Here is a 72089-nt window from a genome sequence, read left to right on the forward strand (position 1 = left end):
CCTTACAGGACCTGCAACATGAAGTGTAGACCAACGGGTCATAGCACATGTGAAATGTAACGTCCACTGTTCAAAATGCCATCATTGCGAACAAGAGATGACCGAGACGTGTAACCAATGGCACCCCATACCATCACGCAGGGTCATACTCCAGTATGGCGATGAAGAATACACGCCTCCAATGGGCGTTCACCGCGATGTCGCGAAACACGGATGCGACCATCAAGATGATGTCAACAGAACCTGGATTCATCCGAAAAAATGACCTTTTGCCATTCGTGCACCCAGGTTCGTCGTTGAGTACACCATCAAAAAATGGTTCAAATGGCCCTGAGCACTATGGGACTCAACTGCTGAGGTCATTAGTCCCCTAGAACTTAGAACTAGTTAAACCTAACTAACCTAAGGACATCACAAACATCGATGCCCGAGGCAGAATTCGAACCTGCGACCGTAGCGGTCTTGCGGTTCCAGACTGCAGCGCCTTTAACCACACGGCCACTTCGGCCGGCGAGTACACCATCGCAGGCGCTCCTGTCTGTGATGCAGCGTCAAGGGTAACCACAGCCATGGTCTCGGAGCTGATAGTCCATGCTGCTGCAAACGTCGAACTCTTCGTGCAGATGGTTGTTGTCTTGCAAACGTCCCCATCTATTGACTCAGGGATCGAGACGTGGCTGAACGATACGTTACAGCCATGCGGACAAGATGCCTGTCATCTCGACTGCTAGTGATACGAGGCCGTTGGGATCCAGCACGGCCTTCCGTATGACCCTCCTGAACCCACCGGTTTCATATTCTGCTAACAGTCATTGGATCTCGACCAACGTGATCAGCAATGTCGCGAGACGATAAACCGCAATCGCGATAGGCTACAAACCGACCTTTATCAAAGTCGGAAACGTGATGGTACACATTTCTCCTCCTTACCCGAGGCATCACAACAACGTTTCACCAGGCAACGCCCGTCAACTGCTGTTTGTGTATGAGAAATCGGTTGGAAACTTTTTTCATGTCAGCTCGTTTTATGTGTCACCACCGGCGCCTACCTTGTGTGAATGCTCTGAAAAGCTAATCATTTGCATATCACAGCGTCTTCTTCCTGTCTGTTAAATTTCGCGTCTGCAGCACGTCATCTTCGTGGTGTAGCAATTTTAATGGCCAGTAGTGTACCTCTTTGATATATGGCAACTCCTCACTTGTACATCTGTGTGTAAGATTAAGATCCTCGAAATCCATCAAAATACAATAAAGAAATGGAGACCAATTAATTGTAGCCAGAGGCAAATTCAGTCTTACTCTCACCATATGACTGCGTCTCCACGATTCCATCACCGATTGAAAGTGTAAACCTTCTACTGTAGTGTAAGTCTCAGACGACATTTTGTTCTAAAGTTTTTCTAGCAGATCGTCTGGTATGTTGTTCAGAGTTACCTCTAGATTTAGAGTTCACATCCACGTGAACTGCAGCAATTGTCTGGTCTTTGCGATGCCGTTTGACACTTTCCTCGTTGATTTTTCTTGGTTCCAGAAGATGTTACGGTAATTACCGCTTCTGCGGCACTGTACCGTAACTCGTTTCTTCACAAGTCGATGTCGAGGTAAGAGAGAGCTGTTCAAAATGTCGTAGGGTATATGTTTTGGAGGTATCAATTACATTTCAGCTGTGCAGATATCGGTAATGCAATATATGTGACCAGCAGCCGCAACGATAAAAAGCAATTAAAACAGAATTTCATTATCCTGTGGCTTCCGAATTACTGCATCTGTTTTAGCAATTTATGATATATGTACCAATAACAGTTGCACAAACTTTGCAACTTTCAATTAACTAGGACGTTAATTTCGTCACCATGCATGGCAACATGTTCGATAGGCTGACGAGGAACTTATACGCGGGTAATGCTTTATGTTTTATTCATTTATGACTTTCAAGCTACAAAAATTGCTTTCATCCATCTTTACTGAAAAGAGTTATATGTTCCAAGGAGGCAATGTTAGTAGTCACCGTCATATTCTGAACACAATCCGTCGTGCATCCTTTGTGGCTCTTACAGTTTCCATTGATTCCGCAGTTCCTATTCCCAACGATTGCCTTTTTTCTTTTCAAGCGGCGTTTGATATTCTGGTATATGATCTCAATTCACATTGAGTGTGCAGCCTCAATCATGCTGCAATATGTACAGATTCTGTTGACTGTAATGTGTAACGATTTTATTGACGGCAGTGAATATTGCTTTTATTTTCTGAACAAATTACTATGGGATCAGAGATCCTGAGAATCATTACGCGAAATACTACTTCTAAATTTTCCTGATGGAATCACTATCTTAATTTGTATATTACAACGATCTAACAATTTCCATTTGGAAAATGAAATCCTTGAGCCTAGATTCAACACTGATTCATTAGCGTGAATTCGATAAGTACTAGCAAATAATGAGTGGTGGAGGAATATTTCAGTATGAAGTTGTACGTAAGCTAAGAAGCATGCACTTTAGTTTGAGCTATTCTGTATTTTCGGTTTACTTTACGTGTATTTTCACACTTACTGGTGCTTTTAATCTGTTTGGTGCAGAATTTCTACTCCGGGGTATAGGGAATACTTGTTGCCTAGACTATAAATAGCGATGAACCGGGGTAGCAGAAAATTTTAAAGCAGAATCGCCGCAACGTTACCTTAACATTTGCTCACTAATCTGAAAGTTAAGTGTAATTATTCTTGTACAGAACATGGAGTAGAATGAGAAATAAATATGAAATACTGACTTCTTTATGTAAGTACGATGAAAAACATGTGTGATTTCATGACTAATACCGAGATCCGCTAAGCCAATTTGAAACTTAAACTGTGTAATGTAAAAGCAAAGCTCTGAATTGGAAACTCCTAAGTTATACTGAAATTATTACGTGTTGAAAAAGCTTGTGTAACTGAGGCGGGGAACCTTTGAAAGACATAAAGTTTAAGTGAGATCCTGTGTTTGGCAAGGAACATTCTGCCGACACGGACGCATAATAAGATAGTGAACACTTTTATTTACCTGGACTTGATCCCCTGAGCTTCTGGCTGGCTGTGATATAATGTGTGGAAGATCGATGTCCTTGGAAGATCCTGCAAGGCACTCCATACGAACGCAATCATGCGAGCACGTTATCCACTTTGCGCCGGTACTGACGAACTCTTCGTCACGGCTGCACGTGCTGAAACTTTCGATAATGCCACTTATGCAATGCCGACTTGATTGTCGAGACAGGTTGTTGTCTGCGTGGCGACGTTAGGAAAGCACAAATGATGTAAATAAAATTAATTTCAAGTGCAAAATTAATATAGACATTAACTGTGCCAGATGTAAATTTTCGTACCATGCTACATTGATAGGCACCTCTTGTGTGATTAAAGGAAACTCGACTCCCCGAATAAAACTACGCGGATTTTCTAGTCTTTTAAAATAACTTAGGAATCATCAAGAATATATATAAATATGTGTGCATATCTATTTTCATATTGTTTACGAAATGGAGAACCTGTACCCTTTGTATTTCAAAATGTTTATTTCAGCACAACCGTCTTGAATTGTGTAAAAGCATCACTGATTCTGTCGTACAATTATTTCATGATACCGGCCTAAATGGAACATTCGATGACGTCCTCATCGAGTCATAACATCCAGGAACAGTACAGGCAAGAAATGCATACCTGAATCCCACTCCCGTAACTGGAATAGTCTGCCAAACTCTACTGCCTCCTCTCATCTGACTTCCCTGGACATGTGGGCTGTCTTTTCACCGATTAGTGATAAAACAGAATGTATCAATTAAGGGGAGGTTTACTATTTTAGGCCCGAAAAAAGCACGTCCTTTGAGAATTGTTTTCTCAGGATGTGTTATAGATATCAATGTCAAATTTGGTCAAAATGTTTACTAATATATCCTCTACACACTGAACCTTTTTTCGAGCGGAAATGTCGAAGAGCAAAGGCGGAAGTGCCAACGGAACGAAACAAAATTTCGATGTAGATCTCCACGCGCGGTATGTCACAGGTCAGCCGGCTCGTCTGAAATCAAAATTGAGTTGACGTTAGCGAAGTATATAAGGTTATTCAGGAGTTGTACCTCGCTTAAATTATTTGGACCATAGGAAACAAAATAGCGGCCATTTGATGAAAATAGGGTTTTTTCATCGATTTTTCGACTTCGTCGGCCAAGTAAAAATATTTATAGTTGGATCGGAATAAAAGTGGTAAAACTCCCAGACAATTTTGTTAGATTCGTCGGAAACAAAGAATCATGCCGATCGGTTCAGTAGATTTCAAGTTACCATACCGCGCGATAAACAAAAAGTCTTTACGAGAAATACGCGTTTGAAGTTTTGACTACATATAAATGCAATGTTATGCAACTTAGGTTAAATTTGCTAATCTGTGTCCATAAACTGGTCCTTCCTCTTCCTCATAGAGGGCGTTCTGCTCGATCTGGGCCATCCTCCGCTGCTCCAGAGCCGCTCGTACGGCCAGTGACAAGCGGTTTCCTGTCGCTTGAATCTGGTGGTCGTTCGAATGGCTGGCGAACTGCGTCGAATTGAGTCCCAGGGTGACGTCCATCATTGCCATGGTCTTCAGAATTGCTGAATACCCGTCGTCGAAGCTGCTCACTACCAGGAAAGTCGCAATCTCCACAGTCTTCACACCAGAATGCAAAAGCTTGGGGGCTAGCTTCCAAACACACGCTTTCAAACTTTCATTTGAATTTTATGTGTTTCCTCCCAGGCACCGGTACAATAACTGGTCCTCTGAAAGAAAAAAACTGTTGTGTGAAAAAGGCCGATTTCAGGCAGGTGCATTTTTTTTGTTCAACCACGAATAACAAAAATTTCCGTTCCGTATTCGTAAAAACCGTTTTGGGGGGGATTCTAAACACTTTTACGGATCCAAAAATGAAATTTTAAAAAATCTATTTTTTGAACCAAAAATAGTAATCCTCCCCTTAATCTAGTATACTTAATTACTGAAACGTAATAAGACATGAAAATAACCCATTCAAAACACAGAAAACATTTTTTTTTATTTATACGAACAATTTATACCTATATAAATATTGTTGGTGTATTTGTTGGTTTGTGTATGTGATAAAGTGTACCGTGTCTCATATGAGTTCAAGAACAAGAGGAATGAATAGACATTACGTAGTGACTTATTGAATGGCATTGTCAAATTCATTGTGAAGAATTGTGCCAACTCCATTCCAGGGGGCTGAGTAATCCCACGGTTAGCATTATCACAGCTTCCCGATTTCAACGAAGTTCTGTGACTTATTTACGATATCATCTGGGTTTATGAAAAATGCTAATGTCTCAGTATTGTCTAGTACTCTCCTTTCTGTCGAGGCCATCTTATCGGACAGATGTTACGAAAAGGTTCTCTCTTACTGTGTTAATTTTGATTAGTTGAATTACATTAATTTGAAGATTTACTTGATTCATTTCTATTATTTAATTTAGTCCTTGTTCAAATCGTTCAAATGGCTCTGAGCACTATGGGACTCAACATCTGAGGTCATCAGTCCCCTAGAACTTAGAACTACTTAAACCTAACTAACCTAAGGACATCACACACATCCATGCCCGAGGCAGGATTCGAACCTGCGACCGTAGCAGTCACGCGGTTCCGGACTGAAGTGCCTAGAACCGCACGGCCACCGTGGCCGGCTAGTTCTTGTCCTCATCTAATAATTTTTTATGTTTTTGTAAATATTTGATGTTGGCCTTTTTAATACGATGATACAATGGATCGGCTGCCATTGTCACAGCCGTAAGTGCTTATATTACGTTCCAGAAAACGAACCTATCTTCATTCAGCTGCCGGCCGGTGTGGCCGTGCGGTTCTAGGCGCTTCATTCTGGAACCGCGTGACCGCTACGGTCGCAGGTTCGAATCCTGCCTCGGGCATGGATGTGTGTGATGTCCTTAGGTTAGTTCGGTTTAAGTATTTCTAAGTTCTAGGGGACTGATGACCACAGATGTTAAGTCCCATAGTGCTCAGAGTCATTTGAACCATTTTTCATTCAACTAAATGATAACGAAGGCCGATGACGATATATAAGCATCTTTTTGTTGCAATGTTAATCATGACGCACAAAACTGTTTGTTCATCTTCCCACAGCAACGCACCATCGTGTTAGAGATGGGCATACAGCACAGGCATCGCCGATTTTCGCCATTTGTCTCACCATTATAACTGCACCCCCTTGATTCTGATTTTTATATTCACTAGAAATAAAATTAATAAATTACTAAACGGAAAGAGCGATTATACTAACCTACCCCCGTAACCCTATCGGGGAAATAAAACCTATGGTTTAAAGTGGTATCCGAACCTCTTTCTAACCGACCATATTGTCAAATGGTTCTGACCACTATGGGAGTTAACATCTGTGGTCTTCAGCCCCCTAGAACTCAGAACTACTTAAACCTAACTAACCTAAGGACATCATACACATCCATGCCCGAGGCAGGATTCGAACCTGCGACCGTAACGGTCGCGCGGTTCCAGACTGAAGCGCCTAGAAGCGCTCCGGCACAGTGCGCCGGCAGACCATAATGTCACTTAGAAGCAGGTGTAATTAAATGAGTGACGAACACTAACTTAACTTAATGAGGGTTCATTCAGCACTTGCAAATACAAGAGCGCGGAGCAAACAGCCTCCGGCCAGAACACGTACAGTATATATGCAGCTACAGAACATACCAGTACAATGATTCTTGACATTTGTGGATACTTCTAGAATGTACACGAACCGAATATAGAGATTAAAATTGCACGGTCCAGGTGAGTTTTGAACTCATGTCCCTCCATACAACAGTTTAGTATTATAACAACTACACCACGGTGCTACTCAGCTTCTTTTGCGACAATATGATTAAGTAGAAATTGTTATTAAGGCGATTACTGTCACTGTTTTCGCACATCAAGACTGCATCGCGGGTGCTGGTTTGGCCTGACCGTACGGCAGTAACGTTCTTAGGGCCGCTGCTTGGGATCTGGCCATCGGAAGGTCGAAACAGGACGGCGGGTGCGGAACGAAAACGTTAGCTTATATGGAGCTGGAGCGAGCATCAATGACGTTACAGAAGGCAGCGCTGGATGGGCAGGACGGCAACCGAGAAACAGTCACCACTTGACAATGGACGAGGAGTACACGGTCGAAAGCATTTCTTTTTCTTTAAAAAAAAAAAAGGCTCTGAGCACTATAGGACTTAACTACTGAGGTCATCAGTCCCCTAGGACTACTTAAACCTAACGACATCACACACATCCATGCCTGAGGCAGGATACGAACCTGCGACCGTAGCGGTCGCGCGGTTTCATACTGTAGCGCCTAGAACCGCTCGGTCACCCCGTTGGGCTCGGTCGAAAGCTGATGGATTTTAAAGCACTTGACGCAGCTGGAAGTTCGAGCGAATTTTATTGATCTGTAATGCATTTTGCAAGCTTCACTTCCTACACGTCTCCCAGTCATCTTCTTATGTGGGTGCGTCTAGTATCTGACGTGTTCACAGTGATTAGTAAACTAATGGCTAAAATCTGAAGATACCACAAGATGAATTACAAGCTGCTGGGACGTAATTTCATGTGTAAACAAGAGTCCACTTCTAGTGTCTGTAATGTAACAAAATAAATTTTTTTTATTATTTTGTGACTATTAGTGTAATGTAATAAAATAAAATATGAGCCGTGACGTATACAAAAAAGAAACATACATTAATGCAATGACTCAGCATAAAAGAGAAATAACTAATGTAGGAATATTATTAATTAACAGTGTAATATGTTGTTCCATCATCTTTCGGGCGTGCACTCGCTGTCCCGAGTGCACGCCCGAAAGATGATGGAACATTACGTGCGCCGGGAAAACTTCAAGAATCACAGTGTAATACGTTGTTTAATTAAACCCGACGTGTATAAGCACTCAGTAAACTAGCTCAGTTCTCAGGGTAGTTACGTAATCGTCTATAATTAATTATTGTTTTATTATCTATCCAACACTAGGCTCGTGAGAAGTCGTGTGCTTATTGCACCAGCGAATATTTGCGAATTCTGTTCGATGTACACTACTGTAGTACGTAACTTAATGTCGTGGTTTCGCTTCGATTCCCCGATATACGATAACAAGAGTAGCATCTACGAATGAAATCCTACAATGGAACTGGAATCCTGTGACCAGACCTTTTCTGCCTGGAATGTTATTTCGTTATGTAAAGAAAATCTGTAAGTAAAATTGTTAAATTATTAAGTAGCTGCCTCCGGTCTCGTGGGATCTGAAATAAAGTTAATTGTCCTAACCGACGGCACGTCTCGTAGATGAGCTAAAAGAAAATTGTTAAAGATTTTTCTAAGATGGCGCCAACCAATGAAAATTCTTTGTTAAGGCCCATATCTACTTAAGGCAGTCTAGTTATCAGACAAACAATAGGCTGACCACATACACAAAATTCTTTTGACAGAATAGCCATTATATTTTTCGGGTTTTAAGTACAACTTACATTATCAGCTGGTACATCAAGATGAGCTTTACACAAGAACATCCTCTTAGGTCCGAATCCAAGCAAATGAGATAGGCGAATGATAAAGGAAAGATAGTTCATGCACAGAAGCGCAAGAGTCCATGGAATAACATGTCCATTGTAGTTCTATCTCTTCTTCTTTGGTGTACTTGTCGATTATTTATACAATTTATCGTAATATTTAGTTTACATTTTTTTTGAACCCAAGTCCACCCAGGAGAGACAGTACATGTCGTCTACGGCGGGTATCGATAGCGACTTAGAGCTGCTGCTTCATGCTGTGATGACAGCCGCCACCTCCGGCCTCAAGAGGTGGAACCGGCGGGTCATGTGCAGAACCATTTGCACGGATCTAGGAGGGATAGGCGCTGAATGCAGTGTTCATAATAGCGACATACCGTTACTCATACTTCTCCATTTACACTGAACTACCCGGTTTTATTTACTGGGATTTGATCAGTGCGCAGCTTACGAAAACTTCTGGCCTGTTCAACGTTTACGCTTTCCTGCCAGAAGTGGACAGAAAAACCATATACATCTCGAAAGCGGGAGACTGAAACGATCTTCCGAGAGGGTCGTTACTCCCTTGAGATATGACGACTAACGCAAATAAATGCAGACATGACGTTAAGCTGTGTTTTCCCTGCTTAACGGCTTGGTCGCGCCGCTGTTACGCTAGCAATTTTAATAATTTACGGAGTGTACGCCATAAAATGTCCGCTTGATGCCTGAAATTCCTTTTGCGAGTTAATAGTCTTGTTAGTCATAAAGGGTTTTGTTGTCCGCTGCAACAGCGTTCATTGTTTCTGGGATTAATGAGAGATGCTTTTTGAGCACGAAACAGAACGATACCTCACGAATTCATACTATATCCGGAACAGTTTGCGTTTTTATTTGATTCGTTTGTGTGACACACCGAGAAATAAGTTTTTTGAAGGCAAAAAATTCCGCACCGTGATTATAATTCTACACTGGATGCTATCAAATTGTCTGTAGGAGTTATCTCGCAGAGAAAGCCAACTTAAATACTCCTAAGGCTTATGAATAGTTGTCCATCCTAAGGTGGCCTCTTGAATTTTACACGCCTGTGCTAACAAGTGAAGGTATTTTTATCTTCTGCCAGTTTAACTCGAGACAAAATGGTTCACGAGAAAACAGCCGAACGTCGCTGTCCACTGGCAACAATATCTTGACAAGCGACCACATTGCGCTGTTGAACCGAATCATTAGCGCACCCGATCGCAACGTGACCACTTTCCGAAACATTTTCACCGTTTAACACTGACACCCGGCCGTTCACTCGTGAACTATTCCATTACGAAAAGATACGTCTGAAGTTATTTATCATCCCTTTGTCTCAACCTCAAATGTAAACAGCATGCACGCTAGAAAGCTCACCAGCCCCCGTCGTTGATTCGCGACGCGGATTTGATTTGAAGTAGGCTCGACTCTCCGAATCGAGAGATCGGAGCGCTAACGCGCTCGGATATCCGTGAAGTGTTTCAAATTGTCTAGATGTGTACGTTATTCTCTGAGACGTGAAAGTGATATCATTAAACAAATGTGTGTGTTGACATCGGCATATATACTCTGAAGAAACGCCGTCGGCTAGGGGCAGCGTGTACGATTACAAATCGAAATGCCGTCGGTTCCGGGTTCGAGCCCCATCAGAGCTTAAAATCTGAATAAAAATCATCAGCTACGCACCTTCCAGCATAAGAATGTTCCCACCTTCAGCCAAAGACTTTGTCAAAGAGGGAGGAGGGGTGGACTGAGATCAGGGTACTCTCTTGACACTTGGAGTGGGAAAATGCTACTAAAGCCGGAAGAATTAGCAATGATCAATGTCTTGAGGATGCAGAAGGCAACGGAAACCCTACTGCATTAAAAACAAATAATGTGCATTCACAGTACATGTGACATATTGTTATGATGATGTCTTCATTGGCCCCATTTGGATCTCTAGGAGGGGACTGCCAAGGGGAATTTGACCACGAGAGAAAGATTGAGTAACCACCAAAATGATAAAATTCAACGAGTCGGGGAGTCGAATATCAGAAGTTTGAAGTGGTAGGGAATCTATAAAATCTGAAAATGGAAATGCTAAGGCTCAATCTAGATGTAGTAGGAATCAGTGAAGTGAAATGGAAAGAATACAAGGATTCTTGGTCATACGAGTATAGAGTAAGATCGGTAATAGCAGAAAATGATATAATGGAAGTAGTATTCGGTATTATATGAAGGTAAGGCAGAGACTGAGTTATTGTGAACAGCTCAGTGAAGGTGTTGTTCTAATCAGAATCGACTGCAAAGCAACAACGACAACGATAGTTCAGGTACAAATGCCGACGTCACAAGCCGAAGATGAAGAGATACAAAAAGTATATGAGGATGTTGGACAGGTAATTCAGTACCTAAAGGGGGATGATATGCTAATAATCGTGAGTTTGTAGGAGTAGGGGTAGGAGTTGAAGAATAGGTTGTTGGAGAATATGAGTTTGGTATTAGAAATGAGAGAAGAAAAAGAATAATTGAGTTCAGCAATAAATTTCAACTGCTAATAGCGAATAATTTGTTCAAGAATCACAAGAGGAGGATGTATACTTCGAGAAGACCGCGATATACGACAAGATGTCGGATGGATTACATCATGGTCAGGCAGAGATTCCCAATCAGATACTGAATTGTAAGGCATGCCCAGGAGCAAATACAGACTCAGATCACAATTTAGTAGTGATGGTGAGTAAGCTGAAATTTAAGAAGCGAGATACAGAAGCGCTAAGGAATGAAGAGAAGCGCTTGAAGTTGTCTGAGGCTATAGATACTGCGATAACGAGCAGCTCAGCAGGCAATTCAATTGAGGGGGAGTGGACATCTCTAAAAAGGGTAATCACAGAAGTTGGAAACAGAAACTTATATATAAAGAAGGTAACTGCGAAGAAACCATGGGTAACAGATGAAATACCTCAGTTGATCGATGAAACAAGGTAGTATAAACATGTTCAGGGAAATTCATGACTACAGAAATAGAAGTTTCTTACGAATGAAATAAACGGGAAGAGCAGGGAAGCTAAGGAGAAATGGCTGCATAAGAAATGTGCAGAAATCGAAAAATAAATGATTGCTGGAAAAACTGACTCATTCTACAGAAAAGGCAAAAGAACCTTTCGTGAAATGAAAATCAAGAGTGGTGACATTGATAGTGCAATGGTAATATCACTGTTAAATGCAGAGGAGAGAGCTGATAGGGGTGAAGAGTACATTGAAGGTCACTACGAGGCATAAGACTTGTCTGATGGCCTGATATAAGAAGAAACAGGAGTCGATAAGGCATCGAGTATTAGCATCATGATTTAAAAGAGTTTCGGAAGACCTAACATCGAATAGGGCAGAAGGGTCAGATAACATTCCATAAGAATTTCTAAAATCACTGACGGAAATGCCAACAAAAAGACAATTCACGTTTGTGGGTAGATATACCATCAGATATTCGGAAAAATATCATTCGCAAAATTCCGAAAAATGGAAGAAGCAGTAAGTGACAGAATTATCGCAAAATCAGCATAACAGTTCATGACTACAAGTTGCTATTAAGAATAACATACAGGAGAAGAATGGAGAAGAAAATTGAGGATGTATAAAATCCTTTAGGCAAGGTAATGACACCAGAGACGCAGTTCTGACATTATGCTGGATAATGGCAGAAAGAGTAAAGAAAAATTGAAACACGTTCGTAGGTTATCTGTATTCGTGAAAAGCAATCGAGAATGTCAAATGGTGCAATATGCTAGAAGTTCAGTGATAGATAGGGGGTAAGCTATAGGGAAAGGCGGGTAATATATAATATGTAAAAGAGCAAAGAGGGAACGGTGAGAGTGGAAGACCAAGAACGAATAAAGTGCTCGACTTAAAAAATAATGTTATCAGGGATGTAATCTTTCTCCCCTACTGTTCAGTCTATACATTGGAGAAGCAATGATGTAAATATAAGGAAGGTTAAAAAGAGGAATTAAAATTCTAAGTGAAATGATGTCAGTGACAAGATTCGCTGAAGACGTTGCTATCCCCATGAAAGTGAAGAAGAATTACAGAACTTAAGAAATGGAACAAACATTGTAATGAGCATAGAGTAAATCTAAGAAAGACGAAAGTAATGAGAAGTAGAAGAAATGAAAACAGTGAGAAACTTGACATCAGGTTTGATGGTCAGTAAATAGACGAAGTTAAGGCATTCTTCCTAGGCAGCAACATAACGAATGAAGGATGGAGCAGGGAGGACATCAAAGCACACTGGCACAGACAAAAAAAGCATCCTTGGCCAAAAGAAAGTCTACTGGTACCAAACGTAGGCCTCAATTTGAGAATGTGTGTTTGGATCACAGCATTATACGGTAGTTAACCATAGACTGTGTGAAAACCTGAAAAGTAGTGAATGGAAGCATTTGGGATGTGGTGCTACAGAAGAATGTTGCAAATTAGATGGACTGATAAGGCAAGTTATAAGCAGGTGCTGGTCAAAACCGAGACGAAAAGAATATACTGAAAACATTGACAAGAAGAAGTGACAGGATGGTAGGTCACGTGTTAAGACATCACAGAATAACTTCCATGGTATTAGGGAGCTGTAAAGGGTGAAAGTGTAGAGGGAGACGGAGATTGGAATACATCGAGCAAATAATTGAGGACTTAAATTACAAGTGCTATTCTGAGATGAAGAGGTTTGCGCAGAGGAAGAATTAATGGCGGGCCGCATCAAACCAGTCAGAAGACGCAAAGTTTATCAGTTATTAGGGCTTTTGCCCTTCCATTCACGTACGGTGCACTTGATGAAAATGTGACACAGCATTATCGTCAAATTACTTTTTAGCACAAATAGCAACTTCCTTATTGGAGTGATGATTTTCAATGTACGATGCAAGCGATTCTCATGATTTAGGTATTTCTGTTATTAGGCTAGAAGATTGAGGCTCAGCTGTTATCGGCTGCTCCTCCTCCTCTTCCTCCTCCTCTGAAGAGTTCTGCAACTTCCTGCTGTGAAACACGCTGCAACTCCATAACCTCTTTGGTGACCTATTCTTGGCTGTGATCTTCCACAGGCTCATCGATATCATTGTTATCCACCTCAGCGCCACACTCTTCGCCAAAGACACACTCTCGTTGACTACAGACTCCACAGGTACTGACTCAACTGTCTCAGAGTCACATTCGGCAACGCACTCCGTCCAAAGCTTCTTCCAGGTAGAAGTGCAAGTTCTCTTTGTAACCTCTTCCCACTCCTTTTCGATCGCCTAGACGCCGGCAACGATGCTGAAGTGATATTTCCAAAACTCTCTGAAGGTGAGACTGGTAGCTTCAGTCAACACAAAGCAATACTCTGGGAGTGCTTTAGCGTAGAGCTTCTTAAAGTTAGAAATAATCTGCTGGTCCATAGGCTGGAGTAACAGAGAGGTGTTGGGAGGCAGAAACTGAATATTGTCGAATTTAAATTCTTCACGAAGGTGGTCTTGTAGGACTGGAGAATCCCCGGGTAGTAAGGGGAACGGCCGGTTATAAGCAAGACATGAAGTGGCAGATTCACCGAAGGACCCAACACTTCATTGATCCAATAACAAAAAGATCACGTGTCACCCGTGCCTTGTTGTGGAACCTCCACATCACAATTAACCTGCTCCTCTGCACTTTACACTTCTTGAAGCTCGTGGGGTTTCTGAATGATAAACAAGAAGCGGTTTAATTTTCGCCGCTTGCATTGGCACAGTTTGACACGGTCTTCATTGAATTCTGACCGGGCAGTACATTCGCCCCTGTTGTTATAAAGGTACGAAAAATGTTTCAAATGGCTCTGAGCACTATGGGACTTAATTGCTGAGGTCATCAGTCCCCTAGAACTTAGAACTACTTAAACATAACTAACCTAAGGACATCACACACATCCACGCCCGTGGCAGGATTCGAACCTGCGGTCGTAGCGGTCGCGCGGTTCCAGACTGTAGCGCCTAGAACCGCTCGGCTACTCCGGCCGGCTATAAAGGTACGCTTCGGTATTTTTTCCAGAACAGACACGTCTCGTCACAATTAAAAACCTCTTGCGGCAGATAACCCACAGAACCTATGAGCATCTTGAAGTTGCTGATGAGGTTCCTTGCTGCCTTTGCGTCGGAGTTAGCTGTTTCGCCTTGCCTAACAAAGCTATGGATCGCGGTTCTTCTCTTAAACTCCGCGAGCCACCCACGGCTTCCCTTAGACACTTCTTCGAACTTTTATGATCCTGGCGTCTTCGTAACGAGGTCGCTAAAGATCATTCTCGCCTTCTCATAAATGATGGTCTCATTAAAAGTGTCTCCTTGCAATCTCTTTTCATTTACCCATTTAAGGAGCAACCTTTCGACATCGTCCAGAATACGAAACCGTTTTATAGATATCCTTTTCACTTCCTTTGAAGCATCTGTCTCGCTAATCTTCTCCTTGTTCTTGAGGATAGAACCAATAGTTGTTGTAGACCGATTGTATGTGCGTGCTAAATCAGAAATGCTCACCCCGTGTTTTTCAACGATTCTAGTTTCATTTCAAAAGCCATTTTCTTATGGTCGTTTCCTTCCTGCTTTATCTTCAAGGAGGTTTCTAAGAAGTTTATTAACATTTGCACACAAAAAGCACTGTCGGAACCCAAGTTTAGAAAAATGTGTGATCACAAAATGCACTAATGCAGAAACAGCGCTAAACCCTGGCTGCAATACTTACTAAAGGCATTGTTCATAATTCGCTGCCGACGTTGAAAGGTCTTCATATTCTTGAACGCCTCCCCTGGCGCATGCAAACGGCAGGTGACGTCACAATAAATCGATTTTGCAAGAAGATAAATAAATTATGTTTCCGCGACTGGTTGCTACGTTCTTTATAATTTCACATTATAATTGTTATTTCTTAGATAACTAGGCTGCAAAAATAGTGCCTCACGTGCGAAAGCCTATTCCAGTGTAAAAGAGGGCTAGTGGCCCTAATCAGATCAGTTTAAGTAAATAAATAAATAAATAAATAAATATTTGATCGATACGTCGGCGGTTGTAGTATATCTCTAGATTTAAACTAGATAAAAGTTGATATGTAACAACGTTCTTGAAAATTTTGCAATCAACTTCTGCAATAATTTAAAATTTTTCAAAATACCCCACCATTATTAGCTAATTTTCAAACATTAAAACTTTTGTTACAACATAAATTAAAGAACCTTTCAAGCCACATACATACTCATGTAATAAAGCTGGTTTCTGAAATGCCATTTTTGGAAAGCAATGTGTATAGAACGTGTTGTCAATTTTCAACATGCCTACTTCAAATATTTAAAAATTCATTATTGTTCGAATCATTTATTTTACTTACATTTACAACATGTTTTAAATCGTTATTTTACGTTATACAGTCATGTTTTCTTTCTTTTATAGATCGTTTCACGTAAGAGTATTATGTTAGTCGAACATGTTAAGTAATGCATGTTCAACATACAACATCATTACAATAATTATAATCCGTACGTCACGCACGTAAAATGAATTAATTTCCTTCACTTAATACAGGAGGTGGAGAAATAACATAGAACAAAATTCAGCAGGATTTGAAATTGTCATGGCTGATCCTCTAATTATCCTGATTTGTACCAGGCATAGTTCATTATATTGCTAAGCCTTGAAGAAGAGAATTGATTATGTACTATTGACTACATTATGTACTACTGATATCGCTTCTCAAGTGGAGATTGCCATCATAATCGTACAACAGAACTAGATCTGAAAATCTTCTCGCTAAGTTCTCCCAACATCGAAAGCCGTATGTATCCCATGGCTGTAACAGTGCTACACCCTTTGGGATCACCTGATGAACAAGTTCCTTGTCCTCAGATACGATGCTCCAAACGGTTCTTTCACACTGACTGCTCCAAGAATATAAAAATATCACAGCTTTTCCTCCCTTATTCGGAAATAAACATCTTTCCGATATTTTATTTTACCTTGTCAGACGTTTGATTCCAGATTCCAATACCGTCAGAAGGACATTTCTGGCTCCAAAAAGATATTCTTGAATTCTCGGTCCAAATTCACGATTAGCTTGTTTTAAACTATGAAAAGATGAGGAGACAGCGTGAAAAAGGCGTTTTGAGCTTCTCACTCGAGGGCAAGAAACTAATTCATCTGGTGCTCTCGAAGGACCTAATAGCAGAGGTACAGCAGAGGGACGTATATGGATTGTGATTTTGGAAGATCTCTGGGAGAAGATTTTAGGTTGTAGTTGTAATGAACAATTATAATGTCAGTCTCCATTTGAGAACAGTATAATCGAGCTGGAGTAGTATTACATAATCAGTTCTCTTCAACAAGACTTACCAATGTACTGAAATATGCCTGATACAGGTTAGTATAATCAAAAGATCAGCTGTGACAATTTGAAATCCCGCTGCAATATGCTTTATGTCATTTCTCGGTCATGTATATTATGTTAAAAAATGTCGTTCATTTTAAGTGCTCGGTGTACAAATTATCATTACTGCATTGATTTTGTACCATATTCATGATGTAGAGGGTATGTTGGATGTTGATGGAAACTGTCGGGATGCACTGTATTAAAACTCGTCGGAGTTTCCCAAAGGATTTATTATTTCCAGCTACAGTGCCCCCATTCCTCTCAGTCCGCATCACTGGTCCCACAATGCTGAGGACACCACTTCGCAGTCTGCGAAAGGAATTGGCTTGGAATGGCTGCCTCAGCGACCCATGCAACACCCTGTGGTGTGTTGGCCTGGTACAGTGGTGAAGTTGTGATGGCGTCAGGCTGTGCTGGCAGCCGACTCAGTGGTCTGCAACTCCGTTGCCTCAGCGCTGCTCGCAGGGTGGCCCACTGCGTGCTTCCTCGCCATCGTGGTTAGGATCGCGGCGACAACAATCTGCAGCCCTCGCTTTGGGATGCCTCCAGCATATGTTGGGAGCCAACAAGACTGTCCGTGGTAGCGAGCCGTGGCGTGGCCCACTGCTGGCTGGCTGTGGACCCCACATTGGCCTGGAGGATCGAACCAGCGGCCTGCCGTGGTCTGGAGCGCTGGTGCCCCATCTGCTGCTGCGTGTAGCCGGTGGTGTGACACACCCTGTCATCCAGGAGAGCTGTCACACTTGAATTCCCCTCATTAGAAAACCGAAACCTATTTATACGTGGCTGTGCGCCTCTGTTTTGCTAACGCACCACTCTGAGTCACGTACTCATAACACCTAGGTTGCGCCAGTGGGTCCATGCTGCCTGCAACTTGCGCCATGCAAGCCGCTGCATTTACTCTTTACAGCTATTCAACGGCCACGTGGCCTCCATTCTACCTCACAACCTCTGGTCAAAGTAACTTACTGTCAACAGACCCGTGCCAGGCTGTAACTTGTGTGCTCAGAAATATTGCACTGAATCTTACTTTAATATCTTAAATGGTGGTGCCACTACAGTGAGTTACTTATTACTTTCAATTAATAAAATACATGGTAAAATAAAAAACAAAACGAAATATGAAAGCAGATCATAAGATAACAATCTAGGACATAAAACAAACATAAGTAATTGATTGGCGACTCCATGGAGTGTTCTGTGCACCACGACCAAATAGTGGACAGAATTGGAAGGAGAATCAGCATTGGTCGTATTTTGTAGTATTATTATCCGCAAAATCGATTTTCGGTCACTTAGTAACCATCCACAGTGCTGTAATATACAATTAAAATTAGTAGGTACTGGTATCAACAAGCTTTGATCGCTCTCGTTGGATTGATTTTTATACGTTCAGTGTCCCTTTTAGTACTATTTAATATGGACCTCACACACTGGAGCACTGTTCCGTTATGCATTGCGCTAATGTTGTGAAATCAATCTCGTATTTAGCCTGACTGGATTTGCTCTAACCCTACCAATGAACCGAAGAAAGTCTGACATCTGCTTTACCCACAATGGTCCACTGCTGTTGCGGCAGCAGACTGTAATGGCGGGAACGAGTGACATGGTTCAGTAGTCAGCATAATGGATTTGCATTCAGAAGGACGATGGTGTAACTGCACTTGTTATCAACCAGATTTAGGTTTTCCGTAATATCCCTACATCATTAGTGGTGGAGCGAGCGAGGTGGCGCAGGGGTTAGCACACTGGACTCGCATTCGGGACGACGACGGTTCAGTCCCAAATTGTTCAAATGGCTCTGAGCACTATGCGACTTAACATCTGAGGTCACCTGTCCCCTAGAAGTTAGAACTACTTAAAACTAACTAACCTAAGGACATCGCACACACCCATGCCCGAGGCAGGATTCGAACCTGCGACTGTAGCGGTTGCGCGGTTCCAGACTGAAGCGCCTAGAACCGCTCGGTCACATAGGCCAGCGGTTCAGTCCCGCGTCCGGCCATCCTGATTTAGTTAGGTTTTCCGTGATTTTCCAAAATCGCTCCAAGCAAGTTCAGGGATGGTTCCTTTGAAAGGGCATGGCCGACTTCCCCGTCCTTCCCTAATCCGATGAGACTGATGACCTCGCTGTTTGGTCTCTTCCCCCAAACAACCCACTCTCTCACTTGTGGTAAATACCAATGTGTGTGTAATCTTATGCGACTTCACTGCTAAGGTCATCAGTCCCTAAGCTTACACACTACCTAACCTAAATTATCCTAAGGACAAGTAACACACCCATGCCCGAGGGAGGACTCGAACCTCCGCCGGGACCAGTCATACAGTCCATGACTGTAGCGCCTAAGACCGCTCGGCTAATACCGCGCGGCGTAAATACCGAGATGGTTCCTTATAAGTGGACCACCTTTTCCCTTCCTTATTCTTCCCTAACTGGACGTTTTGGTCCATCCACAATGACCTCGTTCATGCCATCTTGAAGACTAATCTTGATTCCTTCCCCTTCTTTAAGGGAGGATGCTTTTCCTGTTTCAAAACCGTTCTACCAGCTGCAGATTATATTCGCACCAGTAATCGTATACACTATATGGCAGTGAATGGAACATGGGAACACTAATTTGAGCCTATAACCCGCTAGTGTTCCGATACACTGAAAAATAACGCAGAACTGTATATAAACCAAGCGAAAAAAAGAAAGAAAAAACAGTGTCGGAAAGCTACTACTTTAAGTTACTCTGCAGTAAAATGGTATACTTACTGACATATGGATTCACATTGCGGCTTGCCATCTTGCTGGAGGAGATATCCGCTTCTATGTATCGCATCACTATGCTAGAAAATTCGTACAACATTATATGGAAATCGGGGATGTTAATTGACCCATAAATGTTGCTGAAACCAGATCAGATGTTTGTTTTATGTGCCACTGTAACAAAAGTTTGATATGCAATATTTCTTTCTTGTTTTTCCCATACAATCTTTACGCGAGTTTGAGTATAAGTCAGTTTTTTAGCATTGATTACTCTTTTATTCTGCTGCTAGAAGACCTCCGTAATATATCACTGAGGACTGTGCAGCGCATGACGTGAATGGTGAAACGCACTTTCGCCATAAAATGGATGTCGACTGATTTATTTATTGTCCGCAGCATTGAGGGTGGCAGCAATACGGCTGGCGACTTCCAGAGCAGCCTCGCCCTAGCTGTGGCCGGTTATGAAAAACGAGCAGCGGGATTTGAGTGGAAGACGACACCCTGAGCTGTTGCCTGGTGATGGTGCCAGAAAGCGATGAAAACGTGGCCGCTGGAGCAGCGGCTTCGAATCCATAATTCATAACACGGCAGGCGGCGTCGTAGAGTGAAAGATGGGAACGATCATAGTGGCAGGCGACACCAAGCGTGTGTAAGCCTCTGGGTGATCCGAGGTGCTCACATTGCAAGATGTTGCGCACCAGCAATCGAGCCTTACCGAAACCAACAGACACATCTGTGAAATGAATGTCTGAGAGTACTATCCAGTGTACAATGTATTTGGGTTGGAACCATTTCTGTCCGCGTATGGAGAGCGGAAGGCTGAATAAACGCCCAGAGCTCTCTGTAATTAGTCTTCACGGTGCGTACAGGAGCGATAAGTAGGGGTTTGTAGTACATTCCTAGTTCCTCTCATTGTAAGTAAGCTTTCCCAGGATAATTGGCGCCCGTCTTAAAGCGTCATCTGGCAGTTCAGTCTCTTCAGCATCTCTTTGGCGCAGTCGTATGGATCATAGAATCCTGTGACTAATTGTGTGGCCCTTCTTTGTACACATTTTGTTTCTTATCCTACTTAGTGTCGTTCCCACAGATTACTGCAATATTCTGGTGCTCGACGAACTAGTACATGGTATTTAGTTTCCTTGTGTAAAGTGACTGCATTTTCTTAGTATCCTACAGAAGAAATTACGTATGCCACCTAGCTTATATACTAATGAGCCCGTTTGATCATTTCATTTAATATCCCTGCAAACTGCTGCACCCAGCAACTTGTATGTATTGACTTATTCCAAACTTTAAAATAATTCTCATTCATAGTTCAGTCTTAGTTGCACTGAATTTTTTAATTAAATGATACGTTTCGATCACCCTAGACGATCTTCAGATCTAAGTTGTGTCAGCAGCCGTAGAGTACTCGATATAAGCTCCTGAATAGACAAGACTGGTTACAGACCCTTAAGTCAGAAGATGATCCAGAATGATCGAAACACGTAATTTCATTAAAAAAATATGAAAGGAATGTGTCGGTTATAGTATTCCAAATGTATCTCATAGGTACTGTGGTCGTAGGAAGGTACATTTTTTCGATTTATGTAGTGCCCAGTTTTAATTTATGAACATTTAAATATAACTTAAAAATATAACCACTAGCGAAAGCAAGAAATGGATCTCGTAGGACAACTAGAATGATATATTCCCATCATTAGTTCACCACAATATATCCTAAACGTAGAATAGTTTTTACACAGTTTCCTTGGGCCCTTCACACAAATTTAATAAAGCATAGACCTCTAACAGTTAAAAATCAGAACAAGAATATCCTCACCGCGATAAAAAAAAAAGGCATCTGCAGTACATAAGATCGTAACCGCTATTAAAAAAGAGCACGAACACTAAATTGACACTCAGAGTACTCTCATAAAGAACAGTTTTAATTTTTTATATTTCCTAAAGTGTGCTATAATTACAATTTTGATATATTTCTACTGTCATAAAAAACTTCAACATTGAGGCAAATATGTTACAACCCTTGTGTGTATTCTTTGCTTAGAAAAAAAAATCGTTAGTGAAGCACATGTCTGAACCTGAATTGACATGAAGAATATTATGAAGCGTTTGTGTGTCACGGTGAGTTTTCCTGAATATTTGTGCTGTTTGCACTGATATAGCCCTCACACTGTCCTGAGGAAGCATAAAGTCGATAGAAAGACTAGCGCCGTCCACTGGAACATATTTAAATATGTGCAAAAGTTCCACCTTTTATCAAGTCAAATCCATGTACATCGGCATGTTTTCACTATCGAAGAAACACATAAAATGGCGATAAATATTCAAATGCTCTTGTGCAGCACAAAATCAGACGATGTTCCACTGACGTAAACGTGAATGTAACCATCTTAAGAGGGACATGATAGCCAGAAACAGATGGTGGAATTGAAATAAAGGATTTTTAGCAGTATTATGTTGGCTGTGTTATTCACCGACAACTTAAATCATGTTGCCGATCGCTGTGCCGCTTTGAAATATTATCAATGAGTGTAGCTTTTTTTCAGACTGTACTTCAGTGTGGATAACTGCATCATCTGCGAAGGGTCTTAGATTAATTGTGAAGATGAACAAAAATATAAATTTAGTCTGTGACCACTAGAGTTATTTACGTTTATTATCTTGTTTACCTTTGTAATCAAAACCCGCACAAACCTTTGAGTTATATTTTGTCGACCTCTTCGCTGTCATGGCGCCCCTGAAGAGTATGTAGGCTGGGTTCAACTTTTGTACCGTAATTCCACTAGTGTTGTTCGGAGTCCAGCTGGATTTTCTCCGCCCTTCGATATCACTTGGGTATTCATCAGGGTTCCGCCCTTTCACCATTGCTATTCATCCTTTGCATGGATACGACAACAGCTGACATACAGACTTCGCATGCCTGGACCCTTCTTTATGCAGACGATGTGGCACTTGCCGACCTAGCCCGCCCTGAACTCCAGCACCAGGGTCAAACGTGGAAGGACAGACTGGCTGAAAATGGACTGCACCTCAGTGTCCAGAAGACAGAGTACCTAGAATGCGGCTCCCAAACCAGAATTACCATAAGTATCGGCGAAGAGGACCTGCAGAAGACCATGCATTTTAAGTACCTAGGGCCTGTCGGACTTCAGACTGTGACACAGCTCTTGATACTCGGATGAGGGTGATTGCATCTTGGCTCATGCGGAGACAGGTCACTGGAGTCCTCTGCGATAAAAAGATGCCTCAGTATCTAAAGGCAAACGTATATAAGACCATGGTACGCCCAGCAGCAATTTATGGGACTGAGTGTCGCTCTATGACGAAACAAAAGGAGCAGATGTTACACACCATAGAGATGAAGATGCTCCGAAGTTTCCATGGGCTGACACGATGTGATCACGTAAAAAATACGTCTAGAAAAGGTTTGGTGTAGCGCCGATCACCGACAAAGTGAAAGAAAACCCGTCTCCACTAGTACGGCTAAGTCATGAGGAAGCAAGACAACTGAGTCGCAAAAACAGCGCTCCACATCAATCCAGGAGAAACAAGACCACCGGGAAGACCGACAAAGAGATGGACTGACTACGTCAGGGGAGACATGCGCGTTGTTGGCTTAAGACCAGAAGTTGTCAACGATAGGGAGGAATGGAGGAGATGTAGCAAAACAGCAGACCCTGCAAGTCGGGATTAATGCTTGGAAAGAGAGAGAGACTCCAAAGTCGTTCGTACTACGTAAACATGTATTAATTCACATAAATCCACCTTATGGAGGTTGAAACCACCAAAACGGGTAGTGGAAATAAAATTAATTATGGCTGCTAACTTTTGTCTTGTAAATTAGCTTACCTTCCATTAGGAATCTTGATTTGCTTTAGTAAAGGCTGAAAGGAAAGGACGTCAGATTGCTGTTCTCCATCATTTTGAAATTTATCATGTAGTTTCCGTTGCGACCATGGTAAGCTACACACCTTCACCTGTACTGGTTTGGTTGTCTTGCAAATCTGAAGCTCCATTCCTGATAAGATAATCTGAAAGCATTTCTCACAGTTAGAATAATAACTTTCTGCCGATATTGTCTGATAGCCAGTTGAGACTAGAAATGTGCAAACTGAAGCACGTAACTGTTTCGAAACAAATGAAACACTACAATGCAATCTTTCGATACGTTGTTTCGAAACAGTGAAACAGTTTGTGTTTTGTAATCTAATAAACCTACACATTTTATCATCTTGAATGTCTACTGTATAAGTATGTCCATATAAACACAAATGAGGTGCGAGAGCGCTAATCATATAGCAGAAAGTATGAAATTATCACTTAGGTGTCTTGGCAGTTTCGTATTTTCTGCAGCAAATGCGCTGCTTTTGTGTCGTGTGACTTTCATACTTTTCAATTGGCTAGGACAGCCATAGCTGAAGACAGAAGAACCACCACGAACGGAACTGGAGGTGGGAGCAAACTGCAGAAACAACGGATATGCTACTGGGATTCCTACATTCCGTTAGTATGGGTAATACGCCCATCCTGCTAATTTCCCTGCACACAAAGGGAATCATTGTGGATAATACGAACAGTGACTATATACTCACAAACAACGCCAAATAATTCGAATAAATATCAAAATATAAAAGAAAAAATTTTTGTCTTTCAAGGTGTTTCGAACCGTTGCTATAAATTAACCATGCCCTTCCCGTTGACCATTACTCTATTAGTGATATGTCAAACAGATTGCTTGCAATTATACCTACATCAAATTTATATATATGTCTAATAACTGTCACTCTACGCCTTTTTTTATTCAAAATGTTGTAGGCTTACTTGCGTTTCTGAATATGATTACTGCACATGAACAGAGAAGCGTATGTTATAAAAAAAGTGAAATTTAACTGAATGATTTTCACATATCTGTTATTTTGAATGTGAATAGTATGCGTTGTTTTATTGTTTGGTTAGTGTTTATGAAGCAGATGTTACGCCATTTCGGAATAGGACAGTCAGCTAGAAACGAAGCTTTATTTTCCGATATCTTAAGCTTCATGCTATTGCTTGTCAAAAAGATTTCGACACTGTTGAAAGTGTTTCATGAAGTGGTATATTGTGTTTCACTACCTGTGCCGAGCCCGAATCGCGTCCGACACAGAGCGGAATGAAACATCACTGTTTCGATACAATTAGTCCGTTCTAAGCACAGGTGGACTGAAACAGCCTCGTTTTGAAACAACGATACAGTTTCTGCGTCTGGCTCGAGACCGAATCTGGCCCGGTTATCCGAGACAGGGGCGGAATGAAACACCACTGTTTCGAAACAGTGAACCACAGCCGTTCCCCAACACTGAAACAGTTCCACGTATCGATACACTGTATCGAAACATAGAAACAGTGGCCAAGTCTAGTTGAGACACTGTCACAATGCTGCTCGTAGCAATACCGAGGATGTGTGATTAACGTCCGAAACACTGAATAGTTTGGTGGCAAATTTTGTCCAAAGCATTAGAAGGTAGTGTGAGAAAAATGACAGTTTAATCAGCAACAAGGTTTAGCAGAGCAAGTAAAGAGATTTACTAACAAATTAACTGCGAGACCTCCGTTCGGTTCTCACAGATACGTGCCACGTTCTCTCTCTCTCTCTCTGCCTCTCTCTCTCTCTCTCTGTGTGTGTGTGTGTGTGTGTGCCTTTCTGGCGACAGCCACCATATCGAGCAATCCAACATCAGTGACCTCTAACGATATCGGCAAGACGCAAAATTATCTGCTGTGAAACGGTAACACAAACTGTATCGAAATCGGTAGGGCGAGTTGTGCAAACGTGTGATTTATTTAAAACAACATGTCTTGGGAGTACATGATTCCGTCACCAAGTTCCATTAAACAATGGAAACGTAAGTCATTACTTCGCATTCTTACACATTTCAACGTACAAGTAAAGATAACTTGAAATTATTCTCAGATGACGTCTATAGATCATACAGAAACTTCGTAATAACGTTCAAAGAATATATTAATGTAGAGGATGTTTCATCTAAGGTAGCAAAGCACCTTAAATGTAAGCATCTTTTGTCAGGAAGTATCACGGACCGTTTGGTTGATGTCAAACTTAGTGGAAACAGACATTTTTTGCGCTTTGAGAGATGTTCAACGAAAACCCGAAGTTGTCCTCGCCCTATGTTCACGAGACTCAAGTAAAAGGCAGCGACAAACATAATCTCTTTAAGAATAATTATGTTCCAAGGTTTCCGGCTTGCAATATATAATGGAAAAAACGAGTTTCATCAAGGTTGTGGCAGCTTCTTTTGGTTTCCCCTTTACTCTTTTATAATACTGTGTGTGTCCCGCGGTTGCCAAACGGAACCAGCCGTAGTTCTGTGTTTACAAAGCACATCACCCTTGCTATAGTAAATGTTTTCCAAGCAGTATTTGATAAACATTTGGTTACTAAATGAGATGTTAGTTTTATGTTTATAAAGCGACGAAGTGAAACATGGACGAAATACAGTTTGGATAAAAAGAGAATAGGACTTGGTGCTACAGAATAACGATGAAGATTATATGAGTCGATCACATAACTAGTGAAGAAGTACTGAATAGAATTGGAGAGATAATAAATTTGTGGCACAACTTGACCAGAAGAAGGGATCGGTTGATAGGACACATTCCGAGACATCCAGGTATCACCAATTTAGTATATGAGTGAAGTGTGGGTGATAAAATTCGTAAAGGGAGATCAAGAATTGAATACAGTAAGTAGATTCAGAAATGCGTAGGTTGCAGTGGTTGTTCGGAGATGAAGACGCTCGCTCAGGATAGAGTAACGTGGAGAGCCCCTAAGCCAGTCTTCGGACTGAAGGCCGCAACGACAAACAAACGCTTTCTCGTTTTCATTATGTTATTTCAGTGCTGCGTCATAGACGTACTTTTTGCCGCATATTTACGTTACATAAGTGTCTACATCTCGGTAGTGAAATAATAGCCCAAAAGCTTCGTAAGTACGATAAAATTTCGCTTTGAGCATAAAGGTAACAACAACAACCTGAAACTTCGTGACAGATTGAAACTGTGTGCCGGACCGAGACTCGAACTCGGAGGTCCTTAGTATCGTATTACTATGGACTTATGGCTAATTTCGTTTTACAATACCAGGGCGCAAATAATATCACAAATCAAGCAACTGAAGGAACACACAGTGCAGGTGCTACAACCGTTGTGAAACATGTTTGTGTTCTTCCAAGAAGAAGGAGCCTTTCGCAGTTTAATTTGTTATTATTCACCAAAAGCACGGGAACAGATATTAAATTTCATTAATCATTCAATGGTTTTCTGGAAAACTGAATTTCTTAGGTTTTCCTGGTGTATGTGTGTGTGTGTGTGTGTGTGTGTGAGAGAGAGAGAGAGAGAGAGAGAGAGAGAGAGAGAGAGAGAGAAATTTCAAATTGCTTCAAAGTCTATACAGTGGTGCAAACATTATTAAATGTTGTTGTTGTTGTTGTCTTCAGTCCTGAGACAGGTCTGATGCAGCTCTCCGTGCGACTCTATCCTGTGCAAGCTTCTTCATCTCCCAGTACTTGCTTCAACCTACATCCTTCTGAATGTGCTTAGTGTATTCATCTCTTGGTCTCCCTCTACGATATTTACCCTCTACGCTGCCCTCTCTTGATGCCCCAGAACATGTCCTACCAACAGGTCCCTTCTTCTTGTCACGTTGTGCCACAAATTCTTCCTCTCCCCAATTCTATTCAATACCTCCTCATTAGTTATGTGATCTACCCATCTAATCTTCAGCATTCTTCTGTAGCACCACATTTCTAAAGCTTCTATTCTCTTCTTGTCCAAACTATTTATCGTCCATGTTTCACTTCCATACATTGCTACAATCCATACAAATACTTTCAGAAATGACTTGCTGTCACTTAAATCTATACCCGCTGTTAATAAATTTCTCTTCATCAGAAACGCTTTCCTTGCCATTGCCAGTCTACATTTTATATCCTCTCTACTTCGACCATCATCAGTTATTATGCTCCCCAAATAGCAAAACTCCTTTACTACTTTAAGTGTCTCATTTCCCAATCAAATTCCGTCAGCATCACCCGACTTAATTCGATTACTTTCCATTATCCTCGTTTTTCTTTTGTTGATGTTCATCTTATATCCTCCTTTCAAGACACTGTCCATTCCGTTCAACTGCTCTTCCAAGTCCCGTGATGTCTCTGACAGAATTACTATGTCATCGGCGAACCTCAACGTTTTTATTTCATCTCCATGGATTTTAATACCTCCTCCGAATTTTTCTTTTGTTTCCTTTACTGCTTCCTCAATATACTGATTGAATAATGTCGGGGAGAGGCTACAACCATGTCTCACTCCCTTCCCAACCGCCGCTTCCCTTTCATGCCCCTCGACTCTTATAACTGCCATCTGGTTCGCTCCCTGTATTTTACCCCTGCCACCTTTAGAATTTGAAAGAGAGTATTCCAGTCAACATTGTCAAAAGCTTTTTCTAAGTTTACAAATGCTAGAAATGTAGGTTTGACTTTCCTTAATCTATTTTCTAAGATAAGTCGTAGGGTCAGTATTGCCTCACGTGTTCCAACATTTCTGCGGAATCCAAACTGATGATCGCCGAGGTCGGCTTCTACCAGTTCTTCCATTCGTCTGTAAAGAATTCGCGTTAGTATTTTGCAGCTGTGACTTATTAAACTGATAGTTCGGTAATTTTCACATCTGTTAACAGCTGCTTTCTTTGGGATTGGAATTTGTCAGGACTGGCTCACCCAAGGCTGTCAGTAGTTCTAATGGAATGTTGTCTACTCTGGGGGCCTTCTTTCGACTCAGGTCTTTCAGTGCTCTGTCGAACTCTTCACTATCATATCTCCCATTTCATCTTCATCTACATCCTCTTCCAATTTCATAGTATTGTCCTCAAGAACATCGCCCCTGGATAGACCCTCTATATACTCCATCCACCTTTCTGCTTTCCCTTCTTTGCTTAGAACTGGGTTTCCATCTGAGCTCTTGATATTCATACAGGTGGCTCTCTTTCCTCCAATGGTCTCTTTAATTTTCCTGTAGGCAGTATCTATCTTACCCCTAGTGAGATAAGGCTCTATATCCTTACATTTGTCCTCCAGCTATCCCTGCTTAGCCATTTTGCACTTCCTGTCGATCTCATATTTGAGACGTTTGTATTCCCTTTTGCCTGCTACATTTACTGAGTTTTTGTATATTCTCCTTTCACAATTAAATTCAATATTTCTTCTGTTACCCAAGGATTTCTACAAACCCTCCTCTTTTTACCTACTTGATCCTCTGCTGTCTTCACTACTTCATCCTTCAGAGCTACCCATTCTTCTTCTACTGTATTTCTTTCCCCCGTTTCCGTCAATTGTTCCCTTATGCTCTCCCTGAAACTCTGTACAACCTCTGGTTTAGTCATTTTATCCAGGTCCCATATCCTTAAATTCTCACCTTTTTGCAGTTTCTTCAGTTTTGATCTACAGTTCATAACCAATAGATTGAGGTCGGAGTCCAGTGGTCAATTTAAAACCTGGTTCTTATATCTCTGTCTTACCATTATATAATCTATCTGGTACCTTCTAGTATCTCCAGGATTATTCCATGTATACAACCTTCTTTTATGATTCTTGAACCAAGTGTTAGCTATGATTAAATATACGAAGACAGTAACTTGTTCTCGAATGAACAGTTACTGTTGATGACCGTGCAGCTTTTCCCTGGGATAAATGATGACAAACTGACAACCTTAGCTGCCGACAGGTGTTGTTGTTATACCTCGATGTGGACAGCTAAAAATGTGTGCCCTGACCGAGACTCAAACCCGGGACCTCCTGCTTACATGGCAGATGCTCTATCCATCTGAGCCACCGAGGACACAGATGACCAGCGCGACTACAGGGACTTATCCCTTGCACGCTTCCCGTGAGACTCACATTCCCAACTGTCCACAATTCTACACGTGTATTGTACCTTATAGACATTTGCCCACCCACTCATTACTCGCGCACGCTTTGGCGATTACCGTAAGAGTTTGGGCAACCTTTGCGCATTCGCACAGACGAAGGTCAATGGCTGGTTAGCTTTTAACTATATATACGAAGACAGTAACTTATTCTCGAAAAAACAGTTACTGTTGATGACCGTGCTGCTTTTCCCTGGTATAAATGATGACTAACTGACAACCTTAGCTGCCGACAGGTGTTGTTGTTATACCTCGATGTGGACAGCTGAAAATGTGTGTCCCGACCGGAACTCGAACCCGGAATGTGAGTCTCACGGGAAGCGTGTAGGGGATAAGTCCCTGCAGTCGCGCTAGTCATCTGTGTCCTCGGTGGCTCAGATAGACAGAGCGTCTGCCATGTAAGCAGGAGGTCACGGGTTCGAGTCCCGGTCGGGGCACACATTTTCAGCTGTCCACATCGAGGTATAACAAGAACACCTGTCGGCAGCTAAGGTTGTCAGTTAGTCATCATTTAAGCTATGATTAAGTTATGCTCTGTGCCAAATTGTACCAGACGGCTTCCTCTTTCATTCCTCTTCCCTAATCCATATTCACCCACTATGTTTCCTTCTCTCGCTTTTCCTACTCTCAAATTCCAATCACCCATGACTATTAAATTTTCGTCTCCCTTCACTACCTGAATAATTTCTTTTATCTCATCATACATTTAATCAATTTCTTCATCATCTGCAGAGCTAGTTGGCATATAAACTTGTACTACTGCAGTAGGCATGGGCTTCGTGTCTATCTTGGCCACAATAATGCGTTCACTATGCTCTTTTTAGTAGCTTACCCGCACTCCTATTTTTTTTATTCATTACTAAACCTACTCCTGCATTACCCCTATTTGATTTTGTATTTATAACCCTGTATTCACCTGAACAAAAGTCGTGTTGTTTCTGCCACCGAACTTCACTAATTCCCAATACATCTAACTTCAACCTATCCATTTCCCTTTTTAAATTTTCTAACCTACCTGTCCTATTAAGGGATATGACATTCCACGTTCTGATCCGTAGAACGCCAGTTTTCTTTCTCTTGATAACGACGTCCTCTTGAGTATTCCCCGCCCGGAGATCCGAATGGGGGACTATTTAAATGTAGTCTGTGTCAAATACTATTAGTACTATGACATTCCTCCGGTAATTAGCCACGTAGAGAAAAAATAGCACAAGTTTTACAGTCCACAACTCAGATTAAGTCTAAGGTCAGCTAACAGGTGCGCCACTACTTTCATAAATACTGCATGGGATTTATCTTATACTTGCGAGACTCGTCTTGTTGTCGGCCTCCACGTTACCTAAGCCATCCACCTAGGCGTTTAACCACCTCACAAAATTAACAAAATTTAAGCGGTTAGAGCCACTGTAATCTAAATTTACGAAAAAGAGCACAGTGACACGACGATGAAACCATTATTAATAACACAGTTTTTATCATGTCAGGTATTCTATGAAACTAGACTAGAACTATTACTAGTTCTGACTTAGTGTGCTTTTTGTGCAATAAAATAAATGTTTATTGCTGACACGAGGCGGCCGTAAAATGTGATATTCTGAAACGCTTTTACATTGTGTTCTCGTGGATGTCCAATATTTACCTACGTTGCACTATTTCTGCGCTAATGAAGATAATTAGCATCGCAAAATATCTACAGTCAGTAATTAGATGAAACACATTTAAACCCATTGTATTATTATAAAGAAGTATTACTCCTACATCATACTGTTGTGCGAGTTTGAGTGTATTTTTAAGTGCTTGTGAATTAATGACCACATTTCATTAGTGGTGAACCGCATCTGGCGATTGATTAACTTATTGTATCACTGATATCTCTACATAATACGATTGTGTTCGAGATGCACCATCGATTGACATACCGCTACTCACTACAGCTATTTTTGTTTTGATAGATGCTAGTGATTTCGTGAATAATATAATTAAGTAATCCCACTTAAAATTTCCTTTCCAAGGTGTAGTCGGTAATATCGTAGTACAGCGTAGAACAAATTCTGGATATTTACAGTTTCCAAACAATCTCATTTTTCGATATGGAGCACCTTTAACATGCTCGCAGCTTCCGTTGCACCCAGTAAATTCTGTACTCACTATGCGTCTGTACGAATCGATCGGTTTCCTAACTCTGCGACATACCACGGTAATTTGTGAACTGCTACCTGTGTCAAACTTAAAATGTAACCCGGTTTTGTCCAGATGTTTATGTCTCAACAATCTTCAGTCTACAGGCCGAGCGTGCACCGGTGTAAAACACTACTTATTTTTGATAATAATGAATTTGAATAGTTCTTTGCAGACCTGTTAACTGCATTAAAGATATATGAAGATGAAAATAAAATGGGCGACACCACACATTCGCTTTCAAAAATCATATTTTTCAACAACAGCTGGCAGCCAGTTACCGCATGTGCTACGCAAGCGTCCCACATAGAGCTCCTAAAACCACAAGGTGGTGGAACTGCCATTTTGTTTCCCAGTGACTGCTAAATACAGCACGTAGCTTATGCGAACTGTGTTGTTTTGTCCAAGTTTCCTGAAATACTTTAGAAGTGTCCTGCATAGAGCCTTATATAGTGCTATTTTGAGCTTTCATTCCGCTCATGTTTACATCGATACGTGGATTAGACACAAAAATCTCGCGTTCTATTTTCTTATTGCTGTTTTTCTTTGCTGTCCGAATGAAGAATAAAGCTGCAAGAAATATTTATATTTCTGTGGTAGAACCTCGCATTGTGTTTATGTTTTATTTTCTTCGCGGAGTTCAAATTAAATATTCGATGATGACGTTTATTAAATCATGTACCAGGCTCCTAAAAGTACGAGTTGGTGCGGCTGCATCTCAAGTGCATATTTGCGCAATAACCAAGTATAAATACGAAACTCATCAAACACGGCACTTCTAATCGAATGAAGGCTTGCTTCGTTAAATTTCCAGGACACGCAAGAACACACTTAACACTTACACACCACACAATTCCTTCTCCAAGGTAAAGTACAAGTTATGTGTAAATATGGAAAATGGCTAAGGTTGACAAAGGTCTTACTACCTGTGCTGTTAATTTCAACCTTCTGCATTCTTCCAGTTAAATACGAAGTAAACCACTTGTGCACTCTCCCACTCACAGCACTATACTTCAGCTTACCTAGAAGAAGTTCATGATTCGCACAGTGAAAAGCCTTTGAGAAATCACAAATATCCCAAATGGTGATGTTAGGTTATGGAGAGCATTTAATATTTGATCAGTGAAAGAAATACCCTCTTCGAGTCGGAGACGTACTCGTTAAATCAGGATAGGTAGTGATCTGCGGTAAATTTGACAGCAGAGTACAATGTTGGTACAGGCACAAGTGAAGTGAGCGCAGTGTGTTTCATACGAATCTCTGCAACAGGTGACTCCTCTATGTTCCCATGTCAGTCCAACAATACCATCTGCTCCTAATACATTGGAGATTGGATCGTCGAGATTGGACGGTCAGTTAATGGAAACGTCTCGGCTAATCGAAGGAATCACTTGTTACAAAAGTTGGACAAACAACCTAATACGCACGTTCTTGGTAATCCGTGTTCTTCCCGTGTCGTATGGAGTATCAGGCACGTCTAACTCGTTCATTCGTCTTGTAAACGTACGTTATATCAAATTATTGTTTTGTTTGTAACGAGAAAAATAAATATTTGTCGATACATCTAAACGGCGATCGCATGTGGGTCACTTTATGAAAAAGTGGAGGACCAGAAGGAGACTGTAGTCTCCTTTTTGTATAGACGATCTTCAGCCACAGGTGACGAAACGCTTTATCTCCTCGGCACCGTACAGAACATGACTAAGGCCCAAAAATACCAAGAAATCTCGAAGTATGTCTTCTCTGATTACTTGTCTCATAAAGATTCACAAAGACGAACTCCCGCTGGTCATTCGGCTCCATTCAACCCTGCTACCTTGCTAGGTCCTTCGAGATGAATTTCCCGATATAGCTACCGTCAGGGAACTTTAAAAAGAAAACCTTTACTTCAGCTGATGACACACATACAGTTTCTGTTGACAGATATTTCCGGATTTCTCGAGCCGCTACAGTTCCGTAACTACTGCAGCTATCGTATAAGCTTCGTAACATACATTACTGTGAATAGGTTAACATTATAGTGCTCAGCGTTCTGGTGTCTTTAGATACTTTTTTGCCTGAGTGGGTAGGTATGCCCACCTTCCGGTTCCAACAAGTCACTGCGCAAAAGACGCAGGTTATTTGATTTCATCCACGACCATTAGCCAGCGAAATGCTACATTCCGCCGAGATAGCGGGTTTCCCTGTTTCCTTTCAACCTAGAATGACAGGCACTGATACGTACCATCTGGTTTAGGCCCCAATAAATGAAGCATCGCAGTTAACCGTCGTTTTCACAGATTTATTATTTCATTTTTGGAGATCTAATGTAAATTAATAATTAAGTAAAGGCGTAGCTCCGTCTCCTTCGCATAAAATTTGTTCTTACCTATAGAATTTCTTCGTCACACTGTAGTCGTAAATGGAGAGCTATTTTTTCATTGCTGTCTTTTTTTTATTTGCAGGTAAGTGTCGAAGACGGCAAAGAAATTCACAGACTGGCACCATAGGCTCTAAGATGTGCTACCTGGGTAGCACACAGTAGCAATGTGTAATTTTCTTCGAAGCCACTCTCACCCACTTACTGCACTTCCAGGTAAGTGTGCAAAGCGCGCTTTCATCTGTAACGTTATGTTTCAAACAGTCCATGAATAATGATATTAATCGTATTTAGTAAAAGGACAGAGCACAGCGTTGTTGTCATCACTGGTGACTGACAATGTACTGCCATGTGCAGAACCGCTGGTGATGGAGAATTGTGGTTGATGATAGGTAGCATTGGCGTATATCAAAGTGTCTAGCGGTCTATCATGTCTTTATACGAAAGAGTGCACGTTCATAATTAGAACTGTAGATTTTTGTCTGTGGAAATATTTAGCCCATTCGTTTTTCGGAAGCAAATAGTCAGCTGCAGCACCTTTCATTGGTGATATTGTGTTACACTTCTGACAGAGGATTCGGTTCACAGTGAAACTAAATGCATTTGTATTTCATATTCGAACAGGATCTCCAAATGTCTACTGTTTGTCTATTTTCCGAGTGATCCACTACTAATTATTCAGCTGTTGCATGTTGTCCGGAAGTCTCGTCTTTCTATTGCTCTGTTATCAATGAGACACTGAGAGGGAAGAGCGAGAGCGAGCGAGAGAGAGAGAGAGAGAGAGAGAGAGAGAGAGAGAGCGACCAACTTGAAATGGTAGTGACCAGATGGGTAGCAACGTTAAAAGTGACATATAAAATGCATAGAATTCACTTTAGAATGTTTGTTCACTTCTAAATGAACATTTGGACAGCTGATTCGCTCGTGAACAATTTTTCTCCAGAAATTTGAAGTTTTTTAAAAGATTATTATCCAATTCACAACAAATGTAATAACCATTAAGCAATAGCGCCTCATTAAAGATTGTATATTTCTGTTATTAATTGCAAATGTAGTTCTGGCGTAACAACAAGCGCCGGAACGACGATGAAGAACGCAAGAGAAGAGAAGGCGGTGAAATGACATCAGCCAATGGTGCGCTGAATAGGACTGCATCACGACGGGAGCGACCTCTACGACAGGAGAATGTAGGCGCTTCTCCGGCTACCTCGGCCGCTCAGTATCGGCTCAGTATTCGCAGAGTATTTGGACAGTATACGGACAGGCCTAGCAGAGAACGCTACAGTAGCAGTTATTAGTGATCCACAAACTGTGTGTCAAACTTGCATGAACACTGTGTATTGCATGCCGCCCATCGCTTGCGACACCATTGTTAATTCAAGTTCGACATCTACATCTGCATGGATACTCTGCAAATGATATTTAAGTGCCTGGCAGAGGGTTCATCGAACCACCTTCACAATTCTCTATTATTCCCATTTCGTATAGCGCGTGGAAAGAATGAACACCTATATCTTTCCGTACGAGCTCTGATTTCCCTTATTTTATCGTGGTGGTCGTTCCTCCCTAGATAGGTCGGTGTCAACAAAATATTTTCGCATTCAGACGAGAAAGTTTTCATGAGAAGATTCCGTCGCAACGAAAACGCCTTTCTTTTAATGATTTCAAGACCAAATCCTGTATCATTTCTGTGACACTCTCTCCCATATTTCGCGATAATACAAAACGTGCTGCCTTTCTTTGATCTATCTGGTAAGGATACCACACCGTGCAGCAGTATTCTAAAAGAAGATGGACAAGCGTAGTGTAGGCAGTCTCCTTAGTAGGTCTGTTACATTTTCTAAGTGTCCTGCCAATAAAACGCAATTTTTGGTTGGCCTTCCCCACAACATTTCCTATGTGTTCCTTCCAATTTAAGTTGTTCGTAATTGTAATAGCTAGTTATTTAGCTGCATTAACGGCTTTTAGATTAAACTGGTATATCGTGTAACCGAAGTTTAACGCGTTCCTTTTACCACTCATGTGGGTGACGTCACACATTTCGTTATTCAGGGTCAACTGCCACTTTTAGCACCATTCAGATATTTTTTCTAAGTCGTTTTGCAGTTTGTTTTGATCTTCTGATGGCTTTATTAGTCGATAAACGACAGCGTCATCTGCAAACAACTGAAGACGGCTGCTCAGATTGTCTCCCAAATCGTTTATATAGGTAAGTTAAGTATTGTCAATCTTCTTATTAAGCAATAAAAACTGTTAATGTGATTTTGCTTGAGTTGTTGTATAGCAATCAGAGAACGCAGTATCCTTTAAGCTCCCTAAATCAGAAGAGTAGGCAGGACCCCGGATACGTATGCGATCTGTAGTGCTGTGACTAACTAACGCAGCATTTCTCTTCACATGAACAAACGTACTACTATGATACAGTCCTCAGGAGTCAACACAATTATTCTTATAGCAAAAGGGAGTAATCTGCTGCTAAAATCAAGTGCAGTTGATACCTTGACTTAACACGGACAGATTTCATCTAGCTTCATGGCCTTTTAAAAAAGTGAGAAATTGCCTTAACGTAAACGTAAAGCCACTTTTACGCTTCATAGGACTAATACATATCTTAGCCCACCCGGTTGGCCGTGCGGTCTAACGCGCTGCTTTCCGGGCGGGAAGGAGCGCCTGGTCCCCAGCACGAATCCGCCCGGCGGATTTGTGTCGCGGTCCGGTGAACCGGCCAGGTGGATGGTTTTTAGGCGGTTTTCCATCTGCCTCGGCAAATGCGGGCTGGTTCCTCTTATTCCGCCTCAGCTACACTATGTCGGCGATTGCTGCCCAAACAATTTCTCCATGTACACGTACACCAGCATTACTCTACCACCCAAACATTGGGGCTACACCCGTCTGGTGTGAGACGTTACCGGGGCGGCGGAGGGGTGAAGTGGACTGCGGTAGTCGTCGTGGAGTTGTGGACCACTGCGGCTGCGGCGGGGACGGAGCCTCTCCGACGTTTCTAGGTCCCCAGTTAACATAACATAACATAATACATATCTTCCAAAATAAATTTTCACTCTGGGGCGGAGTATGCGCTGATTTCAAGCTTCCTGGTAGAAAAGAACTGTGTGCTGGATAGAGCTTCGAACGTGGATATTTTACATTCTGCAGGCAAATGCTCTACCGAAACACAAAGGTTCTAGATTCGAGTCCAGGTCTGACACAAGTTATAACATCAGAAATGGCGGAATATCTGACCTCCTAAAATGGCGGAAAGAGTCATTTTGATCTCACATTATTTTCATATTTTACCTAATAAATAATTTGGTTGTTTGTTAATGCATACCTTCTTTCTAGCATTCAGAAAAATCATTTAACATGAAAATTAATAATTACTTATTTATTTCAGCAACAAAATAGCTTACAAATTTATAGTTTCTAATGCTAACAAGTTTCCGAAACAGTAGATTTCCACTTATTAACTATTTTTTCATCCTTGTAAACACATTTAGTATACTTGATCCGTATTAGTCTCGCATGTGTTCTACACACGACATTTTATTAGTTTTCACTTAAGTCACTGGAATTTTCTGAACGCACTTAGCACAAGTGACTTCTGTTTTATACTCGCAGTTTCCGCACGTGGCTTGGTGGCCCCTTACACAATTTTCGCTGATCTTGCTGCCTTTGCAGAGGCTGATTTGGCACTTCCTTCGTTTTCTGGATGATTTCAGTCCCGTATCCTCTTCCTTTGCCTGAAGTTCTTGCTCTATCGTTCACTTGAGTAAAATAGCTAGCTGAATTATGAACTTCTTCCTTTTTTGTCCGTTTCTATGCCGTAGATGACCGACGCATTTTTGATTATCACCATGTGATAATCACCAAAAGAGATGCATTGGCAATATCCCACACGCAACCTTTGCAGTACATTTAAGGGTCATTTGATCAAGCACGTCCACCGAATACTTTGTTGCATCGTATAATGTTATGGTTTCAAGTTACTTCTGTCCTTCCTTGCTTACTGCTGCTTCAAAAGAGTGATATTTTTATTCTTCGTTCCTTGGTATACAGTCATGGTGCAGTCTGTGTTTCCTTTATAGTACAAGATGGTGATAGAGCGTATTTCAGCTCTGTGCTTCCTTACCTCGTCGGGGATTTTTCGGCGGATCCAGTTCATTCTACCAACTAATCAAGTTCTTTTTTTTATCTTTCAGTTTCTTAGCAAGCTGAAGAGACGTAAAGAATTTGTCTTTTCTTACATTTCTTTCTTGTTTTCAAAAAGGCTCCAAGAGACGTAGAACGTCACACTCTCCAAATGTTTGCTTCTCTCTAAGCGTGTCCTCTTTGCCGAGTTGTGGGAAATCATTACATACATACTGTATTTTGTCGTTATATCGACAGCCAATCAGAATTTGAAACCATATTTGTCTGGTTTGCTACACAGCAAGTGACTAAACCTACGTCATGTTTTGCCAGCCATCGGCTCAGGTTGATTTTTCGTCGAAATTGAGAAATGTGAGAATCTTCTGAAATCTGTTCCTTGGCATAATATCTTTGACAAAAGTAGGGCCCCAAGAGTGCGACCAGAGATCATCCACAGGTATACCTTTTGTAGAAATGACCTTCGAACGTACATGCTGGCTATCATTTTCTCCAGTTCCAAGTGACACAGTAAAACCATTGTTTTTAGTGCTTTTCGAACATTTCATTCTCTGTATTTATTCATGAGACGTAGCACCGCTTTGTCAAAAATAATACGGAAGGCACTCAGAATCGTCTACTCGTTGGCAAACATAAACAGTGGGACCTCCTCTAGCCTTCAGAACGTTCACAGCCGTTCTTCTTCCACACGATGAAAAATTGGCAATCTCCCACACTGTTCCATTCTTAACAATCATCATTGTAGACGCCTCCAACTGTGCCTGCTGAGATGAAAGAGGTGCAGACTGAAGTAGATCGGCATATGAATCCTCTTACACTAATCGTTCCTCGTTCGTAATGTCTTCATTTTCAGTTGTTGCAGGTTCTTCATCATCTTCATCAGTGAAGTCAGTTTCTGTTTCAGCTTCGTAATTCTCTGACTGATGTAATATTTCTTCATTAGAAACTTCACGTTGACGATACATGTTCGGAAACGTGTTTCGCGGACAAAGACTATTACCTCAATGACACGATAATATTAGTAGTACCATGCCTCTCAGTTGGCGATGTCCTAGATACGAAATCTTGTGAATGACACGATATAGACTGTGGTAGATTGGAATTTACACGTGCCAGGTTGCAAAAATGAGCAACAATTGCTCTGCGTTGTCGCTTCATTATTGGATAATGACATGTATTCAGAAGAGAAATTACACTGGCGTCAAATTGACGCATTCCGCCGTTCCATGTATATCGAATGAAATATCGTGGACAATATAAATAATTTCTAAATCGTATTACGTCACGAAAAAGAGGAGGAAAATAGGAAAAGTCATATGACTTCATTAACGAAGTAAATAAATTGAATATGACAATAAAGGAAGACGTATGAAAGGGGTAATTTTGACCACTTCCGCCGTTCTAATGATTTGCCAAGAACTCTCAATATACACTACTGGCCATTAAAATTGCTGCACCACGAAGATGGCGTGCTACAGACGCGAAATTTAACCGATAGGAAGAATATGCTGTGATATGCAAATGATTAGCTTTTCAGAGCATTCACACAAGGTTGGCGGCGGTGGCGACACCTACAACGTGCTGACATGAGGAAAGTTTCCAACCGATTTCTCATACACAAGCAGGAGTTGACCGGTGTTGCCTGGTGAAACGTTGTTGTGACGCCTCGTGTAGAGGAGGAGAAATGCGTACCATCACGTTTCCGACATTGATAAAGGACGGATAGTAGCCAATCGCGATTGCGGCTTATCGTATCGCGACATTGCTCCTCGCGTTGGTCGAGATCCAATGACTGTTAGCAGAATATGGAATCAGTGGGTTCAGGAGGATAATACGGAATGCCGTGCTGGATCCCAACGGCCTCGTATCACTAGCAGTCGAGATGACAGCCATCTTATCCGCATGGCTGTAACGGATCGTGCAGCCACGTCTCGATCCCTGAGTCAACACATGGGGACGTTTGCAAAACAACCATCTGCACGAACAGTTCGAAGACGTTTGCAGCAGCTTGGACCATCAGCTCGGAGACCATGGCTGCCTTTACCCTTGACGCTGCATCAGAGACAGGAGCGCCTGCGATGGTGTACTCAACGACGAACCTGGGTGCACGAATGGCAAAACGTCATTTTTTCGGATGAATCCAGGTTCTGTTTACAGCATCGTGATGATCGCATCCGTGTTTGGTGACATCGCGGTGAACGCACATTGGAAGCGTGTATTCGTCATCACCATACTGGCGTATCACCCGGCGTGATGGTATGGGGTGCCATTGGTTACACGTCCCGGTCACCTCTTGTTAGCATTGACGGCACTTTGAGCAGTGGACGTTACATTTCAGATGTGTTACGACCCGTGTCTCTACCCTTCATTCGATCCCTGCAAAAGCCTACACTTCAGCAGGACAATGCCTGACCGCATGTTACAGGTCCTGTACGGGCCTTTCTGGATACAGAAAATGTTCGACTGCTGCCCTGGCCAGCACATTCTCCAAATCTCTCACCAATTGAAAACGTCTGGTCAATGGTGGCCGAGCAACTGGTTCCTCACAATACACCAGTGACTACTCATGATGAACTGTGCTATCGTGTTGAAGCTGCATGGGCAGCTGTACCTGTACACGCCATCCAAGCTCTGTGTGACTCAATGCCCATGAGTATCAAAGTCGTTATTACAGCCAGAGGTGGTTGTTCTGGGTACTGATTTCTCAGGATCTATGCACCCAAACTGAGTGAAAATGTGATCACATGTTAGTTCTAGTATAATATATTTGTCCAATGAATACCATTTTATCACCTGCATTTCTTCTTGGTGTAGCAATTTTAATGGCCAGTAGCGTATGTCCTGCGCGAATAATATAGCGAAATTTTAACTTTGTCCCCTTGCTGTTTGCTTTCTCGTTTATTGATGTTCTTGGCGGTAGCATTCTCATTGTAAACTTGTTCACAGTGCCAGTCACTGTAGTGGTAGCTCGTGAGTATAAATTGTGGGATTCAGATAAATTTGAGAGTGTGAACTCAATAGCATCTGCTGTATAACAGTTATGGTTATCAACAATTTTATACAAGTTTCAAGTTAAGACATTCCGCTATTAGTGACTGGTGAAAAAGAATTCGATAGTCATCGTTTCTTCGTGTGTAGTGAACTGCAACGATAATTCCAGGGCCCTGCTCCCAGTCAGCACAGAACTTTATGTCATGTTTCGTTCCGGTTGATATACGTACACATCTCGCTAACTGTGAAATAAACTGATATTAGTGTCTGTCGTGACTAGAAGTCAAAGACGATAGGTAAAGGGTTCGAATCCTGTTAGGTGAAAACTTTTCCGTCTCGTCATTTAGGTTTCAATCACCTCGCCATTGGACAAAAATTACGATTTCTAACATCTGATCTTGCTTATTCAACAGTCCGATTAGGTGCTGGGTTCGAATACCATCCTACACAATACTTTATGTCTTGTCATTTCAAGTTCAAATTTTCGTACACTTAGTACCTGTGATTGAACCCATATTTAAGATTTCTCGTAGTTAGTTAACAGGGAAAATAGTTACTGGATTGAACAGCCGGGTCTCAGTCCAGTGCAAAAATATTCGTAAATTAGTTTCAAGTTGAAAATTGCTTTTTGAAATGTGATTTACTGCAGTAAATTTGAGTTAACAAGCGTAATGGTTGTGTCACATCTAATAACCTGTTTTCTTATGTTTACGTTATCGTGATGTTAACTAGCATCTGGAATGAGAGCCATACATTTACTGTAATAAATTTGAGTTTACAAGCCTAATATTGTGTCTCATATAATAACGTTTTTTTCCGATATTTCCATTATCGTGATATCGATTTGCATCTGGAATAATAGCCAAAGAGGGCAGTTATCTCTTGTGTCCTTTTGAAGTAACCATTTCGTATAGTCTGTACCGAAAAGAGAGCAGAGGACATGTAACACAGTTACATTATGTGAGTTGCATACAAAACAAGCGACACGGAATTCCGGTCGTTCGGATACTTTTGAGCATGACGGAACATTTACACCAGTCTCCCAGCCGTTGCACATTAGAACAGTTCTGTTAGGGAAGAAAAACAAATTTCTAATTTTATCGGCCCAGTATTTCCTTCGCAGCGGGGACGGTATGTTAACAGTCGTGGCGTGTGTCGTTAGGGAGTACGATTGGCGAGCAGGCTAGCAGAACAACAAGCTCAGTAAGGCAGTGTGTGACTGCGGTCGATTCAGTAGGAAATGTGCGGCGGTGACAGTGCTAGATGAGTGAGCCTTGGCGTGCATACGTAACCTTACACAAGCAACTTGATTCGCTTGGCAGCTTCACTAACTGTGCGTTTTTCCAGAGGATTGACACACTAAAACAAATCCTTCAGCAAATGTAATAGTTGGAGTGACTGGTGACGGCTAGGAATGAAGGAGAACAGTTCGGTCATTACAAATGACGTCTAACAGCAAAACCCCTTCCTCAACCGTAATAAATACGCCAGGCGACAGGCCAGTAAGACCTCGATCAGAAGTATCGATGGAGTTCGTCACGTTCGCGCTTGATGCTCTGATTGCTGTTGGCTAACAGTTGGTGCAGGATTGTTCCACTCCTCCAGAACATATCCGCCACACTGTTGGCTGACGATGCTGCTAGGGTTCACCTTCGAGAGCCTCTCAGGAGACTCGCCACCACACCGAGCTGTGGCACGAGGTGCTATGACGTCACAGCCTCTGGTCTACCACAGGCTTGTTAAAGGACTGGTGAACAGCCTGACAACTCAGTCACCAGATGGGCAGTAGCGTCCCTCATCACAGAAACCGACAACACGGCAAGTTCCTGACTGAGCAACAGCGTGCGGCATCACGGTACCCGAAAACATCAGAAAGCGGTTTGGGAAGGGAGATGAGCCGCGGGAAGGACCAAGAACTCTTGCATCTCCCAGACGTCCAGTCAGAGGACCACAGCATCAGCAGACGTACTGTACGTGAGGGTTTGCCCCCAAGACGTAGCAGAGGACGCACGACGTTGCCTGTATTGCAAAATTACTGAATTAACTTGTCTTACAGTTGATTAATCTGTTACTGTGTCCATCGACGAGTCCAGAAACTACCCCAGCATCTTGAACAGCAGGAGCATCTAACGGGCGTGCTGGGCCCTACATAGCGAACATCCTCTAGGGAACTGCATACAGCGTATATTTGGAGTTGAGCAGAGCTCTAAATGCCGCTACTCAAAGCGGAAAATGAGCTGAACGCCTTCTGTGGCCCGAAAAATACGAACAGAAACTGGGCACTAGCGGAAAGGTGTCGTGTGGTGTGGGCCGAAAGACACGCATTTTTCACTCTTTTCGAGTGATGGATGGCAACGGCTGTACTGACGGCTCAATGAGTCATTTACACTGCAGGCTTGATGAGTCTTCGTGATTCTTTGGGGGTCATTTTCGTACCCCAAATGGACGACCGAACGTAAATACATAAGAAAAGTAAAATGCAGATATCGCGTACAGTACTAAACGCGCACAGCACCTCGAAGTGGGAATAAATTCCTGAAACGTGTTATTCCATGAAGAAAGCGTAACTGTCTCGTGCTTAATTATTTAAACGTTATTGACATACCTGAGACTTTTGCATAATAATAGGGTAAATAGCCCATGAAATAATCTAAACGAGAGGGTTCTTTGACAAGATGTTGCCAGAAGCCGGGTGTGCAGTGACAAAGATCTCTTGCTCCCCAGGTGCTCCGTGGGTTGTCAGAATAGACTGATGTTCACTCCATCACGAGTGATTATATACACCGAAGAGCCAAAGGAACTATTACACGTGCCTAATGTCGTAAAGGGTGCCCACGAGCACGCAGAAGTTGACGCAACGTGACGTGTCATGGACTCGACTAACGTCTGAAGTAGTACTGGAGGGAAATGACAATACGACACTGCAGGGCTGACCATAAGTCCGTAAGAGTACGAGCGGGTGGAGATTTCTTCTGAACAGCACGTTGAAAGGCATCCCGGATATGCTCAATAATGTTCATGTCAGGGGAGTTTGGTGGCCAGCGGAAGTGTTTAAACTCAGAAGAGTGTTCCTGGAGCAACTCTGTAGCAGCTCTGGATGCTTTGTGTGTCGCATTGCCCAGATAGAATTGCCCAAGTCTGTCAGAATGAACAATAGAAATGGATGCAGGTGATCAGACAGGATGCTTACGTATGTGTCACCTGACACGTCCAGACGTATCAGACATCGCATATCGCTCCAACTGCACACGTCCCACACCATTACAGAGCCTTCACCATCTTGGACAGTCCCCTGCTGACATGCAGGGTCCATGGATTCATGAGGTTTTCTCCATATCTGTGCACGTCCATCTGCTCGATACATTTTGAAACGAGACTTGACCGACCAGGCAACATGTTTCCAGTCTTCAACACTCCAACGTCGGTGTTGACGGGCATAGGCGAGGCGTAAAGGGTTGTCTCGTGCAGTCATCAAGGGTACATGAGTCGGCCTTCGGCTCCGAAAGCCCATATCGATGGTGTTTCGTTGAATGGTTCGCACGCTGACACTTGTTGATGGCCCAGCACTGAAATCTGCAGCAATTTGCGGAAGGGTTGCACTTCTGCCACGCTGAACAATTCTCTTCAGTCGTCGTTGGTCACGTTCTTGGAGGATCTTTTACCGGCCGAAGCAATGTCGGAGATTTGATTCCTAGTATTCAAAGTACACTCGTGAAATGGCCGTTTGGGAAAATCCCCTCTTCATCGCTACGTCGGTGATGCTGTGTCCCAACGATTAGGCGCAGTCTATAACACCAAGTGCAAACTCACTTAAATCTTCATAACGTGCTACTGTAGCAGCAATAACCGATCTAACAACTGCACCAGACACTTTTTGTCTTACAGAGGCGCTGCCGACCGCAGCCCCGTATTCTGCCTGCATACATATCTCTGTATTTGAATACGCATGCTTACACAAGTTTCTTTGGCGCTTCAGTGTAAAATGATAGATTACCCCAATGGAGCTAGATTACCCCCATGGACCAAAAAGGCTACTCGAAAAACCAGTTGCCGCGCGCATCAAAAAAACGTTATTTGATCCTGAATTCATCAGCGGCCTCGCCTGTTGCTTGTGGATGGAGAATCTGGGTATTTCAGTCGAATAATTTAAAGGTCGCTGGATGACAGAGTTTGATCTGGTATATTAATATTTATCCAAAGAGTACGTAGAAAGTATTCAGGAGGTTATAAAACAGTCTGAGAATGGATGTACATAATTAAAATAGAACAATGATAATAAAATTTTTTGGGTCACCACCAGCATGTTGCCACAAAATTACCGTTGCCATGGTGCCCAGAAACCTAAAGAACAGGAATTATGTTTTCACTCGTGATTCAAAATCTAAACACACAAAAAAGTATGAACCCGACTAGCTCATAACAGATTAACGAATAAACCTAGAATCAGGAGGAAACATCACCAGGTGGGTAAGCACTAGTGAGTCAATATAAAAAAATAAAAAAAAACATGAATTAACTCCTCTTCTCACACTATATCGCGATTTTCGAATTCGGGAGTGCACGTTGCAAATGTGGTCTTACTGTGACTGCCGTTGAGGAAGCTGAAGCGAAGTCGCGGTCCCCCCCCCCCCCCCCCCCCCAACTGCTGTTACTGATAATTGCTGTGAGGGTGAGCTGATGTGATGAGACTGGGAATCGCTGATTTCATCATCCTCCTGATTGCTGGACACATATGGGAGTAAGTCACAATTTGAATCTTCAAAGACTTGGCAGAAGGCTTATGTCAAGAAGAACCCATACGAGAATGGGTTCAAGAGTATAATCACTAAGTAGAAGTTCGAATCAGTTTGTTTCTCTCAGGGTTGAAAGGCTTTCTTCGGACCTTGGAAAGGAGCCTTGAACAATCTTTTCTAACTAATGCCGGAAAAGGCCTAGATGCTCTTCCTATCAGAGATCTGGAAGTCTGTCCACTACCTCCCACCGTGAAGATGTTTCCACCAATGACGTACCTGTACGAGGAAAAAGGAAACGAATGTCTCCCATTCCGACGACCAGACGTTTTCCGGAAATTCTGGAAATTTTGTCTAACTTCACACAGCGTTCCCATGAGAAGGATAAAGTAGACGAGCAAAGTTTGAAAATTTGCAGATACACAAAAAAAAAGTTCAACTGTATGTGAAATCTTATGGGACTTAGCTGCTAAGGTCATCAGTCCCTAAGCTTACACACTTTTTTTTTTTTTTTTTTGTCATCAGTCTACTGACTGGTTTGATGCGGCCCGCCACGGATTCCTTTCCTGTGCTAACCTCTTCATCTCACAGTAGCTCTTCCAACCTACGTCCTCAATTATTTGCTTGACGTATTCCAATCTCTGTCTTGATCTACAGTTTTTGCCCTCTACAGCTCCCTCTAGTACCATGGAAGTCATTCCCTCATGTCTTAGCAGATGTCCTATCATCCTGTCCCTTCTCCTTATCAGTGTTTTCCACATATTCCTTTCCTCTCCGATTCTGCGTAGAACCTCCTCATTCCTTACCTTATCAGTCCGCCTAATTTTCAACATTCGTCTATAGCACCACATCTCAAATGCTTCGATTCTCTTCTGTTCCGGTTTTCCCATAGTCCATGTTTCACTACCATACAATGCTGTACTCCAGACGTACATACTCAGAAATTTCTTCCTCAAATTAAGGCCGGCATTTGATATTAGTAGACATCTCTAGGCCAGAAATGCCTTCTTTTCCATAGCGAGTCTGCTTTTGATGTTCTCCTTGCTCCGCCCGTCATTAGTTATTTTACCGCCTAGGTAGCAGAATTCCTTAACTTCATTGACTTCGTGACCATCAATCCTGATGTTAAGTTTCTCGCTGCTCTCATTTCTACTACTTCTCATTACCTTCGTCTTTCCCCGATTTACTCTCAAACCATACTGTGTACTCATAAGACTGTTCATTCCGTTCAGCACATCATTTAATTCTTCTTCACTTTCACTCAGGATAGCAATGTCATCAGCGAATCGTATCATTGATATCCTTTCACCTTGTATTTTAATTCCATTCCTCAACCTTACTTTTATTTCCATCATTGCTTCCTCGATGTACAGATTGAAGAGTAGGGGCGAAAGGCTACAGCCTTGTCTTACACCCTTCTTAATACGAGCACTTCGTTCTTGATCGTCCACTCTTATTATTCCCTCTTGGTTGTTGTACATATTGTATATGACCCGTCTCTCCCTATAGCTTACCCCTACCCCTACCATTTTATATTGTCGAACGCTTTTTGCAGGTCGACAAATCCTATGAAAGTGTCTTGATTTTTCTTTAGCCTTGCTTCCATTATTAGCCGTAACGTCAGAATTGCCTCTCTCGTCCCTTTACTTTTCCTAAAGCCAAACTGATCGACACCTAGCGCATTCTCAATTTTCTTTCCATTCTTCTGTATATTATTCTTGTAAGCAGCTTCGATGCATGAGCTGTTAAGCTGATTGTGCGTTAATTCTCGCACTTGTCAGCTCTTGTCGTCTTCGGAATTGTGTGGATGATGCTTTTCCGAAAGTCAGATGGTATATCGCCAGACTCATATATTCTACACACCAACGTGAATAGTCGTTTTGTTGCCACTTCCCCCAATGATTTTAAAGATTCTGATGGAATGTTATCTATGCCTTCTGCCTTATTTGACCGTAAGTCCTCCAAAGCTCTGCCGGCTGAAGTCGCCGTGCGGTTAAAGGCGCTGCAGTCTGGAACCGCAAGACCGCCACGGTCGCAGGTTCGAATCCTGCCTCGGGCATGGATGTTTGTGATGTCCTTAGGTTAGTTAGGTTTAACTAGTTCTAAGTTCTAGGGGACTAATGACCTCAGCAGTTGAGTCCCATAGTGCTCAGAGCCATTTGAACCATCCTCCAAAGCTCTTTTAAATTCCGATTCTAATACTGGATCCCCTATCTCTTCTAAATCGACTCCTGTTTCTTCTTCTATCACATCAGACAAATCTTCACCCTCATAGAGGCTTTCAATGTACTCTTTCCACCTATCTGCTCTCTCCTCTGCATTTAACAGTGGAATTCCCGTTGCACTCTTAATCTTACCACCGTTGCTTTTAATGTCACCAAAGGTTGTTTTGACTATCCTGTATGCTGAGTCTGTCCTTCCGACAATCATATCTTTTTCGAAGTCTTCACATTTTTCCTGGAGCCATTTCGTCTTAGCTTCCCTGTACTTCCTATTTATTTCATTCCTCAGCGACTTGTATTTCTGTATTCCTGATTTTCCCGGAACATGTTTGTACTTCCTCCTTTCATCAATCAACTGAAATATTTCATCTGCTACCCATGGTTTCTTCGCAGCTACCTTCTTTGTACCTATGTTTTCCTTCCCAACTTCTGTGATGGCCCTTTTTAGAGATGTCCATTCCTCTTCAACTGTACTGCCTACTGCGCTATTCCTTATTGCTGTATCTATAGCGTTAGAGAACTTCAAACGTATCTCGTCATTCCTTAGTACTTCCGTATCCCACTTCTTTGCGTATTGATTCTCCCTGACTAATGCCATGAACTTCAGTCTACTCTTCATCACTACTATATTGTGATCTGAGTCTATATTTGCTCCTGGGTACGCCTTACAATCCAGTATCTGATTTTGGAATCTCTGTCTGACCATGATGTAATCCAATTGAAATCTTCCCGTATCTCCCGGCCTTTTCCAAGTATACCTCCTCCTCTTGTGATTCTTGAACAGGGTATTCGCTATTACTAGCTGAAACTTGTTACAGAACTCAATTAGTCTTTCTCCTCTTTCATTCGTTGTCCCAAGCCCATATTCTCCTGTAACCTTTTCTTCTACTCCTTCCCCTACAACTGCATTCCAGTCGCCCATGACAATTAGATTTTCGTCCCCCTTTACATACTGCATTACCCTTTCAATATCCTCATACACTTTCTCTGTCTGTTCATCTTCAGCTTGCGACGTCGGCATGTATACCTGAACTATGGTTGTCGGTGTTGGTCTGCTGTCGATTCTGATTAGAACAACCCGGTCACTGAACAGTTCACAGTAACACACCCTCTGCCCTACCTTCCTATTCATAACGAATCCTACACCTGTTATACCATTTTCTGCTGCTGTTGATATTACCCGATACTCATCTGACCAGAAATCCTTGTCTTCCTTCCACTTCACTGACCCCTACTATATCTAGATTGAGCCTTTACATTTCCCTTTTCAGATTTTCTAGTTTCCCTACCACGTTCAAGCTTCTGACATTCCACGCCCCGATTCGTAGAACGTTATCCTTTCGTAGATTATTCAATCTTTTTCTCATGGTAACCTCCCCCTTGGCAGTCCCATCCCGGAGATCCAAATGGAGGACTATTCCGGAATCTTTTTCCAATGGAGAGATCATCATGACACTTCTTCAATTACAGGCCACATGTCCTGTGGATACACGTTACGTGTCTTTAATGCAGTGGTTTCCATTGCCTTCTGCATCCTCATGTCGTTGATCATTGCTGATTCTTCCGCCTTTAGGGGCAATTTCCCACCTGTAGGACAAGAGAGTGACCTGAACTTCTATCCGCTCCTGCGCCCTCTTTGACAAGGCCGTTGGCAGAATGAGGCTGACTTCTTATGCCGGAAGTCTTCGTCCACCAATGCTGATTATTTATCAAAATTTAGGCAGTGGCGGGGATCGAACCCGGGACCGAAGACGTTTTGATTATGAATCAAACACGCTACCCCTGTTTTTTTTTTTTTTTTTGATCGTTGTGTTTGGCCGTTGCGGACGTCGCAAGACATCCTGCTGAAGTTCGGTGATTGATCCTTCAACTCAGTTTTTTATTACAGAGGCCAATCGGCTCTCTGACCGAACACGCTGAGCTACCGCGCCGGCTGTCCCCTAGACCACGGCTACCCCTACACACTACTTAACCTAAATTATCGTAAGGACAAACACACACACCCATGCCCGAGGGAGGACTCGGACCTCCGCCGGGACCAGCCGCACAGTCCGTGACTGCATCGCCTAAGACCGCTCGGCTAATCACGCGCGGCGCAGATACACAAGTGGCTATATATTTTGCTTGTCGAAAAGTATCTGGAGATCACACACAACTCGATAACAGCTAGCGAATAGCTGAGAAGACCACCCAAAGTTTACTAACAGGCACATTGTCACCAATTCCGCCAGAGATTTCCCGTTCTACCATTGACGACACCCGTCTCCCATTCCACGGCTCATTGTCTGCGGAAGCTGAGCTATGAGGGTGGCCTGACCAACTGCCAACAGACCATGCAGCCTGTTAGCATGAAATCCTTGACTCTAAGTGAGCAACAGCTCTTCTAGAACAGGATTTTCCACTTGTTTTCACCCCAGGGAAACGGAATTTCCCTGATCAAGACCACATGCATTTAAGGGAAAAATTACTACAGGAATGAGATGTTAGATTGGGTATAGGGACGTGGGTTACCTACATTGCTACAAGCTGTTTCATAACCATTCATATAATCAGCACGTAATATGGGTGAAAAGTTGACAAGTAAAATGTGCATCGGAATGTAAATGAAGCAGAGGAATTACGGACGCAATTTCTGAAAGCAATAGCATAAACTGTGAGGAGAAAAGCCTAAAACAGCCGACACTTTCAAACGTAAATGGGATATATTCTGTACAATTTGCTAATTGAAAATCTGGAACAGAAGGGGTCATCAAAGAAAATGAAACAGGACATTGCATACGTAATAACACGTATGCAGGAAAGTAGGGTACGCGCAGGATTGAAAGAGTTTTATCGAATGTCTTTGTAGAATGTGATAATTAGCATCTGAAGCCATATATGTCATCACTAAGTTATTAAGGTGCCATCAACTGAAAAAGTTGTAACACTGTGCTAAGAACTGGCATCAAATACTTTCTTTTCGAAGTTATCATTTTGCAAAGTGACAGTCAGGCAATTGATTTGAGAAACAATGCGTCACGCAGCAATTATTTAATGAATATGATATACCGTAAATATCTGTCGAATGTTACTGGGCATAAAAATTTTCCCGAAGCATGTATTTCTCTCGGTAGGATGCACTACGCTGGAATTAATTTCTTTCGGATAAGGGAACAAAATTTTGGTACTATTAATATTTAAATTCAATGGCACCGTAAATTTATGCCTGAGAGGACAGTCCAACGCGGCAGTAATTACTGCAGTATCTGATCGAACGTATTATAATTTCAAGCACGGACATCGCTCTGCCATAAACGTAGCTGGCAAATAGAGAAACAAAATTCAACTCAACTGGTACCACTATATCATGTCACCGTAAAATTTTAGAACGTGTGGATAATATTGCAACTGAATCTCTGACCCGTATGTACCACTGAGGAATGAAAATATTAGCGGAACTTTTTCATGGCACAGCCGTTTGTATGCTTATATTTGCTCTCCACATTTCGTTTTATCTGCAACGGAGCGTACATCAATCAGTTACAAACTGGAAATATCTCATAACTAAGCGATGAAATTTTTTCACGGAGATGAAACTTTTGTGGGCTGTAGGTATGTTTGTGACATTGAATCAGAAATTCCCTAAGTGTTGGAAAAATCGGCATCCATAAATGTGAACTTACGACGATCGCATGACCTTTACCCTCTCATATTTCATTTAACTTCAAATTAAAAAAAAACTGTTATCACTTAAACAAAATTATTTCAAGATAATTTAATCGTATTTTCGAATGCGGCAAGATTATATAACGTAGTTTCAAAATTATTCAAATACAGATAATAGAATGGACCGGAATTTCTCCTGAGAATGACAACATGCTGTTGTAGGTACTGGTATTCAGCTAATAGAACGGAATTCGATCAAATTCTTTGCGGTACATACGTTACTTCACGACTGAGCGTTACACTGATCACAAAGTGTGTGAGCACTGACGATACAAAATGTCATTAAGTATTGTATACAAAGGGTATTCACAGCTGTTGAAAGGCATGATGTTAACAAGAATTCCGCTCACAGCTGGTAAAATTGTTGTTTTACTGACACACAAAAGGTTAGACGGCCTAAAGCAGCATGATCATGTGCAACCTACATGGTAAAGGGTAATAGTCAGTGTCTCAACTTTGTGGATGTTACAATTACTGAGGGTAATATCTAAAATATGCTCGCAGGACATAGGTGTAGCCATTTCTGCTAAGGTAGACTTATTATTAATCGAATATTATCTACGTTGCTTGGGCGAAGGAAGAATGCCAAGACATCATCCGTTAATTTCACAAAAATTACTGCTGGGTGGACCAAGTAATTATAGAGCTTTGTTTTAAAATTTTCCTGCATCTAAGAGAAGACGAAATATTTTATAGTGAGAGGACGCTACTTCTTTTTTTTAAAAAAAAGAAAGAAATTCTGGATTGTCTACATAACTGTCGCTAGTAACGTGATTAGTCGGGACGCACTGCAAATTACTGTGCGGTGAGGTATAAGGTGGCACTTTCGTACCAGTGTGATAACAGGGCATCCCCGCGTCGGCAATGGTAGAAGTGGCCCTCAGAAGCGACTAAGACGGGCTTGGAGGCTGATGAAACAGAATCTTCCGGACGCTGTGACGTCATTTACTCGCGACAAGCAGCTCTTGGTCGCTCCTTTTACATGACACAACAGAACTAAATTTTATTATGCACTAATACTTAATCGTATATACAATCAAAATTAGCCAGAATACACATTTTAATTCTAATTGATTACTGTGTAAGACCATAGCTTAGACACTACATACCTTTTGTTGATTTATTTAGCTTTCTGTTTTGTTCAACATCCCATCGTTGAACTTCTGTAATTAGTGTATGATTAATTAGATACTGTAATTAAGTGTAATCTCTGTAATATGCACCATATGAGCAAATGATATGTTTTTTTTTCTCACATAATCTCTTTGGTTGTCTTTAAAATTGATTAATTTCATTTAAATAATTTTGTGTAGAACTACCAATATGTTCAAATAATATGTTTTGTTTGAAGTGATTGATTGCTGTTATGTAATTGCTGATACTCACTTAGGGTTCTTAGTTATTTTGTATGTAAAAGGTGGTGTGGTTCCCCTCGGGAACGGAACTGTGTAGCGCGCGCAAAATGTGGTTAGCATGGATAGAAAGGTGGAACAAAGAGTCAATCGGGGACGAGCTACCAAACTGTCAACTGTTCGTGCAATAGTTTGGTATTGTGCTGGTGCCGAGAGAGGCTTTAGGTGCCGCTCTCCAATGCCTCGGATGGACGGATAAATAGCTGGAACTGTTCTGGAATTGGTACCTATCATCGTCACCAAGAAATGACAGAGTCTAGCAATTCTACCCGCAAATCCCCCTACCAACATGCACTCGTCACCACATTGCGCAATCACTGAAAAGGAACCAAGGAATTGTAAACATGTAAAGTGAAGGATCAGCTCATTGGATGTGTGCTCAAATATAAGCTAACTTATAACTGAATTTATGTACCTACCACGATTTTTTCCTTATCACAACACCTCTCAGTTCCTCTCAGTTTGAAATATGATTACCAATTGTCCTTGTTGTGCAAAAAATGAAAGCCTTAAAGCCAAACACTTAATTAAATAATATTGTTTGAGATTTGGTAAGAAGGGAGTATTCAGATTTGGTAAAATAGTGTGAGGTAGTAAATGTAGCTTTGTGAGAGCCTCCCAGTAATTGAAACAGTCCAATTTAAAGTTTTGTGGACTTTCAAAGTTACTTATTCAATCATTGACTTGAAAGCAGAAGACTGTAGTAATAAAGACAATTTGCTGTTACTTTTAAAAATCAAAAGTTCTTAAAACTGAAGCTTATAAGGTATTGCTTAGTTAATGATCATAGTGCTGCCTGTTTTAAATTTTAAAAGGTGAGTCAGTTTTTTACAAATTTGCCAATATTGTGTCTCACTGCAGTAAAAGTCGTGAACTGCATTTGTGGAAAGTTATATACTCATGTCTGCTAAGTGCTTGTCTCTCTTGTGTATTGGAAGTGCATATTAATAGTGTAACAGGATCCACAGTTTGTCTACTGTGCTTATGCTAGGTTACAAGTTACAGAAAGACCACTGTCTATGACAACAATAACTTCTTTATTCAAAAGACAGTGAGAAGTAATTTGTTAGTGAACTCCATTTAATTTTCATTCTAAATAGAAAGGTGTTTAGTAGTGAGAGACTTAATCTATCCACAATAACCAATTTTGCTGTGAACCATATCTATATTTCATGTCAGATAGGAATATGTTTGAAAAGTAATATTGATCGTATGTCCAATTTATGATTCTACAGTGAATATTAATAGTAACGTTATTGAGACCACTCATTTTGACTAAGTCCTCAACGTAATAGTGTGTTTCGTTATCTGTTATATTATTGCAAATAGTTTGTTCTGCTTCGTCAGCTCCAATCTTAACGTGAACATATGCAGGTGCCAGAGTTGATTGCACTATCGTGTGATAAAGTATAGGCTGTATCTGTCCATTAAAGTTACTCATAATTAGTTTCTTGAACAAAAAAAATGTTACTTATTCTTATGCCTAATTAGGCTGGCGACCGTTTTTATTATAATTTTGGACAGTGAAGATAAGCAAATTATTGTTTGTTACTGTTTAAATATTTACGTAATTCTGACTTTCATTTCCGATAAGCTACCTCCGTTAGGTACATCACTGTCAACACAACTAAATTCCTTTCAGAGGGTAACACTGCGCTGTTGCTTTATACCATAATTACTTTAACAAGATACTTTCATTTTACGATATGCCTACAACTTTAAGGTTATGATATAACACTAGCAGGCGGTAGTGATATAATTGGACATGAATTGTGCACTTTTTAAAATCTAAAACTTCCTCCTACCTCTAATATATTCAAAATTATTTTTCTTCTATTTTGTGAAGTATTTTTAAATTTTTCGAAGACTTGTGATGCTGTCGCCGACTGCCCCCTTCAGTATGTGATTGTTAATGCACATCGGGGATTATTCAAGTAAAGGTGTACTTCAAATCTTTTTTGTAATGACCTGCAGGTTTGCTCTACATATTTATTAGGGAAGTCATTGCATGTAATGCACTATACACCCACCCCCATTACATTTATTAAATACCGTTTCAACTTCTACCTGAGTTTACTACAGTAATTAGATCCGAGGAAGTGAAATACGTTGTAATGATGTTCTTAAGTCTCATATATCTGTTTTTTTCAGATACTGCATCCAAATATGGTATACTACTAATAATGGAGCGTTCCTTTCTCTGATCGTCAGCTATAAGCATTGTCAGATCAGTCTCTTAACCAATTTGGGAAAGAGCATTTTTCTTATTTAATATAATGTATAGCGTATAATCATCAAAACGTCATCCGACTCGAACCCCACCACAGAAACTTCCGGAATAAAACGTCACCCTCGTTCTGCCAACGGCTTTGTCAAAAAGGGTGGTGGAGCGGACAGAGGTTCAGGATGCTATGTCGCCCGTGGGGTGGGACACTGCCCCTAAAAAGTGGAAGACTTAGCAATGATCAACTGCATGAGGATGCAGAAGGCAATGGAAACCACTGCATTACAGATGCATAATGTGTATCCTCAGGATACCTGACCTGTAATTGAAAAAGTGTCATGAATAATCTCTCTACAGGCAAAAGATTCCGGAGCACTCCCCCATTCGCATTTCCTGAAGGGTACAACAAAGCGGGAGGTGACCATGAAAATAAGATCGAATAAGCAACGAAAAGATAGCGTTCCACGAGTCGGGGCGTGGAACGTCAAAGATGTGAACCTGGTAGGGAAGCTAAAAAATCTAAAAATGGAAACGCAAACGCTCCATCTAGATATAATTGGAGCTACTGAAGTGGAATGGGAATAAAACAAAGGTTTCTAGTGAGATGAGTACGGGGTAGTACCAGCACCAGCAGAAAGTGTTGTAAATGGAGTAGGATTCGTTATGAATAGGACAGAGAGTGAGTTATTCTGAACAATTCAGTGATACGGTCGTTCTCATGAAAATGGACAACATACAAACACCGACAACTATCGCTCAGGTACGTATGCCCACATCGCAAGTCGAAGATGAAGAAGTGGAGAAAGTATACGAGAATATTGAACGGATGATTCTGTACGTACAGGTAGATGAAAAGCTAATAGACATGAGAGACTGGAATGTGGTTGTAGGGGAAGGAGAAGAAGAAACGGTTACGATAGAATATTTGATTGGTGATAGGGATGAGAGAGGAGAAAGACTAATTAAGTTCAGCAATAATTTTTAGCTAGTAATTGGGAATCCTATGTTCTAGAAACACAGGAGGAGTAGGTATACTTGGAAAAGGCGGGGAGGTACGGAAAGATTTCAGGTTCCATCGTGGTCACGAAGAGATTCCGAAATTAGATGTTGGTTTGCCACGCGTACACAGGAGCGTATATAAACGCAGATAACAATTTAGTAGGTAAGAAGAGTAGGCTGAAATTTAAGAGACTAGTCAAGAAGAATAAATGCGCAGAGAAGTGGAATATACAAGTACTTAGGAATGAAGATATACTATTTAAGGAAATATATATGAAAGAAATGTTGGAAATCAGAGTTACCAAAAGCGTTGTATCTACATCAACTGACATCAGTTCGTAAACAATTATGCCGAGTGTTAATCTTGATTTTAAATTGACTTAATAGTTATTTATTGTGCTCCAAGAAGTTGGAGGTGTCCTGAACGATGCGATAAGTTTTTTAATCTTATCTACAAATATCAGGGCCCATTCTGCAGTTTGCTTTACATCATTTAGTTGACGCTTTCGTTGTCTTACGTCTTACAATTTCGTAGCACTGTTTGAATTTATGCAACGAGCCACTGCTTCCCTTCAAATCACTGTAATCTATGGCGCGCGCAAGTTGATGTGCATAACGTAATACTGACGCTACGACTTATTTTAGAAGCTAGAAAAGGCTAACCTACTTTTCTAGCATTTGTAGACTTAGAGAAAGCTTTTGACAATGTTGACTGGAATCTCTCTTTCAAATTCTGAAGGTGGCAGGTGTAAAATACAGGGAGCGAAAGGCTATTTACAATTTGTACAGAAACCAGATGGCAGTTATAAGAGTCGAGGGACATGAAAGGGAAGCAGTGGTTGGGAAGGGAGTGAGACAGGGTTGTAGCCTCTCCCCGATGTTATTCAATCTGTATATTGAGCAAGCAGTAAAAGAAACAAAAGAAAAATTCTTAGTAGGTATTAAAATCCATGGAGAAAAAATTAAAACTTTAAGGTTTGCTGATGACATTGTAATTCTGTCAGAGACAGCAAAGGACTTGGAAGAGCAGTTGAACGAAATGGACAGTGTCTTGAAAGGAGGATATAAGATGAACATCAACAAAAGCAAAACGAGGATAATGGAATGTAGTCTAACTAAGTCGAGTGATGCTGAGGGAATTAGATTGGGAATTAAAGTAGTAAAGGAGTTTTTCTATATGGGGAGAAAAATAACTGATGATGGTTGAAGTAGAGAGGATATAAAATGTAGACTGGCAATGCCAAGGAAAGCGTTTCTGAAGAAGAGAAATTTGTTAATATCAAGTATAGATTTAAGTGTCAGGAAGTCGATTCTGAAAGTATTTGTATGGAGTGTAGCCATGTATGGAAGTGAAACATGGGCGATAAATAGTTTGGACAAGAAGAGAATAGAAGCTTTCGAAATGTGGTGCTACAGAAGAATGCTGAAGATTAGATGGGTAGATCACATAACTAATGAGGAGGTACTGAATAGACTTGGGGAGGAGAGGTGTTTGGTGGCACAACTTGAAGAAGGGATCGGTTGATAGGACATGCTCTGAAGCATCAAGGGGTCACCAGTTTAGTATTGGAGGGCAGCGTGGTTGGTAAAAATCGTAGAGGGAGACTAAGATACACAAAACAGATTCAGAAGGATGTAGGTTGCAGTAGGTACTGGGAAATGAAGAAGCTTGCAGAGGATAGAGTGGCATAGAGAGCTGCATCAAACCAGTCTCAGGACTGAAGACCCCAACAACAACAACAAAATTGGTCACTCTCATGCACATCTTATAAATTATATCGAGCATCCTTGAAAAGCGCAAGCACCAGTTTACCAATTTTTGTAACAAGTGCACCTTGTTGTGTCATGAATATCCGTGGTTTTCATTGTGTTACACAGTCATAATCCTGTTGAATTATTCGAAACTTTTCATCCTTAATTTTTTACACTATGCTGCGGTTTATTTTCTATGTACGTAATTGTGTTTAGTACCCGATCCGTCGACAACGATAGTCCTTCACTACGTTTCACTGGAGCCGGGATTTGTGGCTCCTGTTCGACAAGGGTGTTGAACAACACGGCGTGACACTAGGTGCAATATCACTTACACTTGTTAAGCACGTATCGTCATCATTGTACTCCTCATGCACGTTGTCCGCACAGTCGAGCGTATGTGATACCACATTTTCCTCTGACTCATTTTGCGAAATTGGTTGGGTATCTTTCTGACGAAATGTCAACTTCGGCAACTGTTCAAATGGTTCAAATGGCTCTGAGCACTATGGGACTCAACTTCTAAGGTCATTAGTCCCCTAGAACTTAGAACTAGTTAAACCTAACTAACCTAAGGACATCACACACATCCACGCCCGAGGCAGGATTCGAGCCTGCGACCGTAGCGGTCTCGAGGTTCCAGACTGCAGCGCCTAGAACCGCACGGCCACTTCGGCCGGCTCGGCAACTGTTGTAGTAGATATGATGCAAGATTTGTTTTGTTCGTCGTTGACATTGCTGTGCTTTGTATTAACGCTACTAGTGTAGTAGCACTGTTATGAGTTATTCGTAGACTAAGCAATTCAGCTACACTTCATAGTCTCTAGCTGTGCTCATCATCGAATACTTCCAGTCTTGCCCCTGTTTCTGTTAGCAGCCAGTATTGTGGTTGCATGGTAGACAATTTTAGGCATTGAATGACGTAAACATCTTTGACCTTGCACACAAGGGGTTCCTTGTCATCAGTCTAATACTTTCTTCCCATTAACGTGCGGTTTAAGGCACCTTGTCACGGTCCGTGTGGCTCCCCCCGTCGAAGGGTTCGAGTCCTCCCTCTGGCATGTGTATATGTTGTCTTTAGCGTAAGCTAGTTCAAGTTAGATTAAATTGTGCGTAACCTTATGGACCAATGACCTTAGCAGTTCAGTCCCATAAGACCTTACCACCAATTTTCTATTTTCTCTTCCAAATAAAGCTCTCTCCTCAGGAGCTACATATTCCCCCGGAACTGGCATACTTCTATTGCACCAGTAAACTCTTGAAAATTCATGTTTGCTTTAAATTCAAAAAGTTTCTCATTTTCTCCTTTGTCTAGTATGGGTACCCTTGTCAGAACTGAAAACCAGGTTTGTTCTCTGTCAACAATCCAGTTTCAAGTATTCAAGGTAATCTGAAGTTACGAAAAACTAGAGCCTAACTATCATAGTTCTTGCCATTTATATTCATAAGAGAGAGCATGTAACGCCGGAAATGCATATCCTCCTATTTCCATCTCTTGTACTATAAATTTTTTTCCTTATTTTGTTACCTGAACATATGACATTTCTATGTCTTTATATATTACAATTGTTGTACTATTCGTATATATATATATATATATATATATATATATGCATTTATGTCGATGTATAATTGGTTTATTGGTTTGTTTTGTAAATATTATTTGTATTTGTATGTTGAGTCTGGCATAGGGAAAACCATGCTATCGAACGATTTCATCGATAGGTCGTGTGGCGAACCAAAGTGTTTAGGATCTTTGGTAGTGTGAACTCGGCCGCGTGGAGCGCGGGCAGAGCAGAGGAGAGTCTGGCTGGGGTGGGGCAGTGGAGCAGGTGTGTTGTGTGACGCTCCCGCGAGTTGCCGCGCTTTCGGGGTTTGGCAGCATGTAATTGGCTCGACTTGCTATGACAGTTTCTGACAAGGTGTCGCGGACGGGAAGCATTAGCTGACGCACATCAAGAGCCCGTTTCGCCTGGTGACCGTGTCGAGAAGAAGGCACGCCAACATCCAGATTCTGCAACAGCGATGGCCGACAATGAGTGACTGTCGCCACCTCCCCTATCGACGACTGCAAACCCTCAATCAACCAACAAGCAAGACTAAAAGCACGTAAAGTTTTAGAACTGTTTGCATCACAAAAATACAGCAACTTAGCATGAACCTTTGTTGCTCATTGTCCCAATTGCATTACCAAGCAGGGTCCCTTCCTTTTCTGGAATGAATCCGAGTGTCGTTGAAATTCATACGCCAGCATTAAAGTAATATCATTCCATTTCTCTGCCTTAATTTCAAAGTTCAGTTAAAGTATTTATAGCTGGCTACAATATTTAGATTACACAAGCAGAAAGTAAGAGTGCAAGTTTTGTTACCATATTTTAGCTGACCTGTGACTGCAGCTCAGCTTGGTACGTACTAAATTTTACTATTGTTAATTGTTCAGAATCATTTAATTCAAGTTCAAAGTTAAATCTCTTATTTCTAAATTGCGTAGATTCAAGTAGCTTTTGAAATGATTGTTGAGGTACCCCAAGACTAACCTTATTTTACTGTATTTCGTAGTGCTTCAGAAACAAAGCTCACTATTAATTGCAGTCACTAAATTAACTTTTAATTTTCCCATTTTATTAATTCTTTTGCTAAATTAAGTCAGAGTGTTGAGAAATTTGTTACTTCTGACAGACATTCAGTTTTCACACAACATGTGTCAACCTTCAGTTGCCACGCTTTCAGTGCTAAATATATGTGCATTGATCTTTCATTTTCACTTACTATAGTAGTTGTCCATAGGACTGGCGACCGTAATTTTCCCCAAATCTCAAATATCTAATTAACGCCAATTAATTGTTAACGTAACGACCGCACATTTACTTTCTTTATTAGTTTTACCCTTTTCTCTAAATTAATTTTCACCAATTTCATTTGCATTTTTCCTTTCATTTAGATGTAATCCTTTCCTCCCTCTTTACAGACAAATTAACTTCGGTGACAACTACTTTTCCCAAATTTCCATTAGGTGCACGCGGTTTAATTATTCACTGTCACTCAGGTCGATAAGTGAGGGGGAGGTTACAAGCACTTGCTCTTTCGTCGATTTATTTTTGGATCCAACAGCAGCTACAAAATACATGGCATTTAGTGGAAGACTCCCGCTTCTTAACATATGTTATGATACCGAATTCACTTGTACACTCATTAAGTAGCACTTTCACCAGAACTCCGAGTACTTCCGCTTTTATTATAGGTGTAGCAGTTCCTCAACTTCTTCTTCCTCTTCATCCAACACATCATGGATTGGGTGTCAGTTGACTTGACTCATAGTACGATCCAATGCAACTTGAATTGCAGTGGGTAACAAGTCACATCAAGTTATTATGCATTGCTAGATATTGCAGTCAGTGTTGCCAATATGCCATCACAGACGTTTAAGATGTTTCGAAAGGTCACTAGCCTAATCTTTTTCCATACGGCTTACAGCAGCCTGTCTGAAGACATAGATACTGCCAACAAGTAAAATCCAAACACCTTTTCCTCCATATCTGTCATACCTGAAGGTAACAGATAAATTAAAAAGTGTAACGGCCTACACTATCAGAAATTACATGTGACTGCTTATTCTCTTGCTAGATATGTCTGTTACCTTTTACAGAACGATTGCACACAAAATCACTCTGTATCTGTCACAGCGAAAGTGTCTCTCCTGTTTCTGTTGTTAATTTGGAGCACGAGAAAAATCCGACGTAAATCTGTTGTAAATCACACTGATATTCGACAGCCGTGGGAAAGTATTCACGACATTTACATTGTAAATAGATTACGGCAGTCCTCTTTGTTTGACTGGGGGATGTCGTCACGCATCAGGTACACAGATTAATGTAAATCCACCGAATCACTGAATTACTGATTCCGTAATTCTGTTTAACATGCAAATAGGATTTGTCAATTCCTAAGTAACCACACAGTCACTTGCTATTCAAAATAGTCGATAACGCTACGAGTAATCGTCTTACAGCATCATCAGCACGCTAAATCTCAGCGCGCATAATCCTCCACTGGTCTGAAATGTACTTACGTCTTCTTAGTGGTCATTAAGTGTTCGAATGTCTAAACACTAAGAGTCTAGTTTTGAGCTCATTCTTCAAATATCGATATAAATATCTACAAGATTGTTTGCCAGCGGTATTTGTAAAGTAATTTGTGGTACTTCACTTTGCGAGGAAGTGTACTTACTTTCTCAGTGTTGTCAGAACAATTGGCAAGTTTGCATGATTTTGAATGTATTCACAGGTGGCAACAAAATTTTTGGGAGGGACTAGCAGTTACCGACTGACGTCTATCATATCGCTACAACTGTATTTACATCACCCTTCTGCAATATTATCAATGTTAAGAATACCTGTGATAAGGCGTTTGTTTGAGTGTTGATTGATGACAGAATAATTCTAAAGTTTCACGAATCATAGCTTGCTAATAAGCTGACCAGCAAACAGGATAATAAGTAACCACAGCGATAAATTGTGTATTTCGTTTTATTGACTGTTTCTTATAGAGTGCATTGCTTGCACGCTGTATTCATGTAGCTTATACATGTTGAAGATGTTACGTAATTATTTCGCACTACAGTGCAAACGATGTGCCTGGCTTCGTCGTAAAATACTGTCAACATGGAATGTCATCGAAGATCATGCAGTACGGTACAATATAATAAATTAATTAGGAGACAGACACACCTGGAAGATCAAAGCTGAACAGATTAAAACTGTATGCCGGACCGAGACTCGAGTTCGCAGGAGAGCTTCTGTGAAGTTTGGGAGGTAGGAGACGAGGTACTGGCGGAATTAAAGCAGTGAGGAAGGGTCGTGAGTCGTGCTTCGATAGCTCAGAAGGTAGAGCACTTGCCCGCGAAAGGGAAAGCTCACGATTTCGAGTCTCGGTGCGGCACACAGTCTTAATCTACCAGGAAGTTGCAATTATTTTAAAATTCCACCTCCCCATTCTCCTCTTCTCTTCTTAGTTCCATATAATTACAGCGGAACCCGCAAGTGTTCATGTCAGTAGGGGTAAGGCATTTTTCGCACTCGAGAATGTTATCTGCTATTTGTTTTCTGGCCGGCCGAAGTGGCCGCGCGGTTCTGGCGCTGCAGTCTGGAACCGCGAGACTGCTACGGTCGCAGGTTCGAATCCTGCCTCGGGCATGGATGTGTGTGATGTCCTTAAGTTAGTTAGGTTTAACTAGTTCTAAGTTCTAAGGGACTAATGACCTCAGCAGTTGAGTCTCATAGTGCTCAGGGCCATTTGAACCATTTTTTTTTGGTTTCTCCTTTTGGTTTCGATAGTGAACCTGTTGAATGTTATAAACGAGGCTAAGAGTGTATCAGAATGAAACCTGCTTTTTACATTCTCAGAGTTTAGGCTTTTTCGCCATTTACGTTATGTGAAGTTGGTGTCATTCTCTCTTTGAAGTTCACTGTACATTAATAAGCTTCATAATGCCAGAAGTCTGAAATACTGTGGTAGAAGGACTGATTGACTTTATTTAGAGAAATTCGAACTAAGACGTAAACGAAAGTCATATTTTATTTTTGTTCAACAGCACGTGCCACTGTTCCCACTATAAAATTTCGCTTCAGGTATGTCCCAACAGTATCACATTTATGGCATCTAATGCGTGCGACGCGGATGAAGTATCACCTGCGCTTCCACTCCTCCTATGCAAAGATTTTGCTCCTCATTTGGCATAGATTCGAAGACTTCGGAATTTTTTGCATGCTTGCTTCATCAAGCGCGATTCAGAGCGCATCGGCAACAGCTTCGTGATTGATCTTTACTTATTTCTTTTCACATTGTCCGCCACCGGTAGCTGAGTACTAGCCGGCACGGTAGCTCAGCGTGTTCGGTCAGAGGGTTAGCAGCTCTCTGTAATAAAAAAAACTGAGTTAATCGGTCAACAACGAACTTAAACGGATGTCTTACGAAGTCCGCCCCGAGCAGATGCAAGGAACGAAAGCGAACAAAATGAGATTAAAGGAAAAAAAAAGTAGTCAGCGCGTCAGAATGTCAATCCTAAGGGTCCTGGTTGGATTCCCTGCTGGGTTGGGGATTTTCTCGTCTCAGGAACTGGGTGTTGTGTTGTCCTAATCATCATCATTTCATCCCCATCGACGCGCAAGTCACGGAAGTGGCGTCAAATCGAAAGACTTGCACACGGCGAACGGTCTACCCGACGGGAGGCCGTACTCACACAACACTTATTTTTCATTTTCAAATTGGTATCTTTGTAAGAATTACTTTCACGTCCCATACCTCTGGTCGTAGATGAGTCGCATTTAGCAAAGTCACAGTTCTCCCATCGATTTCTCCATTGCTTTACAAAAGAAACTCATGACAACAAACAACTTCGAAAGGTAGGCTAAATATTTGTGTGCATCGTTCGAACAAAACCTAAACAAGACTGCTCTGTCGGTGAAACTAGTAGGAACAAGGATGAGAGCCAGAGGGAAGCATTTATAGACGATGGCTAAGTTAGGTACGCTGAGGTGACGAAAGTCATGGGATAGCGATATGCAAATGTACGGATGGCAGTAGTGTTACATCCGCAAAGTACAAAGGGCAGTGCAGTGGCGGAGTTATCATTTGCATTCGGGTGATTTATATGAAAAGGTTTCCCACGTGATTGGGGTCGCAGGACAGGAATGGGCATACTTTGAACGCGGAATGATAGTTGGAGCTAGGGGCCTGGGTCGTTCCATTTCGGAAATCGTTAGGGAATTCAGTATCTAACGAATTTCAGGCACTGCCACTCACCACAGACAACGCAGTGACCGACGGCCTATGCGTAACAACCGTGGGCAGTGGCGTTTATGTGGAGTTATCAGTGCTAACAGACAAGCTACTCAGCGTGCAAAACTGCAGGAATCGGTGTGGGACGTATGCGAACGTATCTGTTCGGACAGTGCGGCGAAATTTGGCGTTAAAGGACTATGGCGGAAGGCTATCGGGACGAGTACCTTCACTAACAGCGCGACATCGGCTGCAGCGACTCTTCTGGGTTCGTGACCATGTCGAATGGACTTTCTACGACTCGGAGACCGAGGCCTAATCAGCTGAAGCTCGGTTTCTGTTGGTAAGAGCCGATGGAAGGGTTCGAGTTTGGTGCAGACCCTTCGAGCCATGGGCCCAAGCTGTCAACAAGGCAGTGTGCAAGCTGATGGTGGCTCCATAAAGATTTCAATTGGGTCAAATGGCTCTGAGCACTATGGGAGTTAACTGCTGAGGTCATCAGTCCCCTAGAACTTAGAACTACTTAAACCTAACTAACCTAAGGACATCACACACATCCATGCCCGAGGCAGGATTCGAGCCTGCGACCGTAGCGGTTGCACGGTACCACAGTGTAGCGCCTAGAACCCCTCGGCCACCCCGCCGGCCATAAGGATTTGAGCTGTCTCTATATGGAATGTACTGGGGCAGTGACAAGGCAGCTGCGTTCGGTTCCTTGGAGACAATCTACAACCATTCGTGGACTTCGCTGCGAAACAACGATGTAATATTTATGCTCAAGAATGCGCCATGTTACCGGCCCAAAACTGTTCGCGTTTGGTTTGGAGAACAATCTGGACATTTCGAGTGAATGATTTGGCCAACCAGATAGCCCGACATAAATCGCATCGAACATTTATGGGATGTAATCGAGAGGTCAGTTCGTGGGAAAAATACCACACCGGCCACACTTCCGCAGTTAGGGATGGCTATAGAGGTTGCGTGGTTCAATATTTCAGTAGGAGAGTTTGAACGACTTTTTGATTCCAAGTAACATCCGAATGCTGCACTAAGCCTTGCAAAAGGAGATCCGACTTACCATTTGACTTTTGTTACCTCAATGTATTATTCTGCAATACCGAATAGTCTTAATCGTTGGTAGGCAACATTGGGCAACTACCTGCAACAGCTTGTAACATGAGCAATATTGCCCAGCCATATCGCATTGCTGCAGTCCATTGCCGGCATATCATAAAATGGTTCAAATGGCTCTGAACACTGTGGGACTCAACATCTGGGGTCATCAGTCCCCTAGAATTTAGAACTACTTAAACCCAACTAACCTAAGGACATCACACACATCCATGCCCGAGGCAGTGTTCGAACCTGCGACCGTAGCGGTCACGCGGTTCCAGACTGTAGCGTCTACAACCGCTCGGCGACTCCGGCAGGCGCCATATCATAGAAATGTTTACGGCAACGCTATTTCTACCAAATATTTCCGTAAAGTACGGCTTTGTAAACGTACCTTAAGATAATGTATAACACTATAGAGTTGTTTCAGAATCTAAATCATTTTGTGTCGTGTAAGAAATGCAACTCACATTTTGGTCATGTGTCTAATGCAATAAATAATCAAAAACAGCATCTGAAATTGTTTATCCATTTACGGACAAGTCATGTAATGGAGAAAACAATACTAAAGAAAAAACTGATTCCTATTACTTGTTTTCTTAAAAGAGACATTTGTGTTTGACTCGCCCTTTTCTTGTGACATTTCATCGCGGGTACCGTATTTTATGAGTTTCGATTCTCTCACATTCGGTTTCCATTCTTTCATAAGGTGCAGATAACTTGTTTTTACATCCTGCAACGCACAAAGCTATAAGTAAACTACCTTAATCCATCACTTCTCACATACATGTCATTCTTGGCTACGGAAAAATTAAGACAGCCAACACCACCTTTGCTTCTTACCGATCAGATGAGTTTCCTGTCAGCCCGTTATAGAGCTGTTCATGCTCAAATGTGGTGCTTGTTTGCGGTAGTGGCATTAATGAAAAGAAGACTGTTGTACAACAGTTACTCAATAAACGCCATCCACTGTCCATTTGCATAGGTTGACAGTAGTTCCAACGCCGACGGCATCCTACTTTTACCGACAAGTACCAATTAGCGGCTACACAGCTCGCAGAAGTGAACACCCTTTCAGCAAATGATAAGAAATGTAACACAATACGCTATGTACTTTTATTTAGCGCCTGACAGTTGGTAACTATTATTTTAAGTTTGAAAGAGGAGTCTATTGTCGACTTTTTTGTCGTGTAACAGTTTTGCTACACTAATAACCAGTTGAGGTCTATGGAGATCTGCGAATCTAGTGTGTGGGAACTGGGAGTGTGACTTTTTTCGGTCCATAGGAAGGCAACATGTTCAATTCGGAACTCTCACTATGTACATCCTTCTTAGTGGAGGGGGTTTACACATGTAGTAGTTCCGTCAATCAGTCGACTGGGAGCTTCAATTCATAGTATGATACCTTATTAGTAATGGCCGGATTTGTTTGACATGTAATCTTCCTTTCCATTTGAGGTATACATTGTTTACAAGTACTAAAATCCGTAATGTTCTGCCAGTCAAAGTGAAAGTAGTCCACACTCGTGGAACTAGTGTAGGGAAGGACGTACAGGAATCTATTTTAGGAGAGGTTCTACTGGAGGCAGTTTACCGTTACCTGTTTCAAACCTCATAGAATGAAGGCTTTCAGGGCAGGTGTTGTCATCAACACTTCCGGTCTGAGATGCCGTGGTCCATACATAAAGCTCTCGCCTGACGTTTAGACTTCGACTGCGGAAGGCATCCCCCGAGGACAAGCGCCGAACTGCAACGAGAGCACGAGTAAGCGCCGTATATATAAGCCATCCAGAGGGCGCCCCTGTCAATCTCGTGACGTCGGCTGTGCTATAATCTATGGTATTGCCAACTTTCTCAAGTGAAATTAATCATTGTCAAGCTGTTGCTGCAATGTTGACATTCATATCTTATCCTGCATAATGCCTCCATCTTTTCTATTAAAATTATTCCAGTGTTTGGCAATCTCAATAGCCTCTCTGTACATTCGCGCATAATAATGCGACGTCTTTGCTATGACGGTCGTCTCACTAAACTTTATTTCATGATCACCTACCTAAAACACATGATCTGCTATAGTCGTTTTATCAATTTGTCCTATGGCTTCTGCAGTAGAAGGCGAAACGTCAGGGGAGAGTTTTATGTATGGACCACGGCATCTCAGCCCGGAAGTGTTAAGTGATGTTTCAACCCTGTTATGTTCAAGAACAATGACCATTATTATGAATGCTTATACAGAGCAGGGGTTGAACTTGTGTTGTTACGGATGAAAGGAAGGAAGAGGGTGAAACCCTGTGTCGCCATATAGCCTACTGCTCAAGAAAAACACCACGGGGCCCACCGAGTTTACGGCCTGCTCCGGACGGATGGATCACCATCAATAATATCACACCACTTTCCAACAGTGTTACACCACCACAGGTGGTGGTGGTGGTGGTGGGGGTGATGGTCACACTCACACACTTTATGAGACTCCGCAGAGTGGTTTGGAATTAAATCAAAGACGGCGGCTGTGGCCGAGCGGTTCTAGGCGCTTCAGTCTGGACCCGCGCTGCTTCTACGGTCGCAGGTTCAAATCCTGCCTCGGGCATGGATGTATGTGATGCCCTTAGGTTCGTTAGGTTTAAGTAGTCCTAAGTCTAGATCACTGATAACCACAGATGTGAAGTCCCGTAGTGCTTATAGCCATTTGAACTATTTGAATTAAATCAAAGAGATTGGCGCTAAGATTAGCGAATCTTCACGGTACCAACTCTTTTCCACTTGCCGGCACAAATAGTGCCAGTAAAAGTTTTCCAGCAGGAGTAGAGCCAGCTTCACTCCGAGTCGAGCACCAGGACAAAAGCATGCGTTGACGACCTCGGCTGCAGAAGTGGGTCACTATGGCTATAAAAATGTAAATTTAATGTATTTTGGCCACTTTTCTGTGCCCCGTAGCCGATTGGTCAGAGCGTCTGATTCTCATTTGGGTGACAAGGTTTTAATTCCTGGGGCTGCCAGAGATTTTTCCCTTGTGGGAGGACAAATGGGACGCACTCAGTCTAGTGATGCCGATTGACGAGCTGATCCAATGGGAAGTAGCGGCTCCAATTTCTGAAGAGTCGATAACATCTTGGAGAGCGGTATGAAGTCATACCACATCCGCACGACGCCAGATGCCAGAGATGCCACAGCAGCCGGTCGACATCGCATTGTCTTCCGGAGTTTGGTTTTCAGATGTTGCTCTTAATATTTTACTTCATTTTATATATCTGTGTTTAAAGCCATACTGGCATCACATTCATTCTTTTAACGTTGCCAAGAACGAATAGTGTTCGTACTATTAGAAAAAACACCACAACAAAAAAAGTATGGACTAACGTCGGTAGCTTGTACCAGATATGGGTATTGAAAGAAAAATATTGATATTCTACCAACATTAAAATCCATTATTTGTAAAATATCGATATTCGTTGCCGATTTTTTTATTCGTTTTTGAAACTAAAGGATAATATCCAAGTGCACACAACAGGTGTTTCAGGAAATGTTGAAAATGATTGTCCAACTACAAGGAATTGTTATCCGACAACAGATGTTCTCTGACTTTCCAAGCACTTTCCCACTGCAGTAGCTCTAAAATCATTATGAAACAATTTTCCGCCACGTGGCATAGCCGCGTTATCGTAGGCGCCTTGCCGCGGTTCGTGTGGCTTTCCCCCGTCAGAGGTTCGAGTCCTTTCTCGGGCATGTGTGTGTGTGTGTGTGTGTGTGTGTGTGTGTGTGTGTGTGTGTGTGTGTTGTCCATAGCGTAAGTTAGATTAAGTAGTGTGTAAGACTAAGAAACGATGACCTCAGCAGTTTGGTCCCGCAGGAACTTCACAAATTTCCAAAACAATTTTCCTCTATCTTCAAAGAATGGGGTTTCTTAAAGAAAAACACTGGGATTTTAAATCAATTAACCATTCAGTAAGTTCAGTTGCAACGTTCTTATACAAAAATTTCCATTGCTCTAGTTCATCTTATAACTAATTTTACATATTTTTTCCATAATTTTTTCATCATATTATCCATATCTTCAGGTCATTACAGGGATAATTTCCCAGCTACTTTGAGTCCCAAGAATGTGGAACCTGCTGTTGCAGGTCGCTTTACGTATTCGTAAACTAAATAAATTCTCAGTACAGGCTGCTACCCCACTGGCCCCCATCTGCGGGCGCTCCAGTGTAATTCTCGTACTAAATGAAAATGGCGCACCAGATGGCTTGCCGGTTTCCAACCACTGCCATCAGAACATGAATATGAAGCAGAAAGGTAAGCTTTGGTAACAGAATGTGTAGTACATATTTAGAAGCTAATTGTGTTCGTCTATATTGAGAACCAGTACAGAAATATGAGATTTTTGTTCATGTATTAATGATGACGTAACAGAATGTCCATCCACATCGATACTCTGCCAATCACATTTAGGTGCCTGGCGGAGGATTCATCAAACTACCATCACAATAATCCTTTATTATCCCAATCTCGAACAGCGCGTCTTTACTTGCGAGCTCTGATTTTCCTTATTTTATTATGATGATCGTTTCTCTCTAAATAGGTCGTCATCAACAAAATATTTTTTCATTCGGAGGAGAAAGTTGGTAATTGAAATTTTGTGAGAAGATTCCGTCGCAACGTAAAACGCCTTTGCTTTAATGATGTCCACACCAAATCCTTTCTCGTGTCAGTGACACTCCCTCCCCTACTTCGCGATAATACAAAACGTGCTGCTCCTATTTGAACATTCTCGATGTACTCCGTTCTATCTGGTTAGGATCCCACATCGTGGAGCAGTACTCCAAAAGAAGACTGGACAAGATTAGTGTAAGCAGTCTCCTTAGTAGATATGTTATAGTTTCTAAGTGTTCTGTCCATAAAACGCAGTCTTTGCTTTGCCTTCCCCACAATATGTTCTATGTGTTCTTTTCAGTTTAAGTTGTTCTTAATTGTAATTCCTAGATATTTAGTTGAATTTACGGTCTTTAGATCTGACTGATTTGCCGTGTTCCCGAGGTTTAACGGATTCTTTTAGCACTCTTGTGGATGACCTCCCACTTTTCATTAGTTAGGGTCAATTGCCAATTTGTGGACCATACATATATCTTTTCCAAATCGTTTTGCAATTTGTTTTGATCTTCTGATAGCTTTATTAAACGATAAACGACAGCATCATCTGCAAAGAATGTAAGACGGCTCCTCAGATAGTCTACTAAATCATCCATATAAGTAAGGAACAGAAAAAGGCCTATACCACTACCTTGGGGAATGCCAGAAATCATTTCCGTTTTAGTCGATGACTTCCGATCAATTACTACGAACTGTGACATTTCTGACAGGGAATCACGCATCCAGTCACATAACTGAGACCATATTCCATAAGCACGCAATTTCGCTACAATCCATCTATGTGGTACTAGGTCATAAGCCTTCTGGAAATATAGGAATACAGAAATCCCTTTTCAGTAACACTCAACACTTCGTGTGTGTAATGAGCTCGTTGTGTTTCACAAGAATGATATTTTCTAAATCCGTGCTGACTGTGTCTCAATTGACCGTTCTCTTTGAAGTTATTCATGATATTTACACACAATATATGTTCCAAAATCCGGCTGCATATAGACATTAGTGATATGGGCTTGTACTTCAGTGGATTACTCCTACTACCTTCCATCAATATTGGTTTGACCTGTGCAACTTTCAAGTCTTTGGGTACGGATCTTTTGTAGAGCGAACGGTTGTATATGATTCTTAAGTATGGAGCTA

Source organism: Schistocerca americana, chromosome 3, assembly GCF_021461395.2.
Source record: "Schistocerca americana isolate TAMUIC-IGC-003095 chromosome 3, iqSchAmer2.1, whole genome shotgun sequence".
NCBI lineage: Eukaryota > Metazoa > Arthropoda > Insecta > Orthoptera > Acrididae > Schistocerca > Schistocerca americana.